General features: G+C 35.2%; 1 protein-coding gene across 1 annotated transcript; it reads right to left on the bottom strand.

The window, feature by feature from the left end:
* Positions 1-22,999: 22,999 nt before the first annotated feature.
* LOC148832737 (corticotropin-releasing hormone receptor 2) lies at positions 23,000-55,728 on the bottom strand. The gene is made up of 9 exons (XM_088918788.1): positions 55,626-55,728; positions 54,300-54,417; positions 49,921-50,074; positions 46,871-46,931; positions 41,370-41,442; positions 37,496-37,581; positions 33,404-33,539; positions 32,735-32,776; positions 23,000-23,140 (listed from the first exon to the last, which is right to left on the bottom strand). Exons 1-9 carry the CDS (start codon positions 55,718-55,720, stop codon positions 23,000-23,002), a joined length of 906 nt encoding a protein of 301 aa, XP_088774914.1. The 5' UTR covers positions 55,721-55,728.
* Positions 55,729-72,089: the final 16,361 nt, after the last annotated feature.

The following is a 72,089-nucleotide window of genomic DNA, read 5'->3' as shown; positions in this document are numbered from 1 at the left end:
GTGCAACCACAGAGAAAGAATTCATGCAAGTTGATTTAAGATGTTTTTCTTTTGATAAGAAGCAAGCTCCCAGACGGGGATGCCATTAGCTAAGCCTGGCTATCATGATCAATGGTCATACACTGGCGCCTATCAGTCTAGGGAGTGCCGAATGGACATCTGGACTGCATTTCTAAGTGTCAAGAGTAAGTGACTTATATCTCACCTTGACCAACCAATCAGGGACTGGTAATACCACGTGGGTCTCCAATGCCCGCCAAACTCTCAACCAATCAGCACACATCTGGGTCTTGATCAAAAAGGGAGCGCAAGCTCAGTTCTGGGCTCTCCTTGGCCATTTTCGCGCATCCTCAGAGACAATCACGTGACAACTGCTGTTGTCTGCAAAAGGACTTGGACTTTGTTCTAAGCGCGAGGCCGAGGATCCCGTACGTACTCAGAATTCTACCAACGTGAATGCTCCGCTTGATCAACGGCAGCCTACAGTTGGACCCTCGTCGACAACCTGAATAGCTTATTCAGAAGCAGCGCTGGACCGGGAACGAACCAGTTTCTTCCCAGGCAAAAGAGTGACTTGTGAGGACTCGCGGTCACACTCTGTGCATAGAGACTTTCTACTAGCCAGCCGGACTGCTGGTAGATCCCCTCGGAGCAACGACTGCTCTGCGCGCCGCAGTCAGATTCCTCCGCCCGTCCTACTCCGAGCTGCACCTCGACTGGTTGGCCGGTAGCCAGAGGACGCCGACACAACGCCCATTGGACAACCGCTGCAACAGAGGCTGCAACAGAGCCTGTCAGCTGGTTTGGTGTTCGTGCCGGGAAATTCCAAATCCAAACACAGTGGATAAGTAAACCCCATGTTCTACATTGCGTCTCGAGAATTTAATTGTACCTCAACACAAGTTGTTATCAATTTAATTCATGAGTAATGTATTTACTTCCGAGTTTAGAGTAACAGTGGGTAATAACACTGATTAGCGATTTGGTAACCGAACGATATATATTGACATATATTCTCTGTTGTGTATCTCTTTGTGTTTGCATCTCTTCGAGATTATATACCTTGTATATTGATAACCCTCACAGTAAGGTCTGCCGCTCGTATCCAGGCAGACTAGTATATGTTTGGTGCACAGTTTATATTAATAAATGTATCTCGTGTATTGAACCCGTGTGTGTGCGTTGTTAGTTGTTCTGACGATTGATTTTCTAAAAGCCCCAACGAACAACCTCGTGGTTACTGCTACAATTGATAATTGTCTCAGTAAACCCATCAAACCACTACACTACCAATACCAGCCATATACAGTTTACATAATATGTTTATGTTCCTAAATGAATATCGTTTATGACCATCAGATGCATTATGCTCCTCTTCTTTTTATGCTCAGCTACTAAAATTTCCCTTTAGTTGTAAAATTCCATATAAACATTCAATACTAAGCGGATTAAAACGTGCACAGTAAAGAAATTAAATGATTAAATCTTTTCACTAACGACCAATGCACCACGAGTGCCTTGTCGGTCGTTTTGGCCAGCCAATCGTGTACCGTGGTACGCTGCGGTGGCTTATGGGTAGTTGCGTGCAGTATGGGTTTGTACTGTGCATTTTGAAAGGCTGCATCTATATGATGTTTAGTGAGTGTACCAGTACTCTTTGGATGGTTGTGGAGGGGAGTCTCCATTACTTCTAAAGCACTTTGAGGTGAGACTCCACAAAAGTGCAATATAAGTGTAAGAATTCTTCTTATTATTATTTTTATTATTATATAACTCTTTCAGTCATTTATGATACATTAACTCTAAACTGATCCTGCTATTCACCAAATAAGAAAAGATAAGCACCAGAGAGAGATGGTAGCAGAGTGATGAAGAAAGCTGTAGTTGAAGACAAAGAACTTAAACTAGTCACAATTAGAGACATGGAACCACAAACACCACTGTGGTGCTCCTCACACATTGCAGTTTACTGAAACCAGATACCTAGAAGAATCAGAACTGCACTATCTTTGGCACGATGTTACTTTCTTAAAGGCCCATTTTCTCAGATTATACCTTTAAATCCTATCATTTCTTCCATCTTTCTGAAGCTTGCTCACAATTGAGTAGATCCTATGAGTCATCCCAGTATTGCAATACTTTCTTTACCTTTTGTTATACTGTTTCAAATATTGTATTATGTGGAATATTGCTTGATAGCTGAATCATTTTAACTTTATTCATAGGACATACTGTATCTAACTCCTCAGCAAAAAAATTTAATGCAAATTACTGATCCTTTAAAGTGTACTCTGTGTTCCCTGGGAGCCACAGGGGCTTTCTTTCATGCTATTTGGGTATGCACAGGTGTTTTAGAGTATGGGAAAAGTTATGTACAACATTATCGACAATGTTAGAGCAGAGTATTCCTTGCTCCCCTTTGGTATCACCTATCAATGTCAACTCCTCTGTTAACTAAACAGCATTTCAAAAAATGTGTTAATTGGCTGGCATTACTGCCTTCAAAAGAATGATTGCACTTTGCTTTCTTCCATGGCGTCAACGGAACCTTTATTGATGTACAAATGAAATTATGTACTGCTGAAGTTTTTGGTGCCAAGCAAGAAATATAAAAATACAGAAAGAAAATATATTTTTGATCATTTTTCAAGGAAAAATTGCCTTCAGTTACCTTACATTCCATTTTTGAACTGTTTCATTATTTCAGATCACACATATTTAATGGGATTGAGTCCTGAAAATGAAATGGCCAATAGAGGACATTTAATTTGTGTGCAGTTAAACACTTTTGTAAATACAGATATATGCTTGTTATGTTGAAATGTCCATTTTTGTTCAAGCATCAGAATGTCAAAATGTCCTGGCACGTGTTTGAATTCACGAGCATGTCCAAAAAGAACTACAGTATTATCACTGAATCTGACCATAAAACATGGTTCTAGCTGCTACAGAAATATAGTAAAACCAGCCATAAATAATACATTCATTCATATGATATGGTAGTTTGTGACAGTTTTTTTACCTTGAAACCACCAGCTTACAGTATGTTGGAGATCCCCAGTTGTTGCATTTCTATTTACTGTATACTGGCCACTCACAGTCCATGGTGGCCAAGAATACTTGTATGTTCTTCTTGCCAGGCTTATCACTATCAGGAGCCTTAATTTTCTTGATAATGAAAACTACCATGGAAAGTAATAGATTCAGCATTTTTGGCTTTTTTTATAGCCAATCCCCAACTTGTAGAGATCAGTGACTATTTGCCCACAGACTACAGAGAGCTACTGTATCTAACCTTAACCATGATGATGCATCCTACTACTCAGTTTCTTCTGTCTAGTACCTCATTTTATACACCAGGGTATAAGCAAACCTAAGGATATCAAGAAATTTTCAGAGTCCTATAATTATGGATCCTTCCATTGGAATTCTAAAGAGATGAATGTTATTTAGATTTGTTTTTGTTGATCTGTACTAGAAGGGATGTAGAGAAAGAGATGTAGTCATTTGTGATTTCTGGAACTCAGTTATTTATGACATACAGTGTATAGTGTACTACTGTATATAAGATGCAAGTATGATTGCACTAAAATATTCAGATATATTACAATATATAATATATATATATTACTATAGATTTGGGTTCCATAAATACTCCATGTCACATTTATACAACTATGGCAAATAATTAATACAATTTTAAATCACGTTAGCTTACTTTTTGACTTCAGCTCAGTGCACTCATTTACAAGAACCATATTTTTTTTTATTCAAAAGGATGTGGATTCATTCAAGATGTGGTACTCTCTAAATCAATATACTAGATGACTTGCAAAATATTTTAAGCTGTTCTTTTCTTAAATTTGGCTTATCATTCTGGCAAATTTTATTTATAACAGTGGTGTTAATTGCATTCACAACTTTAATTTGCACATATCCATTCTCAGATGCAAAAGTGTTAGATTATACACTGTATATTGGGAAAGCATAAGCTTTTCCACAGTATCTGGTTCATCACATTTCTACTGATTCTTAAATTAAACCTGTAATAGCATTGATTAAAAAAACTAAGAAGTCTGAGAAATGCAGAATAACTAAAATGTTTATTAAACCAAGAACTGTTTCACTGAAATTGCAACAAGTGTATTTTTAAAAAAAATGTGTGTACCCAGGAGAACCATCTACAGTATGTAGCAATTTGGTCATACAGTACATTTAAGAAAAAGAAGAGGTGTGATTCAAATCATCAGGGGGTAGCTCACCTCGCTGTTGGACCACCCCCTTTAATGATAAAAGTATTAGGGAGCTACTTCAAGAACAAAGATAAGGTGGAGTGGCAGATACAAAAAGAAAGCAAGCAAGTAAGCAAGTATAAATATTTTTATACATTGGAAGGCATATGTGACAGATTAAGGTATGACCTCCTCCCTAATTTTTAGTAAAATCTTTATAAGGGGCAAAGTAATTCTTAGGGATTTCATTGTCATTTACAAGAAAATAAATTAGCTCTTTTGGGAAGAAGATACTGAACTCTATGCACTTAGCCCTAAAGTTGAACCTAGGGAGATGTAAAGCCAGCATTTTTACCGATGTGTCTACAAATTATCATTTTCTGTCTTTAAAAATAATCATTATAGATTGTATAGTTATAATTGTAATATGCAGCACTTAGTTGCCTTAAGGAAAGAATATTTGCCTTTCCTCTGTAAAGTTAAAAAGTCAGGAGTCTCTGCAAGACATATCATCAATAGTCAGTGCTGTGATCTTGCCTTCTGCTGTTGTCTTTGTCTCCTTTCTTTGCCAGATGTAATATAGATCATGACAGGTTAGAGTGGGGTGCTGTGGAAGAAGGAAGAAATCTGTATATAAATGGAGAAATAATGAAATTCTATCTATTCTGTATTACATGTACATATTACTCAGTCAAAAGAGTACTGTATATGACATTCTCAATTTAGGTGATCATAAAATATATGCTCAGTTTTACCATGGCGTTAAAGTCTGTTATTGTTTTACTGCACCATTTCCCAATTAATTAATAATTTATAATGTTTACTTTTACAAAAGTTGCTTTACTGTCAAAGCACCCCAAATTCTTTATTTCATTACACGAAAAGTGATTCATGTAAAAATTAGAAATGTACATTTCCTAAGATATTACATACTGTATATAAATGTAAAAAAACAACACAAACAATGGTATTTTGGCAGGAATGTACAGTATAGTGAAATTGTATAGGTATATAGTGAAATCTGGGAGTAATTTGCATTCCTCCCAGTAATACACAGTTTCTAGCAAAAACTGTGGTGTCCCATTTAAAGAAATTACAAAATGATGCATCCACATTATTTTAATTAAGATTTTATATTATATATATTATATTATTATATTAAAGCTGGAACTATACCAGTTCCAGGTGGAAGCACCTCTGGTAGGTATTATAGTCACAGTTCTTTTTGGATACAATGACAATTTGTCTTCCTGGCAGGTTTCCTAAAGCTTTCAAGTTGATTTGGGGATTGTTTATAGACTACAGTGTTCAAGCCTTTCCACAGTATATCAGTGAGTTTAAAGACTTTAACTGGACTACTTAAGGATGTTCATTTCCTTATTTTTAAGCCGCTCTTGTATAGCTTTTGTCTTATGCTTTGGTTCATCGACCTGTTGAAAAGTGAATTTTTGTTCCAGATTTAGTGTAAAGATTTTCCAGGTTTTCCTGGAAGATTGGCCAATGCTTTACCTCATCTATGGTCTCATCTTTCTTGAAAAATGTCATGGTCCCTGCTGATTTGATTCAGAACTATAATATAATGCCAATAGGAAATTTGGTAACAGCCCTACTCTTTTCGAGAAATGCCCTGGGATTTTTAATGACCACAGAGACTCAGGACCTTGGTTTTATGTCTCATCCAAAGGACGGCGCCTTTTTACAGTAGGGTATATGGTCCCTGTCACTATACTGGGGCGTTAGGATACACACAGATGGACTCACCGCAAGGTGAGCACCTTTTACTGGCCTCTCTAATACCTCTTCCAGCAGCAACCTTCATTTTTCATTTGGAGGTCTCCCATCTGCTAAGCTTCAGTGCATTGTCAGTTGTGAGTTGCCGGGTGATATAATAGTGGCTTTTGTCAGATACAGTATATCACTTTGCATTTTGACCAAAAAGTTCCAAACCTTTTTGCCACATGTTTGCAGTATAACCCAGAGGTTTTGTTATAAATGGCATGTAAGTTATGTTCATTTGTTTTCTGTTCCATACAGTACAAGTCCTCTTTGTTGAGTGACTGGGATATTGTTGGTCCATTGTCATTTTCTGCCATCACAGCCACTGAATTCTTTAACATTACCCAGTGTTATACTGTACCTAGCTTAGATATACCTAAGCTAGGCTGCTTACATTTGCAGTAACAACCCAGTATAAGCTGTATTTGATTAGTACAATACACCATCCAGTTTGTATTGATCAACTTTACCATGGTCAAAGGGTCATTCAGTAAAATAAAAAGCTTTATTCTGTGAAACAATTCATTAAACACACCTATGAGAGCTAGTTAGTAAGCCTATACAGTCATCTCTCAACAGTAAGTTTACTGTTTTTATACTTATAGCTAATATCTTGAATTACCATAAGGGGTTTTTAGAGGTTATAGGGTAAAATTTGACTATACATGAATTTGACTTTACATGCTACTCAAAATCACTAACCTCGGCTTAAGTCAACTGTTTTCTGAAATCATGTGAATCGCTATTATTGTACACAAAGACCATTCAACTAATTGCATGACTCATTAAAGTAATTTTAAGGTTTGCCACTGGAAACAGTTAAAATATTTATGGAATCATGACTTTTTCTTTTTTAATTTTATTTTTTGTTTTCCTTTGGAATGTGTACAGTAGTTTGTGTATTTAAAAATATTGAGATCTGAAAGTGCCATGGCAACATTATACAGGTAGATAAATTTGACTGAGATAGCTAAGGCTGTCAGAAAAAAAAACAGGGATTGATCTTTCAGGTTTGTTTTGTTCAATGTACCTCGAAGCTACAAAAGTATTTTTTTTTGGTTCCGACATGAATCATAACACAAGACAAAGGTTTCAGCTGAAAGCAAAAAAAACAAAAACATCTGTATTTCATTGTCAAAAGATGAACAGAAAGAGAAAAACTTTGGGAAATCCCTAGATTTCCTTGTTCTGTGATATTTACAGTAACATGGGATTACATATTGAGATGAACCATTTGTCAATGTTCATTTTATTAATTTTCAAAAAAAAGCATTTGCCACCACAATCTACCCATCGGTCATACAGTATAAACTCATTTCATTTGTCAATCTTTTTAATTTCACAAAAATATTATAGTATTTTTTACAATTTCCATTATAATCATTGTTATTTTTGGCACATTCATGTGGCTTTTTTCAAAAGAAATTTGAGTCTATAATTAAAACAAATCACTAATTATATCTCTTCACTACATTGCTGTAATGTGCTGATGCGCTTGGGTTTTTTCACATTCATCGTTTGTCTCACAAAAATAGAAAAATATCCCATAAAGTATTAATTATGAATTAATTATTGTTAGTTGTTGTTGTGCAGAAAGCAAACTACAGTGTGATCAACTTAATTTTAATTTCCTTTTAACTAGTAAAGATGTCCAATTGTGACTGTCACATATTAACAAGAGTATTTGCTATCCTGTATATATATACTGTAATTTGTCTTTTCCACAAGCTTTTCTCTTAGAATCTAGTTCGATTAGAGAATTTCAGATAGGTCTGTCATACTAAATTTAAGTTTGTATATTCCTCCTGTGTTTACATGGGTTTCCTCTGGATACTGTGGCTTCCTCAAATAGTCACTATAGGACACTATACCAAAGATTACTTATGTCCACTATTTTTCAGTTTCTACAGAATCTGGCTAGTTGTTGTTGTTGCACAAAAAGCAAACTACAGTGTGATCAACTTTTACTATACACAAAAAACAGGTTATTTTGGAGACAATGTTTTGCAGTTCTTTGAGTATTCTAGATAACATAGCTGCAATGAAGAGAAAGAACATAAAAATAATGTAATGGGGGTTGCTAAGAATCATGGTTTCAGTCTTGCAGTATAAATGGAGGAAACTGAGTCATCCAGGATTTTATGTCAGAGATGCAATTCAAAGGTACAGAAACAGACACCTCCATGTCAGGTTTAGTATGGATGTATATTTGAGCATCATCAATATAGAAATAATAATTCAGACCATGGGATCTTAATAGCTGGATCTTAAAAGTGGAAACATGTAAATGCTGAATAATAGGAGCCCAGTATTCAGCCGTGGAGAACACCAGACTTAAGAAACCCAACTTCAGAGCTGAAACTCACAATGGGAAAAAGCATTGGAGATCAGTAAGGGCTGAACCATTACAGAGCAGTGTCAGAAACACAGTCTGAAGACAAGAAAGTAAGATGTTATGGTTAACAATGTCAAAAGCAGCACTAACGTCTAGGAGAATAAGGACAGAGAACTGGAATGAGAGGTTATAAGAAGATTGTTAGTGACTTTAACCATTGCTTTTTCCGTGCTGTGTAATTGTCAAAAACCAGACTGTGCAGCTCATTCTTTTTGTTGTCATTCCGATTAACTTTGGAAGCATACTTCATTAAAAAGCAATGCTACAAAGTTAAACTCAATGAAAGCTGTTAAAAATGTTCATTTCTTGTACTGTTATATATATATATATTTAACACTGATGTTTTCTATTATGTACTGTAGGTTTTTATGGATTTTCTAACTTTTAAAACTTAATGCATTCTCAGAATTTTCTTATTTTCTCCCAGATCATAAAACCTAACCTTTGTGATTTAAAAGAGTGCCAAATTTAAAATGACTGTCAAAGCCTTATTTAATCATGAAAATCAGTTTTCAAGAATTAATTGGTACCGTACCAATTTGGAGAATAATACAGAATAGAAAGAAGAATAAGCACAAAGCCATTAAACTTTAATTTATCTTGCTGAATTCCTCTGTTAGATATCTTGTTTCTATCACATCACAAGCAGTGATGACTAATCCTTTCTGTTTCCATAGCTATATGCTCAATAACATGAAGCAATAATCTTTAAAACCCAGACTTAATGAAGTTCAAACAACAGAAAGCTGTTCTTCTTATAAGTGACAATTAGCTTTTAAAAACATTTCCAGAACTGTAATACAAATTAAAATACCACATGGGCATGTGTAAGGGTCTCCCAGGTGATAGCAAATTAGGCTAACACATGTCCGCATGTACACTCTGCATAGACAAAATAAAGGATTTCTGTTCTGTGTACTTTTTTCTACTTTTTTTCTATTTGAAACATTTTATGTAAATAAAATTAAATCTGGTACAGTTTAGAGGCTTTTTATTACAGTATATTAACTGAAATTATATTTTGAAAGTCATTATTACTTAAACAGCTTTTTTAGACTCTTCAGTTTTTATGAATAAAATAAATGTACCTTTTTTTAACCTACATACTGTAGTTCACTGCAGAAATACCTGTAACCGAGGTTGAGGTTCATGCCAATCAATTGTTTTTAATATATTTTATATACATTTTTAAATTAATGAAACATTTTTCACATTGCAAGTTCCATAGCACCTGCTGGAGAGTGTGTGCTGTGGCTAAGATTATACTTTTCCTAAATTTAATATCCTATTTTAAAGGCAGCACAGTGGTTAGCATTGATGCTTTACAGCAGTGGGGCCCTGGATTGAATTCCTAGGGTACTATCTGCATGGAGTTTGTATGTTCTCACCATGTTTGTGTAGGTTTCTTCCAGATGCTCCAATTTCCTCCTACAGTCAAAAGACATTCTGGGAAAGACGTCTGGGAAAATTGGGTCTGGTTTGAATGTGTGAATGTTTGTGTATACTGTACATCCTGTCCAGGGTATACTGTATCTTGCCTCATGCCCAGTGATTGCTGGGATAAGCTCTGGCTCCCCCATTCCCCAGATAAAGTGGTTAGAAAATGGATGAATATTTTTAGAGAAAACCATACAGAGAATCCTGGGGATCTGAAATCTTTAAAACTGTTTTGGATCTTTCATTAATAAACACAAATTTCCAGGAGATGTAACCTTCTTGGACACAACAACCTGAGTGCAGAAAATGGGATTAATGTTTAAACCAATTTAAAAAAGGACACATTAGGACTTACAGTTTGGAGAATACAGTAACTATATGTTTTCCTGTGGTTACCTTCATATCTAGTGGGAATATGAAGATCCACACTAGAATTCCTCAGTACTGAAATGAACTGTAAGTTAAAGAAAATGAAATCAACCAGATCAATCACATCAAACAAGGATTCTAAATTTGCATTTATTCCGGGCGAAACTATAAATCTCTCCCAAATTAATCTTCTTGTTTATGAACTGTTAACAAATTATGCGGATAGCATAATAAATTATTTCTATTTTTGAAAACTTTTTTCTAATGATTCACTGCCCTTAGCCAATAACCCAAGACAAGTTATTTGATAATTAATTGTATCATATTTAGGACTCTTTAGGAAAGGAAAATTACTTGTTTTATTAGTACTTTAAACCACTGTTTCTTCTATTGCAGCACCTTTTGTAAAGTAATACATTTTCTCTCAGGTAAACACAAGACATTACTATCTTGGCAACATCTCTTTCATTTTCTTATTGCATGTTTGTTTCAGCGATTACACAAGATAATTAACAAACGATTCTTCATCTACAAAGAACTCATATTTTTACAATAAAAGAATAGACTTGCAAAGTTAATACATGCAGTTCTACAGTATCTCATCACTAAACTGAAAATGTTAGTAGGCTAATTATAATGGTAATTGTGATACCATTCTGATAACTCATAGGACATAATTGTTGTGGGTTGTATAAATAATTACAACTAGATCATAGAACATGTTTTGAATATTTAATTTCTACATCTTTGTTTAGAAATGTAATTTGTGTAAAAATTCATATGGAAGTCTCTATATTACAAGTTCTATGCCATATGTCCAGTGTTTTAAAAACAAAGTTAGGTATCCAAAATTCATACAGAGATAAAGACAAGATGTCTGTCCCCCACCTAATAAAGTTGATGCAAATGAAAGGAACTGATACATATATTATAGTATACATTGTATTCTAGTTTTGCATTCCACACACGCTTCTGACCAGTCTCACGTTCCCACGCACACTGTGTTTAACAAACGCTCACGCCGCAACTAATGTCCCTATCACCGTTCATTCTCGTCACTATTTCTGTTCCCCTTTTTCCTTACTTCCCCACTCACTATTGCAGTTTCTTCTCTAGCTCCCTAGTGTGTGTTATATCCTCTTGGTGTCTAGTCGTTATCAGACCTTCCTGCTTGTCCCCTCGTTCACGATTTAGTCTTGTGGTCCAGATTGTTACTCTCCTGCTGTCTGACCGTTATCAGACCTTTTTGCTTGTTTACTGGTTTACGTTTTAGCCTTGTGATTTGGATTGGAACTCTTTGTGTTCTCTCTCTTTCTCCTGAGTCCTGCACAGGATTCATACTCCCTTTCCTGCCTCCTGTTAAAATGCTGTATTCAGAGAATTGCAGCTAAATCACTGTAAGGTTTTTTTTCCTATTTCAGTAGAACATCCTTGTACTGTATGCAAAACTTGAAATGGCCTGTGAGCCAAGGTAGATTTAGTAAGAAGTAATTTCAATATCTTCACTTCTGTAGTTATTAATTAGCACAAATATTTTCTGGGTAATACAATGCAAATGTAGCATTGGGTGATGAAAGTTGTCTGTTTTCTGACCATACTAGGATCCGAGTCAGTTGTTAGAGAAAATGTTTTTCTGTTATCAATTATCTCCCCTTGTTGCTGTGCTATGGCTTTTAGCACTTACTGGAGCTCCTTTCAAAATTACTTTGTCAGAATAAGAATCACTCATAAGAATGCCTAAACAAAGTATAACATACACCCCACAGTATTTTAATGACAGCATTTGTTGTTAGTCAATTCACTTAGTGTAATAGTAGACATACAGTAGGTGCTTCTTTTATTCTGGAGATGACTGACTTACTGGACAAACCATAGAACAAAACAATCTAAAGGTTTTTATACTGTATGAATCCCATCTGTCAATGGCTCACACCATTATGGTCGCTTCACTATGGTCTGTTAATGCCGCCTTGTCTGCCTGATCATTGATTCATCTTGAATGACAATGTCTTTGGACATGAAGTGGCACTCACAACATAGAACACAAACAGCTGGTCTTTATCATTTGCCAATAGCCATATCACCCTGCAACCCACTGAAGCTAAGCATTTGTGAGCCTGGTCAGTACCTGGATGGGAGACCTGGGAAAAGCTAAGGTTGCTGCTGGAAGAGGAGGTAGAGGGCCAAGTAGGGGGTACTCACCCTGCGGTCCATGTGGGTCCTAATGCCCCAGTATAGTGATGGGTACACTATACTGTAAAAAGGTGCCGTCCTTTGGATGAGACGTAAAACTGAGGTCCTGACTCTCTGTGGTCATTAAAAATCCCAGGGTGCTTCTTGAAAAGAGTAAGAGTGTTACCCTGGTGTCCTGGCCAAATTTCCAATTAGTAGGAGGCCACAATCATGGCCTCCTAATAATCCCCATTTATGAATTGGCTTCATTACTCTGTTCTCCTCCCCACTAATAGCTGGTGTGTGGTGAGCATACTGTACCTATGGCTGCTGTTGCATTATCCAGGTGGTGCTACACATTGGTAGTGGTGGAGGGGTGTCCCCATTACCTGTAAAGCACTTTATAAGTGAAGGAATTATTACTATTATTATGTGTGATAATGGCAATTAAAAAGGTAAGCAAAGTTTATAAGAGCAAAAGAAGTAAATGCTCATTTTGTAAAAGGTACACTTAAAAGTGCTAATGTTGCTTAACTTTGCCCACTTTAACTAAGGCTTAAATCCCTGTTACCAAGACAATAAAATACTGCAAACAAGATTTGCTGCTACCTCTTAATTTATAAATGTACAATTAGACAAATGTCATCCCCCTATATTTAAAAGGTCAATTAGAATTTAATTTCAACTCGGCTGGCGTGTTTCAAAAACCTTAATTAGCAATAAACCAGACTGACCTTATATTGAAAAGGATGTTGCAAATAAGCAACACTGGTAGCTGCAAAACCTCATCTGGCCATGCTTGTGGATATTGCCTGTCAATGCATTCAAGCACCTCAATAATAGATGCTTAACGTTTTTTCTAAACCACTTAATTACATATCTACTGAACAATGTTTACTCTCGAGTAACATAATTCATAAATGCATCTTCAGAAATACTGTATGTGAAAGATATACAATCTACAATGTGTCATATTGGTCTTTTTTATTGGTCTTTTTAAAAAGTCTTTTTTGGTGTTTCCCAAGTAAAAATGGTTAAAGCTGTGACCTCATTACCAATATTTTTGGCTACAATTGAAGGGACAACTCTCCTTTAAATACTTAGAATTAATTATAATTGTACAGTATAAAGCTCAGTTTCCATATACCTTACATGAATAAGTTCCCATGAGTAATTAGATATTTATTAAATATTAATGAAGTCATCTGTAACCTCTGACAAAGACAGAAAGCTTATTGAAATGCTAAGTTTTTCTTTCCACCATTTGTTCCTGGGAACTATGTAGTACAATGGACACAATGGGAAAATGAAATTCAATAAAATAATAAACACCCTATTCCATGGAAGTGAAAAATGTTTCTTTACCATCAAGCTATTATTCACAAAATTAGAACAATTTTTTATCTACAGAATGCAAAAGTACAAAATCTGATGTTACCCTGAGATTCATTTCTTATATTTAATCAAGTAGAAATAACATGGATGCAAAACAAGCCATTTTAGTGCTGTATATTTTTGCTGCCTTTACTGATTTAGAGTTTTTTTCTTTCCTTTGGGGCAATAATATATGATTAACCAGATTCTAAGGGCACACATGTGTGAGGTTCTTACTTACTCACTGGAGACACAGATATAGTTTTTTTTGTAAAATCTCAAATATTAAATTTAATATACAGTACTCCTGTTTTAATTGCTGCTGTGTTTCATTTGGTTCCATGGAAGAGGCTACCTTTCAGGCTTTCCTCTTTATTGTTTTTTCTTAAATGACAGCACAATAAATTTAGAGAGTCAAGTTAGCAGATTTAGATTAAGGTGCCATCTATTCTGATACACAATAGTGTAATAGTCAAAACTATGTGACACCATGGGCAATCTTACTGTAATACAATTCAGAAGCTCAGATTTACAGTACAATATAAATTCTTTTGAAAAGAAAAAAAATGCCTAAGGTAATACTGAAAAATAGAAAAAAAATATCTGACATATTTAGCAACTAAAGGTTATTAACAATTAAAGTTAATTTTACTCTGAAAAGTAGAAAAATATATTATTTTGGATGTTAAGCCTTCTTCAGTCTTGAGGGAAAAAGAAGAAAGTAGCATACAGTATAAGGCAGAGGAGAACAAGGGACAGAGCAGATATATTTAGACAAATAGTAAGTTAGTGCCAAATGAATGAAGATCTGGGAGAGAGGTGTGAAAGCTGAAATCTGTAAATATATTGAGCGGTACTAAAGATAAATAATGTGGTATTATTTATATTTATTAAGTTGGTCATGCCTTTACCCAAAGCAACCTACAATTGTATTTGATAAAGAAGATGAAAAGGGTGCCTATAACAGTAGCATAAAACAACATAACCACATAAAACAATTAACCATTAATGTTGAGTACTAGCATTTTGCACAGTATTAAGTTCTAGTGATCTTTGACCCTTACAATGAGTAAGCAAGTGTAATTAATTCTAGTGGCCAGTGGAGAGAACAGTCAGGTCAGCTTTAGTATTGCCAACTTGCCTGTTGAAGCAGGTCTTAGTGCCCTAGTGGGAACTTGGTGGCCTGAAGGTATGCTGGTGCAGTCTTCCTAGAAGGTTTTGAATCTGATACGGACCACAACCAGATGTCAATGTAGAGAGACAAAGATGGGGGGAAAATGAATGTGTTTTAGTAGCTTGTTGACTAGATGGACTACAGCATTCTGAATGAGCTGGAGTAGTCTGATGGTACACACCATGATGCCTGCAAAAAGGGGAGTTTTTGGGTGTTCTCTTGGTTCATTTGAAATGACAAATTGGAGGTTTTTGTACACTCTATGCAAAATATACAGTATTTTATTTAGACATACAGTATTTATATAGGACTCTGCATTGGATGAAGCAGCTAGAAAATGGATGGATGGATATGTACTGTATACAGTATGTTGAGAAAGAGATTGTAATAATAACAACTGCAGCAATACTGCAACAATATCATGATCTGATGTAATGAACTCTGATCTTACTGAGCATTGATATTGAGGGCAGTACATCAGATAATAATAACTGCAAAATAAACTTTCTGTTGTTTTGGATATAATGCTCATTTATTTACACTCTCTGCCTTAAGTTCTTGATTTATTTTGCTTGCTGCTTCCTCTTCTTTGTTATTGAGTTTCCTATATTAGCAACAGGGAATTTGGAGTTCAAGGTATTGCAAAATGACTTGCAATCTAGTTAAAGAAAAAAAAGTGCAAAGCTAAAGCATGGAGGCAGCTGTTTTGCTTTGGAAGACTGCTCTGAATAGCTGTTTAGGAAAAAAAGACTGCTGAACAGCTGAGAAACTGAGTGTCATAAGTGGTAGAACATGGAGCAGATCCAAAAGGCTCTAATGAAACACCAAAAGCTAGGTGTCCAACATTCGTGATGCTGCTCAACATTTTAAAATGTGCTTGATGACAAAGCATTGTACATAAACAATTCCCATATATTTTAGCTCTGAAGCTTTGTAAAGTGCCTCTACACACACTTCAGTAGATGGAATCCATCAGGGCTTACAATTTGCTATAATAGATCTAATTTCAGATACATGTTCTTTAATAGTGTGTAGGTATTCAGTTCAGGCAATTACATAATATGCTAATGAATCTGAGTCATTTTAAGCATTTTGTGCAATGTAGAAATATTTAATCCCATGAAAAAAGGATTATTTTCTATTCAGTAAGACAATCTAATTTTCTTAATTTGGCTAACTAGATTCTTATCAGAAAATTAGTTTTATTGTTTTGTTTTTTTCCAAATCACTTTAACTCTGGGATAAATGCCTTTTTCTGTTGTAAGCAACACAGCAATACAAGAGCTCTATTTTAAGGTTAGTTGTAACTGACTGTGAATTAGTCTTTTAGGTAAATATATAAATATAATCTGATTGACCTGTAATTGGGCAGCATGGAAGCACATTTGTTAACACTGCTGCCTTATAGCACTGGGGCCCTGGGTTCAATTCATGGACTGCCATCTGCATGGTGTTTGTTTGTTCTCCCTGTCCTCATGTGGGTTTATTCTGGATGCTCTGGGTTTCGTCCTGTAGTCCAAAGACATGCTAGTAGGTTAACTGGCTTCTGGGAAACCTGGCCCTGTTGTGAGTGTGTCTGTACTTGTGTGTGCCTTGTGATGGACTGGCATCCTATTCAGAGTGTATCCTGTCTTGCGCTTGGTGCTTTCCCGGTTATGCTTTAGCTTCCTTGAGACCCCATATTAGATAAAGTGATTAGAAAAAGGATGGAGAGATGATTTGTAATGAAATAAATACCAAACCAGGAAATACTTTAATATTCTCATTCATGCAGATTCATGCTCACTGCACAACAAAGATGTCCTAATAGACTCTTTTGTTTTAATATTAGTTTCACAAAAAATGAAGGATTCGTAATTTACACATTGTGTAATTCTTTGACAGAAAGTCAATGAATAAAACCCCAAGCTAATTTTATTTGTTATCATTTAGTTTTATTTATAAAGTTATTATAATTTTATTTGCTTGCAATAATTTCCGTATAGATTTGTTAACAAATTTAAGTTTTATTGTGAAAGACAAAAGACCACTTAACTGAATGTGTCTTCCTAATCACTGTATGATGTAAATATCTGAAAAATGTATTTGAACTTTTTGGACCTCTGTAACTAAAGAAACTGTTGGTGTTGCATCAGGAGCCTGTCCATTCAATCTCCTGGCATTATTGGATCTAGTACTTTCCTTTCATTGTCTTATTTTGAAATCTAAAACTAGTTCATAAAAAATTGGGATTTGAAAAGCTCACCAGAAATGTTGAAGTATTGTCATTGCAATGCTTATCTGGTACCCTGTTATATTGTTCAGGCTTTTACCACTGCCCCAGTTTTAGACTGCAGTATGGAGTTGCAGTTAGGGGCTTTAAAACTATAACAGGAAGGCCGTGGGTCCAAAACCCAGGAAAAGCACTGATTTGTGTCCATGATCAAACTACTGTACTTCACTCAGGTTGCACCACTTAAATGTACAGTAAGTTGCATTGGGGGTAAGCCTCAACCAAATAAATCAATAATAACAATATACCTGTAACAGTGGATTATTTTCAGTAAATTAAAAATGTTTTTATCATAATGTGATCATTATGTTTCTTGAATAAGGAGTGTAACATACATTTCAAGTTTATTAAAATATTTACTCCAAATTTGCCATGAGCTAAAATAAAATCGATATACTGTATGCAAGTATACGTTCTTATTAAAAATAAATACATGTATTATATTATATATCTTATAACATCGTATTGTAATTTTGTAAGGCAGCACTGTTTTTTTCAAATATCTTACTTTTAAAGTAAACATGTGTTTGTCAGCAAAGATACAATAAATACATTACCACATTATCACGTAAGACACCCAAAGAAGGCTCCACAGCTGAAACATTGTGTTTCCTTTCTTCTCTTTTCAGCATGGAATAAACCTTTACTTGTTCCTTTGCAGCCTATGCATGCTGACGCAGCTACCTACTTGACATACTTATGCATAGGTGAGCTAAAGTGGACAAGATTAGAATTAGTCCTTCACATCTACACATTGCCATGGGATAGTACTGTAATGTACCTTCTTAAACAGTGAAGTACTGGGGCAAGCTGGATTTTTAGTCCTGAGTGGAATGCAATCTGGCATCAAATTTTCTCTTATGAAAAGTTCAGCATACCAGTTAACCTATTTTATAACATCACTTAGGATGTATGCAACACCATTCTGGTGGTTCCAGATAAAGGTAGTTCCGTAACCTATATAGGTCGATTTAGGACCTAAAATATAGGTTGATTTTTTTTCCTCTTTCTTGTCCCACCTGTCAGCCTCAAACTCTTCTCTCATATGAACAAAGTTGGAGGCCAGTAGGACAGATCAGTTGTCAAACCACTTGACCTGATGGATTTTTCCATCCCAACTGGTAGCAGGGAGTAGTGATAGGGCTGAATGGGTAATGGCACCACTGGATTTAGTTTTTTCTGTTAATGTCAGCATAGGTGTCTTTCCAAAATTCCAAACATGATGGGTTTTCAAAGACTTGAAACTTAAAAATAAAGTTCAACGAACTCGATTCCAGTTGTCAGATCACGTATGGCACTCTCCATTTCTATTTGGAATTTCATCCCTATCTGCTCACTAAAAAAACTATTCACAGTATATACTGTACCTTGCTCTCACTTTTTATTTGTTAATGAAAATGTCACTAATACTAATAATATCAAACACTATATCAGCAATGATGCTGTGAAACATTTCTTCTGCACACTTTTGCTTACTTTATTCCATGTAGTGTTCATAAATGAGAAAAATAACTTACCATATAGTGATAATAAAAATATAGAATACGTTTCACATTATTTCACATTAGTAGTGTTTTACTTTTACTGTCTCAAATATGATACTATCTGCAGTCTCTTCACCAGTATTCAAATTTTCAGTTTCTCAAAGATATCTATCAGACAGACATTCCAGACATGTAAAGCAGTGTAGTCCATATGAATTAATAAATAAATAAACATATGAATTTATAAATATTAACATTTCATAATTAATTGAAGGTTTTAGGAATGTTGGGATACTGTACATCCAAGTCATAGATTATATTGCCTCTCTTGAGATCCAATGTCCATTGTAATGGACAACATTTTTTTTAAATCCAACATAAAATCTTAAAATGTTGCAAATAATGCCTGAATACATAAATATAAGGACTAAATATTATTTTTATTGCATTATATTATGGTCTCACTGTTAATAATCACATCTAAAAATATTCCATACTCAGGACCAAAGGACGCTGTCCTGACATGCTGACACCATAATATAATGCAATACAAATAATATTTATTCCTTATATTTATCTATTCAGGTATTACTTGCAACAGATGGTGAAGAGTCTGCATACAGGGAGGAAGTTGAAACCCTGGCAGCATGATGCCAGGAGAACAACCTTTCTCTGAACATCAGTAAGACTAAGGAGATGATTGTGGATTATAGGAAACACCAGGGAGGAGATCACATACCTATGTAAATCAATGGGACTGCAGTGGAGAGGGTCAGCAGTTTTAAGTTCCTGGAAGCTAACATCACAGAGGATTTAACCTTGACCCACCAAACCAACATTGTGGTAAACAAAGCACGGCAGCGCCTATTCTTTCTCTGCAGGCTAAAGAAGTTCGGCATGCCATCACATATTGAGGCCAGCTTCTACAGGTGCACTATTAAGAGTATCCTGACTGGTTGCATCATTGCCTGGTGCGGGGACTGCTCTGCCCGGAATTGCAAAGTACTGTAGAGGGTGGTGAAGTCAGCTCAGCTCATTACCGGCTATGAGGTACTGTACCAAACATCCAGGATATCTACTCAGCTAGATGTCTTAAGAAGTCCAGGTCCATTCTCAAGGACCCCAGTCATTCCAGTCAAACTGTTTTCTCTCCTACTGTCTGGTAAACGGTACCGAAGCATTCAAAGTCCAAGAGATTACACAACAGCTTCTACCTCCAGGCAATAAGACTGCTAAACAGCCAACCTGCAATTCCTTCAGCAAATCAACCGTAATGGCTACATGGTCATACAGTTTTCATTGTATTCGGCATACTGCACTACTTGGACATAATGTATTGCATACACCCTGGACACATAGCAGCTCTATTTATACAGAGTTTTGTCTGAGTTTATTTAATTCAATTTCTATTGCACTGTTATCTATTATTATGTAACATTATTTCGTAAGTTTAATTTTATTATTCCCCCCCCCCCCCCCCCGGTGAGCAGTGATACTGCTGTACGCTGTATTGTTGTGCATTTGATAAATAAACTTTGATTGATTGATTAAAGATGAATGCGAAATGTTACTCTTAAAACTTCACAGACATGTGATTGCTTGATGCTGATTGGTGTGTTAGACCAATATATCAACCAATTAGAAGTCAGTGATGCAATGTGCTGTAATATGAGAAAAAAAATACTCTTAACAATTGATGTCCATTATAATTAACTCTAGGTCTGAATGGAAGCTAGTAAAATGTTGTTATGTTTTTACATCTCTGATCAATGGATGTAATAAGAAATACTCTAGTAGTTGAACATTTATCTACAGCTATGTCTGAGAATGTTTTTTTTCTTAAATATGAGCACGTTAATACTGTAGGGGATAGGTCAATGACAAAATCTTTACTCCATACTATAATTATTATAATGATCATATTGTAAATTTAGACAAAGTCATTGTCAAAGACAGAGGAAAAATTGAAATGTATAGCTACGGAAGTATCACAGTATGTTTTACTTCATTATGCACATAGAGACATAGCATTTTCAGATAACACAAAAAAGGCACAAAATCTTAAAATCAATCCATTAAAATTTTCATTTGGGAAGCTATCAAACATATATGTTTTATTTACTTGTATCTGAATGTATTAATAATAGTTACAATCAAACAGGAATACTGTTTAGTAACTGCTGGTCTAATGTTACTCTTTTTCAAAATATTTTAATTCCAATGAAATGTAAATTAATAACAATTCACCAGTTAGTCATGTGTTAACAATATGAATATTTCTAAAATGGGGACACAGAAGGTGAAACAGTAGCCAAATACATGGAATTGTGAAAAGTAAAGCAACAAAATAGTTAAATTAAATGTTTGTAACTGTTTATATCTCATTAAAATAATTTATACATACACTTCAACGATGTATTAAAATTTTCTCTTTTGGCTCATACATCAATTAATAATAAATGTTATTTTAAAACTCTGTCTAATAATTTGTCATGTTCATTTTTCAGGTAATAAAATAATAATTTACATCTATTTATAATATTACATTTAATTTTTAATTCTGAATATTCCTGAACTCCTCAAATGGACTCCAAAAGGGAAAAAAAAGGTTTAAGTTTAATTAGAATAACACATTGTGCCCTAAATTGATTTATGTGTTTTTATTTTATTACATTTACCTGACTCTAGCTAGTTCAGGCTTTACATTAAAGTTAGTTCAATAAGTTTCTCTCCAGAAGATATGCTCAACAGTCACTTCTTGAAACTATTTTACCTAAGATTTACTGTATAAAACTAAAAAAGTTATTAAATGGTTTACTCTATAATCCTGTATTGAATTGTGAAAGGTACAATGCATTCCTTGAGAAATTATTTTGAATAATGCTCTGGACTAAAAAGGTCCAAAAAGTCTAGATTTTTTTTTTGTGAACACAATGCCACATCATCACTATTTTCAGTATAAAGAATAGTTTAAAGAAAATACTGATTTACTTTGTCTGCCTTTCTTTTTCTAGGTTTTGTAGTTGTTAAAATACAGTATATATATACAGTGTTAACAAAGTACATCCCACCATTTTCAGTCTTCTTGAACTGCTGAGGGCTAAGACAATTTATGTATTTTGCCTTATATTACTCAATATATTTCAATATATTTGCCTTATATTACTCAATATATTTCTTTAAAAAATAAAAAAAATAAAGTTGAAGGATTTTATATGTAGTGCACACGGTTCATATGCTCAGTACTATCAACATGAACTTTCATATTTTGCATTAAAAAACTGGTATTTTCAAAACTACAATGGTTTTTGGTTTATTTTGCCATAAATGTATGCCTGCATCAAATGCCAGGGAGAAACCTTCCACGGAATGTTTTAAGATTTTAAATAATGTTGAAAAATTATTGGAATCCTACAGAATTATAAAACCTGGCTGATTGTTTTGTCTTAAATGATATACTGTATTAGCAAAACCTACTGTATTTTGAAGTTTTACTGAACTGGAAATGGTTTAGGTAACAGAGACCATCAAATTCTACTTGTACTGCAATACAGTATAGTATATGTGAAGTACTTATAAGTAATATATGCAAACATGTTTTCTCGATTTAATAGTTACAAATATTAGTAATCGGTGAACAATAATTAATTGCTTCAGTCAGATTACCAAACAATATCCAAATTCTGTTCAGTATTTGTAAAACTGTGAATGACCCTGACATTCAATCATATGTTTTAGATGTATTACTAACTCAAGAACAGCTTTTCTATGGCCAAAAATAAAAACTAGCACTGACAATAAAAAAAATAAAATTTATCTTAAAGAAACTCTCCATGTTTTTGTCATTGTTTCTTCATGCTGACTTTCCATGAAACAACCCTACAGCAGGGGTCATTCACAATATATTGTATGCACAGAATTATCACAGCATGCTAAAATCCAAAGACATACTGTACGATACATATATATGAATCAAATTCAATTCCCTTGGATAGGGAACTGAACTTGATTTCAAAAACTTACAAAGGCAACATTTCTTAGTGTAAAAGACACCATAACCATAACACTTACTGTAGCTTTCACACGTTGATAGGCATACCTCAGCATTAACATGGTAGTTGAAATAACCCTAGGCCGGCAGGGTTTCTCAAATTGTGATTTACTAAATCTATAACATATTGTTTGGGGTTTTTATCATACAAAACTCACACCAGTTCACAAAACATAAAAGCTAACCTGCGCTCTTAATAATAAAATAGATATAATCAAAACAGAATGCAAAAATGTTCTAAAGGCCACTCCTGATTCAGAGGGTCACACAGCTGTTGTTTGCTTTATACTGTGAAAGCTGATTCTTGTTGGTGAGGTGGGAATGGACATTGCCCTGGCCACTCGCACCCTCAAAGCATGGTTATCTTGCCAGCGGTGCCACCTTTTTCTTGCAGCAGAACGCACCTGAAAGAAAAAAAAAGTATCCGTATTTTCCATCGTGTTAATATTAGCAGGAGAGAAAGTTATTGTATCATCCTGTGTTATGGTACTATTTTTTATGGATGTGATAGAACAATAATTTATAACTTGGAACAGTAAATTGTGAGGGTACTTTTATAGCTACTAGTAATCAGACAAAATAAAAAAAGCAATAATGGCACGGAGATTGAACAGACTGAACATACAAACTAAACCAACAAGAGCAGCAGTATATACTGTATATGAATGAGTCTGCCTTAATTAAAAAGGTTAATCAATTCCTCAGGAAATCCCAATGTAGTAAAAACATCAGTGTATCTACTATACCATTTGATATGGTCAGCCTCTTAAGTTATTTTTTTTAATTAGTCACATTCATATTCTCCTACAAGTAGGAGTTATTGTTGTGAAATATAGTATAAGTCTAGAAAAAAAAAACTCTGCCCAGGTGGTACTAGGTGGAGATTTGAAAATGTGAAAATCCTTCTGAGTAAGGGAAGTGGACTGGGCTCATCACAGCTGTGATCCAATCTCCTTCTCAGCAACAAGCTGTACTCTTGGCATTGGCAGAGAAAGAGAACTTGGTGCTAAAGACAGCTCCCAGAGAAGGTTAGTGTTGCACGCAGCTCAGCTGTGTAACACTATGCACAAGGTATGATCCGGTTACAATCGAGTGAGATGGCATGGGGTAGAAACTGTTCATTTCAAGGTGTACCGCAACTACTACTGTATATATACTCTGCTAGTCAGGCTTGTTGACAAAAGTTCAACCATATCAGTTTAGTTCTATAAGCAAAATTATACTTGGTTCTTGAGTTTTTTTTTCTTGTTGCAGAGACATTTTTGCTTACACACATACTCACTCTTTCTTGACCTGGTGTCTCGAACTAAAAATTAGTTTTCTTACTTGTACAAAGGTGGTTGCAGTCATAGAGATCATTCTTTTGTCATGTTGCATTCAGGAGAGCAGATCAGTGAGAGTGAACTATGTAGTATCTTTTGAACCCAGTAATCATAGTCAGTGATTGCTTGGAATTTCAATAAGTAAATTGTCCTCCACCCATCAAGTTTCTCTTGGTTTGGTTATCCTTGGATGATTGACAAGTGACCTTCAACTAGTGTTCAACTCAAATAAGCCCCCCCACACTTTGATGGGCTCCCAACTAGAACTTAAGCTACAGTTGTGCTTGGCATTAATCATATTTATGCCAGTTTATCAGTCTTTTAAGTAATACATTTTAGTAATACATCTATCAATTTTCTAACAATGGGATGCTTGAGTCTATCCTGGTAAGAAACAGGCAAAATGCAGGATACAGCCTGGATGGCATTTAAAACCCCTAAACTAATTGGTTAGTGAAAATCATGACACTTATTTCCTCAATTATAAAAGTTTCAGATCTAGCAACCCTGTTAAGTAATTAACACAATGCATTATAGGATCAACACGGATCTGTAATTATGTGACATGCTTATCTCAGGAATAACACACTGGTGATAATGTTTCATATTATCATAAACATAAAACATAAAAATAGAACATTAAAAATGATTAACACAAACAATGATTTTTTTCAGTAATTGTAAAGCAAAAATGTATTACAATATGAGCCACACTTAGTTGTACAGTATGTTAATAATTCAATTACAGTGCTGCATGAGATGTTTTCTTTGAACTGTTACACAAAAAAAGTATTGTTTCATTTTTGTTAATGCTGAAAATAACTCACTCTCTCTTCTTTACATGTAATACCTAAAATATATTATTTATTCTTGGATCTCTGTTCATGGTACTCAAATAAAATGTGTTTATTGTCTGTAAAATACACTAAGAAACATTAAGAAATATATTATCTGAACTCCCACTTTACAAATGGCAAAGTGTGTTCTGTTGGGTTGTAGTCTTCATTACTCTGATTTTAGAAAATACATTGCTGTTGGGTTTAATTACATCTGTTTGATGTTGAAAAATTACCTGGAAAAGATGTTCCTAAATATAGACTACAGTTAAATAACCGTATGATTTTTTAGAACTTAAGATATTTAATCAATATTTTAATTTAATATGAAACAATAATGTGTATAAGTTAAAAATGGGGGACTTGATTTAAACCTTAAAAATCTTTGTGTGGCTCTCAATGACATTTACCTAATGGACTTTAAATAATAAATCTTGTAAATGAATGCAAAATGTAGAATATGATCTTTACAAGTCTGTTATACATTAGGTACTATTCTGAGGTGAAACAATATTTGACATTTCATTGTGTATGCGATGATAAAACATGAAGCATATTGGTATAAGTTATTATTTCTGCAAATTGAACTCAGAATCCAGAAGTCAAAAGGTGTTTCATGTTGTAGTCTTTTAATGCAATGTGTAATTTATTAAATGTTAATACTTTGTAGGTGAATTTGGTATCTATTCCCAGATGATCTGCATTCTATGGAAAGCAAGTTGTAGGTTGACTAATTATCTTGTTTAAAATAAATATGAGGAGGGAATTTTTATGTTTTGTAACTTACATTTCAGGATTCCGTGCAATTACAGTATAGTGTTATAACCAGTAAAATGTATTTTTGTGCTGTAGGTTTCAGGTTCTAATTATCACATTTGATTTCTTGCAGTGAGTTAATGTTAGAAAAAAATTTGGCAGTTGGATGTTGTCCAACTGTTGTCAGCCTGTATATTGTCTATGTCCTTTGCATATGATTATTGTTTTGAGTAATCAATTAGAGAAACTAAAAGTGTGGGATAAAATTGGTGTTTTTGTTACAGCATCTAGTTATTCATTGTTTAAATGTGGAGCTCTTCTGTATTATTGATTCATACTGTATGTGCAAATTCAACAAACTAATTATGGAATTCCAAAGTATCTAAACACTGATTAAAAGCTGTGTTAATCTGCTGTATATGAGAAATGAAAATAAATAAACTTTTTTCTATTAAGTGTGATGGATATTAGCAAGGTAAAGCTTGCTTGATTTTTACACAGTTGAGGTAAAACTCTACAAACGATGTGTGGCACATTGTTTTTATTGTCACAACATCTTTGCTCCACCAGACCACTCCCTTAACATCCTTGCCCAGGAATGCCTCACTATAACAAACCTAACATATTGTAGCATTTCTGACATACTGTAGCAGCAGCTGGATTTGCTGTTTCCTCACTCTTATCTTATTCTCTGAGAAACACTATCTGTCTGCAGATGTTAAGACAGTGTATCCTCAAGTCTCAATCTGGGCCATGAAGACTCCTTTCTGAGGAAAATATACTGTACACTGCTATTTTGCCAATCAATGCTATGCTCCATTTGGGTGCTAATGTTTTCCATCAGGCCTAGTTTAGGAAGCTATACCTGCTTCTCAGCTTCTTTTGCGTAAGCTGTATCTATCTCCTACTTCAACACATCATACAGGCCAATCCATTGTGAATAACTTTATTTTTTCTCTCTATCCTGACATCTCCTTTCTCTCATGTGGAATCACACTGGATTCAGACCAGCTGTGCCTCATTCTGCAGCTTTTACCACTTAGCAGATATTTATTATGGCACTATACCACTCCTTTGGAGCAGACATTTGTGCCAAGATGGTGGCTTCATTAAACTGCTACATCTGGGTACCTCACACGAAGATGTTGAATTTAAATAACAAAAACCAGAATTGAAGCATATGGATCTTTTAATATTTATAAATGAAAAGAAAATGTATGCAATAAAACACACAACACAACATGTTGCGCTTGTGCGATTTTGGAAGATTAAGTTCTTTCAGCTAATGAGTGAAGCCTATATTAACACATGGGTGTGAAGAGGCTTTAACCTGAATAAATTCTGTCAAAAATTGAGAGCACTGAGAAATGTGTATGACTGAAACAACATGAGACATAAAAAATGGAAAATGTATAAATTTGTGAGGAAACAAGCAAAAGCATGCAACACAGTTGTAAGAGTTAAGAGTTTAAAATAGCATGAGCAAACACATCAAGGAAATTACAAGTGTATCATGGTCAGTCATGAAATAATAAACATGGTCACTTAACACTTTTTAATAATTATCTGTATCTCCTTTTCTACAAACGTACATGCACAAAGAGAGTGATATTTTAGGATTTTGCTTTCATTTGACTACAAGCATTTCTGATGAAAATAGATTCTATAAACTCTAATCTCACTTCTCTCAGATAGGAAATGTTATTGCAGATGCCTTAAGGATTCAATCACACAATTTAGTCGCCTCTACTTTTTACTTCTGTCCATTCAGAGGTAATTAACTGCCATAAGAATCTGTGAATTCCACTAATAAAGTTGAAATAAAGGGGGCTTGGGATACCATCCGAATTTTCACCTAATAGTCATCTTCATCTGGTTAAAGTTTTTTCTTACTAAGCTGCTTTTTTTTTACTATTTCTCTGTTTGATGCAGCTCTCCCCATCATACCAACTCCATTTAATGTAAATGTGTCTTTGATAACAAAAGCTCTGATGTGTAATCGGGTTCAGCGGCTAATTGTGAAATGGTAAGAAAGTTATTAATTTAAACCTGCAAACAACACTTTCATTTCTTTCTATCTTGCCTTATACGAAACATTTACAGCTCTAACAATTGCCTACTCAGTTTGGCCTTCCTTGTGAAGGGTAGTGAATCATCATCTTTTTATGTAATTCATTATACAGATACATGAATTACTGCACTTTTCTCATTCAGGCTCCCTGTTTAACCCCCTCCCCGGTTGAAGCTGCTAATCCTACCTATCATTTTTTTTTTTGCAGGTTCATAAGACTTTCTTACGTCAACTAGTGCAGACAGCTGTTTCCAACTTTAAGGTTTATACAAATCATAATTTCTTCAGGATTGACACTTTTGAGGTATAATCGAATTAAGCCATAGTTGATAATGCTATTCCATCTCAGAGCAGAAAGACACAGACATACATGCCCTCATACAAGGGATAATTTTCTCAGAAGGTAGTTAACCTACTTTTTTACAAGTGTGTTTTTCGACTGTGGGAAGAAACCTGAGCACCTTGAGGAAATCCACACAAACATGGGGAGAACATACAAACTCCACGCAGATAGTGCCCCAGGAGTACAAACCCAGGACACCAGCACTACAAGGCAGTAATGTTAAGCAATGTGGCACTGTACTACCGTAAAATGTATTGTAATGCCATCCAGGGTGATGTATCCTTCAGGGGTGGAGCCCTCATTGAGAAATGACACATTGCCTAGTTAACCACGGTTGAGCTGAGTCGGAATAATCATGAGATACAGTTGTGAGTGAGTTTTAAGAGTAGGTGAATTACTGCCCTCAGCAGAGACCAAGCAAGACCTAAGTCTTGTGTAAGCTGTAGATCAAGATGGGCGGCCGAGTGATATCAGGTCTCCTGTTTGCAGAAGCTTGGCAGTGAGAGAGCCAGGCTGAAGCAGGTCAGCAACAAATGAGAAACGCTGTTGCAATCGGCATTGTCTACATTTGAAGATAAAGAGAAAGTAGACTAGTGGCTGCAGCTATACCCCTATATGGGGGTGGAAGATGAGTGACAGTATCAGAGGAGACAGTGGAAACAACAGAGAGACAAACCCCAATGAGGGAAACAAAGAGTGAATGGCAATTCCAGAGGATTCATGTTAGCCTTCAAAATGGAGCCTTAAAGAATTGGGAGATTTAAAGGGACAGCAGCCTGTTATAAAATGAGAGCAGCACTGTCAGGGAGTCCGTTGTATGAGTGTATTTGTGAGTTAGAATGTGAGTACAAGTGTGATTGGAGTTTTGGGGGTAGTAGGCTCCTCCAAGACATATGGAGTATTGTATAGTAGGGCTGCAGACCTCTGGTGATTAGCATACAGTGGCGACGAGGTGGGGATGCCAACAGTGCTGCACAGTATGAGAGGCACAGTGGTGGCTGGTTACAGAGAAGAAGCACTATCAGCTGCACGAACTGGTTGGGGTTTGGCATTGGGAAGGTGCACTGACAGCTGCGTGTGTGAAGAAGCAGTGGTGGTTGGACAAGTGAGAAGATATGCCCACAGCCATGTTTTGAGTTAGCAGCAGGGGCCATGTGAAGAATGTGAGCTGGGAGCTGGGAGCTGGTAGTTGCGGGGACACAGCCTAGGGCATGAGAGTGAGGTGCCAGAGAGGTTGTGTGGGTGTGTGTTATTTTAATTAGGGAAAGTGTGATGAGTCTCGACATGGAGTGAGGTGTGGAAGTGACTCGATGTTGTTAATGTAGGAAAGTATGAGGCGAGTATGAGGCACTGGAAGCTGTATGTTTGAGACTCAGCCTGGTGGTACTGGGAGATGTGCCAACAGCTGGAAGAGGATCCTTGAAATCCAAGGGCTGTGCTCAGTAGAGGAGCCTATTGCCCTGACAAAATGTGTAACAGTACAGAAGAACATCCAACAGTGAGGAAGAGAGAAGCTCCAATGTAAGAGCAAAGGTGAAGGAAGCTAGAAGTAGAGAGGGAAGTAGGGAGGCCCCTTGCAAAACATTGTCATTGAAGGGTGAAGCTCATCAAGCCTGGGAAACCTTGTGTGAAGGGACCTAGAGACTTCTTCCTGGAAGGGACTAGCCAGAGAGTGAGAACAGAAGGTGAAACACATCGAGCCTGGAAAACCATGAGCGAATGGACCTTAGTAAACAGTCTCAGAGGAGATTGTGAAGGAGAGTGGAGTGAAAGAGATGTAGACTCTGGGCCTGAGATGTGAGCATTACCTGTGGTCCGACAAGGGGCCCATAGTCAACACCATACTCAGAGGAAAGTTCATATAAAGAAAGAGTGAATGCATGCAGAGGGGAGGGCATGTAAAGCAAGAGCGAGTGCACGCAGAATAGAGACAGTGTGTAATGCACACAAAAAGTTCCCCATCAGGCTAAAAAGGAGCATGTTCAGGTGGGTAGTTCAGGTGGGTAGTAGTTCAGGTGGGCTCACACCTGAAGAAGGCTCCATGGCCGAAACGTTGTGTTCTCTTTCTTCCTTTTTTTTCAGCATGGAATAAACCTATTACTTGCTCCTAAAAAGGAGCATGTCTGGAGAGGTGAACACATCTGTTCCATGCCCACAGTGTTGGCCATTACCCCCTGTTGTAATATCTGTGTGTGTCAGCAGTGAAACTGCATGTTGATTGGTGGAGGGCTGAGTGGGAATAACGGTTGCTCAGGGTCACAGCTCATAGTGAATGTAGGAGCTAACGGGTTTGGACCTACAGGTTAAGTAATAAAGAGTTTGTTCGAGTGTCACATTGTCGTCCTGGGTTGTTCATTTCTACACTATACGTGTACGAGAAACAAGACACCCGTGACATCACAGTATCCATTAATAACTTTTATATATATACAGTGGTGTGAAAAAGTGTTTGCCCCCTTCCTGATTTCTTATTTTTTTGCATGTTTGTCACACTGAAATGTTTCAGATCATCAAACAAATTGAAATATTAGACAAAGATAACACAAGTAAACACAAAATGCAGTTTTTAAATGAAGGTTTTTATTATTAAGGGAAAAAAAAATCCAAACCTACATGGCCCTGTGTGAAAAAGTGATTGCCCCCTAAACCTAATAACTGGTTGGGCCACCCTTAGCAGCAACAGCTGCAATCAAGCGTTTGCGATAACTGGCAATGAGTCTTTTACAGCGCTGTGGAGTAATTTTGGCCCACTCATTTTTGCAGAATTGTTGTAATTCAGCCACATTGGAGGGTTTTCGAGCCTTAACCGCTTTTTTAAGGTCATGCCACAACATCTCAATCGGATTCAGGTCAGGACTTTGACTAGGCCACTCCAAAGTCTTCATTTTGTTTTTCTTAAGCCATTCAGAGGTGGACTTGCTAGTGTGTTTTGGATCATTGTCCTGCTGCAGAACCCAAGTGCGCTTCAGCTTGAGGTCACGAACAGATGGCCGGACATTCTCCTTCAGGATTTTTTGGTAGACAGCAGAATTCATGGTTCCATTTACCACAGCAAGTCTTCCAGGTCCTGAAGCAGCAAAACAGCCCCAGACCATCACACTACCACCACCATATTTTACTGTTGGTATGATGTTCCTTTTCTGAAATGCTGTGTTACTTTTACGCCAGATGTAATGGGACACACACCTTCCAAAAAGTTCAACTTTTGTCTCATCAGTCCACAGAGTATTTTCCCAAAAGTCTTGGGGATTATCAAGATGTTTTCTGGCAAAACTGAGACGAGCCTTTATGTTCTTTTTGCTCAGCAGTGGTTTTCGTCTTGGAACTCTGCCATGCAGGCCATTTTTGCCCAGTCTCTTTCTTATGGTGGAGTCATGAACACTGACCTTAACTGAGGCAAGTGAAGCCTGCAGTTCTTTGGATGTTGTTGTGGGGTTTTTTGTGACCTCTTGGATGAGTCGTCGCTGCGCTCTTGGGGTAATTTTGGTCGGCCGGCCACTCCTGGGAAGGTTCACCACTGTTCCATGTTTTTGCCATTTGTGGATAATGGCTCTCACTGTGGTTCGCTGGAGTCCCAAAGCTTTGATAAATCTCTGATAAATCTCAATACTCTGTTTCTCATTTGTTCCTGAATTTCTTTGGATCGCAGCATGATGTCTAGCTTTTGAGGACCTTTTGGTCTACTTCACTTTGTCAGGCAGGTCCTATTTAAGTGATTGCTTGATTGAGAACAGGTGTGGCAGTAATCAGGCCTGGGTGTGGCTAGAGAAATTGAACTCAGCTTTCCAAAGATGTAATAAACCACAGTTGATTTATGTTTTAACAGGGGGGGCAATCACTTTTTCACACAGGGCCATGTAGGTTTGGATTTTTTTTCCCTTAATAATAAAAACCTACATTTAAAAACTGCATTTTGTGTTTACTTGTGTTATCTTTGTCTAATATTTCAATTTGTTTGATGATCTGAAACATTTCAGTGTGACAAACATGCAAAAAAATAAGAAATCAGGAAGGGGGCAAACACTTTTTCACACCACTGTATATGTTCTATGTTGTTGCAGTAGTCAATTGCTTTAACAATTTCTATCAATTATTATGATAATTTTAACAAGATTTCAAGCCGGATAATATGTACAGTATATGCATAGATAAAGTTATGAGTAGATAAACATTTTTGAATGTAATCTGCATCTTAACATAATGCACTAAAATTACATAACAATTATGTCCCCTCCAATGAAACTTTTTTTTTGTTCACAAATCATTTTAAGTAAGGATAAATTTGGCATGTTCCCTTTACCCATGACTTACATTAATTTGTGCATGATTGTAACTCTTCATAATTTGCAGTATATATTAAAATAGATTTATAATATTTATATAATTAAATAGTATATATTAAAGTATGTATTATTTTTTTCATATTCTGGTTTCCAATTGGTAATAATATTTTCATTATTGGAAAGGTTTCATTTACATTAGTTCCTTGACAGTTTTTTTTCCTTAGTTTTCCATCTAGGTTAAAATACACTGCAACATCTATTATGTCTGTAAATGTAAACTGTTATAAAGGTATAACACTTTGATAAACTCTGTGTCAAATGTGCTACTGGTCTATCAGTTAAGCTAACTGCTCATTATGCATGAAATTATGTGCAATGTGGACTCACCTCTCCATTAAGAAAACAGTAAAATACTGAGACAAAAAAGCCCTGGAAAACATCAAGAATGACACATTTGAATATTCATTTACTAAGTTCACATTTTCCTGCCAATTCCACATTTTTACCTTTACAAAATAAAAAAAAATGCTAACTTATTGTTTTAAACACATTAAAATATAATGGTCTGGTTTGTTTTAACACATTCCTAGTACAGTATTCCTGAAAACTTACACATACCGTAACTCATTGGATTTACAGAATACCATTTATCATTTCATGTGAATGTCGTTAATTATTGTATTCATCTGTATTAAATGTATGAAGTAAAACGGAAGCACACCTAATTCACTTTCTGTTTTTTTACTAATGTATTATAAAGCAGGAAATTTGTATTTCTTGGTTGTTTAATTTCTTCTCTTGTTACAGATTTAGATTTCTTTATGTCTAGATATGTGATTTAATTTTCAATAGAAACAAGATTACAAATTACAAAGTTAATAAACCTTTATTAATAAAAACAAATGTCAATTGCAATATTATTTTTGAATAATTTATTTAAACATTATAGAAAAAGCAAAAGTAGTTTGTAGTTTCTTGCTGTACATACAAAATGGATCATGTTTAATGAGCTTTTTCTTGATTTGGGGATTGCCACCAAAAAAAAAATGTTCTTACCTGAAATGATTGAAGAAAAGAATTAAAATAAATAAAAACTATTTGGGAGATGTCATCTTCCCCAGGATTCACAAAGAACAGCATGTAAGTGATTCCCAGCAGAGGCAATAAAACTAATGTGGCTTTTACTGCCTTTCTGTGAAAGAAAGATACATTGATACAGGTCATGCAGAATATAAAATGATTTATTCTTATAAAGACAGACACACAGATCAAATACTGAAATAAAATGGATAATATGCTGGAAAATATAACCAGAATTTTATATTACCCAGACAGATGAGGTTAGCTTTGCAGGCAGGTGTCACACGTGAACTTTAGAGATATATTTTCTCCAATATAAATCTACATAGATAATAGATGAAAAAAATAAAAAAGTAACAAAAGTGTAATATTAGGTAAGTCTGACTTTGTGCACAGACATCCAAACACATACATCTTCTAGAATCTTGAAAAAGTATGAAAATAGATTTATTAAGTACATATTTTAAACACGGTGGGCAGGAATCATGGATCCATTTTTGAAACAATTCCTCTGAACCGCCATCCATCCATCTTCTAACCACCTCTAACAGGCAAGCAATGGGTACAAGGCAAGGTACACCCTCAAAGCCACAGACAGACACAAACACAGACGCTAACACCAGAGTCAATTTTCTCTGAAGCCAATTTCTCTGAACATAGCAGTATGTTTTGGGACTGTGGGAGGAAACCAGAGTACCTGGATGCAACCCATGTGAATATGGGGACAACTTAGTCTGAAGGTGGGAGTGATATTAGCTGTGATTAAGTTTGTGGCATCAAAGGAAAAAATCTTAGTGAATGGGGGATGCATCTACAATGTTAGATGATGTATGTTAACAAGTGCATACAATCTGCCATTATAATCTGATTAAAATCCTGTTTATTTACTCCCTTCCAATTATGCACCATTTTGTTCAATTACAAATGATGTTTGCATTATGTGAAAATGAATACTTTAATCAAACTTGATTTCTCAAACTGAACACATTTATTGTTGAAATAAGCTCAGTGCTAGAAATAAATGCAATGATAAAACACTAAAGTAATTGATATAACTAAAGTTATTGATAAGTATCCCCCCCCCTTTGCTAGGGTAAATGTAAATTAGTTCAGTGCATAAAATTAATTTGGTATGTTGCACATTTAGTTGAAAGTATGTCTGAATTATCACTTCTAACAGAAAATAAGCGGCAAGACTTGAAACTTGCTTTTGACAGAGACAGCATGACAGAGTTTGAGCACATTTGCAAAGAAAAACGGGTAATACTTGCACAATTAGAGTGTGCAAAGTTAGTAGAGACTTATGCAAAAAGACTCACAGCTGCTTTCATTACAGGCTTCCATCAAGAACTGACTCAGGGAGTAAATACCTACAGTATGCAATCAGTATACTTTATATTAGTTTTGGATTTTCATTAGCAGTTTTTAAGTTTATTCATCTTATTTCTCTCATATACTGTATGTGTTCAGTTTCAGTATTACATGTAGATTCAAAGTATTCTTTTTAAAAAAGTGTATATCTATCCATCTATTTTAAAACCACTTTATCTGATACAGGTTTACAGGGATCTCCAGAGGGAGCCAGAGCCTATCCTGGCAAGCAACAGGTGCAGGGCAGGATACACCCTGCTGGGTGTTCATCACGGAGCACACACTGACACAGACAAATAAACTAACAGCAGGGCCAATTTTTCCAGAAGCCAATTAACCTAATAGCATGTGTTTGGACAGGGGGAGGAAACCAGAGCACTCGGAGGAAACCCATGTGAACATAAGGAAAATGCAGTATACAAACTCCACACAGATACTGTAGTACCCCAGGTCCAGAATTTAACCCAGGGTCCCAGTGCTACAAGTCAGCAACTCTAACCACCATGCCGCCATGCTGCACCAAATGTATACTGTACATTTCATTGCAATTGAACAAAATGGGATACTACTGGAAGGGCGATACTTTTGAAAGGTACTGTTCACCTTCATGCAATTTTCCAATTCTTTAACTACTGTAGTTTGGTTTCTTCTTCTTTAATTAAAACATTACTTTTTCACATATACAGTATACAGTATATACTGTATATACAGTAAGAGCATATGCTGAGTAAATAATACTATTCGTACATCTATTTTCAGTAAACATCCTGTCTTGGTGAGGATCATGGTCAGCTTGAAACTATCGTGGACTCACAGGTGTAGAGTCTAAATTCTGTGTAGATCCACACACCATTTACTGTAACTACATTAATTATCTTCACTATTCACATGCCAGTTTCTGACATGCAATGTTATTAATTTTGCGAGTATGTCCTAAGCATCAAAAGAAAAGTACTACTAATTAATACAAGGTCACTAAATTATAACAAAATCTTTTTTTTTTTCCTAGCAGGTGTGCTTGCATTTTATTGACTGAATTACATAGGCAAATTAACTATGGTTCTTTTGCTTTAAGATCCTGTTACCGATGCTGTTTTGTGGAATACTGTCCCATTCTTCTCTTAGAGCCTGTTCAGTGGTCTCTGAGCTCTAGGTGTTACACATTATAGCATTTTTTCCCAAAACTTTCAATGTTCTGGCAAGTAGGGCATCCATATCACATCTGTCACATTCTGTTACATTCTGTTAAAAATGTAGCATTACAAGTAGAGTTCTGTAATTTCTGGACACACTTGAACCTTGAAAAGCATCATTATGATTTTGTAATAAATATGATTACACAACACATTTTTCACTTAGCATAATATTTGCATTGCAAATTACTATGTTATTTTTAGTATTATTTAATATTGTTTGGTGTTTTGGGTATTGTATTAGTCAAGGACTAATTAAAACAGATTGAACCTCTGAACAAAAAACTAAACTGTGCCTATGTCATTTCAGACAAAAATAGCCTTAAGGCTTAACTCAACCAATAATGTTAAGAGAAAATCTAAAAAATACATCAGGCTGATTTTAAGATTTGGATACCTTTTAAAATTACAAATATACACCATAATGGAAAATTAGTGATAAAACTAACAGAACATACCATACACTATATTGTTTTTCTGTGGTTCTAAAGAAAGACAACAGTCAAAAAATATTAGTTATGTGTAATTTAGGGCCTTTAGTCCCTCACATACCATGGATTATAAAATGTACAGTTTATACTGACATTATGACATTATGACTGACGTTATGACATTAAAATCTGAAGGTTTGTCAGACACACCAGAGGAATAGAATTCTACAGTTAAGAAACTTACACAGAAAAAAAAGAGCACAATGGACACAAAGCAGAGCAGAAAAGAATATGACGCCAAGAGTTAGCAAAGATACTGGGATACATTTCTGAGTTCTTCTGCTTTTGAGTTTATAGCAATAAATGTAACCAAAATGATCTGTGAAACTGATTCAATGAATTTGATGTGAAGTGTGTGTCAGGGAACATGAAGGTTTATGAACCTAAAGGAATTGTTGTTTATGTGGACTGTGCAAAAGTATAATTAAACAATGAAAGCAAGGTTACCAGCTTTTTAACACTGATCCCCTCTCTTCATCTCAAGAAAAGCTGAAAATATGAATTATTCTAGGTTTCTAAATGACAACCAACCATTAGCTTTTCCAATATTTTGGATACTTATCTTAAGTATTTGCCCAAATCTGAAATCTATTAATGCGTTTGCAGTATGTGAACATGGCCTGTTTGCATACCAAATAAGCCATACGATTTGGCTTAAAAGTTATGCATAGAAATGTGTTTGCAGTAGTATCATCTGGATTAGGTTAGTAAGAGTTTTTGGGTGTTTAATTATAAATGCCAGGGCTCTGGATTCCTACTTATTTATTCTGTGACTCAGCATAAATATTTTCAGGAGTCTGCATTTATAAAATTGTTACATAATTTGGAAGAACTGCAGGCTTTCGTTTAAAGAAAAAACTTTTTTTATTTACTATTTAAGCAATTTTGAATCTAAATAGATTTCAGACAAAACATAACAAATAAGTACCACTTTATTATGACAATGTTATTATTCAGTAGTCCAGGATGAACTTTTGAACATTATTTGCGTGGTTTATAACATTATTACTTACCTATATTGTATTGTTTCAGATGTGGTAGATGCTCTCAGCTTTGTCATAAGGATCCTCACAATGTTAAAGAGGAAAACAAAATTTATCTAGAACAGAAAAAGAAGATAAGCTTGAAAGTTAAACATTAAAGTTAAACAGTAGTGTTAGCTGTTAAATATTGTAGATTAATGTAATTGAATGAAGAGAGTGATTAATTGTCATATTGTCAACCTTGTTCTTACTTTTTCCAATTCATACTCAGTGCTCTGTGTTTACTACATGACCGATTCTTTTGCACAAGTTAAAACACAAAACTTCTGCAATTAATACATCTCAACGGTAAGGTAAAATAAAATTATTCTGTTCATTATTATTTTATTATTATACTGTATATGTTTGGAAAACCATGTCATTTTTTACTTGTCAGAGAAACGGCGAAAACAATACGCATTTAACTTGGGAATGCTTACTGACGGTGTTGTACTTCATGTACAGTATATAAAAAACAGAACATGTGCTCTTTCAGATTATTTTTTTTCCAAAAAAAGAGTGTGGCGATATTCTACTGTTGTTAAAGTCAATGCTACTTTGCATGTGACAATATTATTGTATATACAGTACAAAGCAATATACAGTATTAATATTGTAACGCAACGGGGGCTCAGGCGGGCGCCCTTGCCGCATCAGGTCGGCCCCACACCGTCCGGAGCTCGAACCCGGGACTTCCGCTTCTCTCTGCAGCGACCCAGCCCCGTGAGCTAAAGAGAGATCTCTCTACAGCCCAGTAGCTGTAGTCCTGCTATCACAGGGAAGGGCGGTGACGTCACCTGCTCTGGTACGCCGGCTCTTACACAGTACCTGTCGGCCGTAAGCGTTACACTCTCCCCCGCTTAAATCGCCGTCCCCGGCGAAGGGCTATCCCACCCCGCTTCTGACACCAATGTAACGCAACGGGGGCTCAGGCGGGCGCCCTTGCCGCATCAGGTCGGCCCCACACCGTCTGGGGCTCGAACCCGGGACTTCCGCGTCTCTCTGCAGCGACCCAGCCCCGTGAGCTAAAGAGAGATCTCTCTACAGCCCAGTAGCTGTAGTCCTGCTATCACAGGGAAGGGCAGTGACGTCACCTGCTCTGGTACGCCGGCTCTTACACAGTACCTGTCGGCCGTAAGCGTTACAATATTGTAGGCAACATTGTTTACAAAATAACTTTTGTGTTTAAATGCAATATGTTTTCTTGTATGAACGAGATACTTTTCTCCTATAAACGCAAACATTTTCTTGTATAAACAAGATACTATCTCGTACAGTATAAACAAGTTAATTTTTTTCTCTGTGGCACTAATAAGCTTCCATACATTAAGGGTGTTGTTTTTAAATGCTAGGGGACTTCACCATTGATAGCTGAATAATGTCAGATTGATAGTTCTATTAAGTGGAGTGATTTTTGCATTCAGATGGAAAAAAATATACAGTAATTTCAATGAGGATATTATTTCTGTGCTTTTATTTATGGCTGCGGAGAGCACTGATATTCCATGTCATGCATATGCACGATTATGTTATTATATTATCACAATTATGATATTCTTTGGTACAGATTTTCCAGCTGGGTCTTCCTCATGGTAACTTACTGTGCAAGGTTGTGCCTGTGAACTAACATTTTAAAACTTTATTTCTTGGCTCTAGTGCAGGATCTGTGGGACCTGCAATGTGGAAAATTGTAGATATTGTAGCCTCTGTGCAGAGTACGTAGCTCTATGAAGGCCACATCAAGATCCACATGCACTGGGAAAACACTGTATCACACAAAATACCTTACAACAAGGTTTAATTTCTGATATGTGAATAATTTGACTATCTTACTACTGACTATGCTATCCATTGCAAATACATGGAAGATAAAATATAAATAATATAATTAATTATACAGTGCCTTACAAAATATTCATACCCTTACTTTGGTGACTGATTTAGTAAAATTACCTCTAAGGGTACAGTAAACTACAGTAAATGTCAACAAATACTAAAGAGAAATAAATTAAATGTGATTAACGGTATTGTTTTGCCCTAGATGTAATTTTTTGCATTCAGACAAAAATGTTTCTACTGTATTTGTCTCACCCCACCACAAAACAATGTTTGCTATTATCACTCTAGTGATTTGACACAGCCAGTATCAGTTAAATGCTTTGTTGAAAGATTTAAGTTTTTTACTATTGACTACTTTCTTGACTCTTGGAATTTTTCTCCTGTCTTTACCATGGAATCCCTTACCAGTTTTCCTTCTTGCTTCCTTCCACTTACTGTATTAATTATCAACTTCACCGTGAATATCCATACAGATATTCGGTGTTATTGAAACGTGTTATACCATTCTCCTGAACTGTAACTTTTTATAACATTATCCCTGTATTGTTTTGAAATATACTCATGGATCATTGAGGATCCATGATCTTCATCTTTTAATGTTTGCTTGAAATTCAGTGCTTGACTAAGGGAACTAACAGAGACAGGTCTGTGTTTTCAGTATATGAACCACAATTATTGCACAAAGAGGTCATTCAACTAATTGTGTGAAATGATGTGCACCTGAACTATTTTAGGTTTGCTATAGTAAAAAGGGTGAAGACTTATGTCACCAACTAATTTTAGGTTGTGTACTTTTCTTCACTTATAAAATTGATCAGTTTGAACCTCCCAGTTTTGATTATAAAAATTCAGTTTTAAAATATATAGAGAGATTATTTGTAATTCAACGAAATGTAAAATCATTGGAAGGGGTTGCATACTTTTGAAAGGTACTGAATGTATAGGAACCTGCCTTTACTGTGCCTTGGGAGATTGGTAACAACTGCTTTATCATGACAAATTAGGCAGATAGATGGACAGAATACTTCAATGCATACTGTACATACATTGTTTTTTGAGACAAAAAGTTAAACAAAGCAATTGGTTTCAAAATAAATTTGCTTCCAAATATCTCGGTATGACCTAAATCCTAATGCATTAATGATTATACTTGTCAAGTGCAGTAAAAGGTCATATACAGTAATTAAAGATAAAATAATATAGCATCTTAAGGCATCTTTCATTTTATGACATCATTACTACTTTAGTTCCATGTATAACTCAAAGAACAAAGACTGTAATTATGTTGTTCCACTTATCTTATCAAGATCCCTAACAATTCAGATTTGAAGAAGCCATATAATCTGTGTCATCATTAAACACTCATTCAGGCTTAGTTAAGATCCATTTTTATGGAGGAAAATCATCTGAGGTGCAAGTGTGTTTATTTTATACTTATATTATATACAATATACAGTAATTGTGCAGTACAAACGATAGTACTACAGCATTAATACGTAACATTCATACAACATATGTAATATATCCTAGAAAATAAATATGAAAATAAATTAAATAAATAACAGTTGCATTAACTCATTTCTCTTCGTTTTGCAGAATTAGCTTTAGAAATACTTCAGAAAAATAATTTAAAATGTGTATATCTTTAAGGGTAAAGAGTTAAGTAAAATGTACTTTAATCAGTAACTACTTAATCATTTACAGTACATGATGAGTATGCTATAAGTAATATTTCTATTGTCTTTTACTGTGCTTTTTTGTAAATACTCCTTTTAGGAAGCCTTTCTCAGCTTTTAAATGACATATTTCACAGAGTTCAATGACCTAGTTATCTTAGCCTTGCATATTCTGTATCTGGCATTTTCATACAAAACGTTCATGTATAACTTGACAGGGGATTATTAAAACATATTTTACTATGGGGCAAAGTGTCTTCTGGAAATTATATTTGAAAATGTAAAAAGCAGCCAATACAGGGCACTTGTAATATTTATCAAACAGTATATAAGAATTCACTTTTACTTACCAAAAGTACAAGAATTACTGGTCCCTGATAGATGTAGTCAATATATTTCCCAGGTTCTTTACCAAACCAGCATCTGTGAATATTTTCAAATAACAACAGTGTTTCTGAATTTCTACAATGTACTGTATGTTAATTCCCCTTTTCATCTCATATACTGTAGATACTGTTGTTTTAGAGAAAAAACATTAATAATTTACAGAATGTTAGAAATAACAAGCTCAAGTAACAGATGTACAAGTAATGAGCAGCATTTTTAAAAAAAATAAAAAATAGCTTTTATGCAGTGACCCAATTCAAAGAAACCTCAAGTGTTGTCCTTGTAGAAATCATTAAAGACATCAGACTTCAGGTTTCCATTGCCTATTTTTTTTATTAAAATAACATGAAATGGTGAGTTTCAATGTAAAAAAATATTATTTATATATTTTTCTTGTTTATTTCTAAGGTGTATTAGGGAAATGTGGTGGATCAGACACAGAGATTAAATGCTTCCTGTAATTTTATATAACTGACAGGTAGCACTGTTACACTACTGAATACTCTTTTCCATATAAGTTTTGTGATCTTTTGTTCCTTTTTGTAATTTATCAGTAAAATGGAAAGACAGTAGCCATTTAGTTTTGGCTACAATTACAAAAACTGTTTTGATATTAACATAAAGTGTTGTTTTGTTCAAAAAAAGAATCATCTGGACACCACACAAATAATTTTTTATTATTACTGTTTTGAAACAATGTCACCTACTGTTAATTCAGCAATATTTTTTGTAACAATATTTGTTAAATATGCAGCTGATAACAATACATTGTTCTTTACTTTTATTTACTGAGCATCAAATGGACTTATCACTTTATATATAATCATGTATATTTCTAGGAACATAAAATACACAAATGGATTCAAAATGGATTAAAAGTTTTGGAATTATTTTAATTAATCATTCATGGCAGATCATGAGTGACTTTGTCAATCAATTTTCTTTAACTCATTTATCCAGTGTAGGATTGTAGGGGAGCGCAAGGTGGGAGCTACCCTGGATGGGATGCCAGTCCATCACAGGACACACAAAGACACAAATACACACACAATCACACCAGGGACTAGCTTTCCCTGCAGCCAATTAACCTATCAATATGTCTTTGATCTGCAGGAGGAAACCAGAGTACACAGAGGAAACCAACACAAACATGGAGAGAACATGCAAATCCCAAGTAGATAGCACCCCAGGGCCTGAATCCAGGGATCCAGCTTTGTGAAGCAGCAATGCTAACCACTGTGCCACCATGCCACCCTTGACAGTTCCACCTGCACTAAATTATCTCATTAGTAAGAGAGCTGTTTGGACACAAGTAATGACATAATTTTGTGATGCATACTGTAGTATCAATGATGCACAACTTGTCTCGCTTTTTTTGCTGACTACATACAATATGATACTAGCCACTGACTGTCACAGCAGACTCTCTGTTGATCATTAATTATCCTATGTCTTATTTCTTAAATAAAACGGCAGTATATCTACTACAGAAAAAGTGATTTTATTAATAAAAATCTATCAAGTAAATGTGAATATGTTAATTTGTTGCAGTTATGAAAAGTCAGTTTTTTTAAGTTTAGTATATTATAATGTTGAACATATGAAATATCTTTCTGTTTTGCTATGCAAAAGCAGAACACGCAAAATATGTTTAGCCCTTTAAGCATATTGTTGGGATTTCAAATGGAATGAATTCTTATAGGGATTTAATTTTGTCACAGAGGACTTTTAGCAAAGACATTTCATGTATATGAATGAAAAAGAATGAAGGCAAAAGAAACCATCTTGCTTCCTGTCAAGAGAATTTAAATTAAATTCAGTATTATTTCTACGTTTTCTTATGTTCAGCTTCAAATAAACAATGGTCTACTTCCTTAGCATACTGTAAATACAAAGAATGTGTTTTATATACAAGACTAACATTACTGTATGTATACTACATTTCAGAAATGTTACATTCTTCATATGGCTGAAGTACATCAATGAATATTTTAATTTAAGATGCAAAATTTAAATACATTGTGTTGCGATCAAACATAAATACAATATATAACCTAACATATTGTACCAAAGTTGACTTACATTTCCTACTTTTAAATGAACATTAATAAACATCAGTTTGATTCAGATCCTGTATATTGATTATGTGAAGAGTATCCCAGGAGGCACAAATGCCCCTCAGGTAATAATGTTTTTTTTAATAATAAAGAAAGATTAAAGGGATCTTTAAGTCAGAAAACATACTTTTTATTATAGTCATCTGTAAAGAATCAAAAGTGTGTTTCAAAGATATCTGAGGTGTAGTAGAACTCCTTGCACAAAGTGGCTACTGTACAGTATGTCACCCAGTTGATGGTTTCACCATAGTGGTAGATAAATAAATAAGTTGCATCCTAGCTCTTTAGGATGAAAAAACACAAAAGAAAGAAAAAGAGAAAGGGTGGGAGCAGCGAGGGCACAAGCCCTAGAACCTGAATCCGTTACAATAACAAGGACAGGCAATGAAATGTGGGCAATTTCGAAGTCACAAATGTGAGATATAAAGTTGCAATTCTGAGTTTTTAAGTCGGAATTCTGAGTTTTTAAGTCGCAATTCTGAGATATAAAGTCACAATTCTGAGATATAAAGTCGGAATTTTGAGTTTTTAAATCGCAATTCTGAGATATGAAATCGCAATTGCAAGATATAAAGTCGCAATTCTGAGACATAAAGTCGAAATTGCTAGATATAAAGTCGGAATTCTGAGATACAAAGTCGCAATTGCGATATAAAGTACCATAGCGTGTTTTTTGTTTTACTCCCTGGCGGAAATGGGCTTCCATAGACTTGTGTAATCAGTTTGAAATAAAGATAAACTTCAAGAAATTTCCATTTTCTCATGTTTATAGATTCAAGAGATACCTAAAGACATTAGGGAATTCTTAATACTTGGAATTTGAATATTTACATTTTATTGTTTCAGTGGCCATAACAAATGAATGATTGTAGTTCTCAGGCTTTAAGAAAGAGTTGAATAGGAGTCATGTTTACTATGCTGTGGGAGGAGGGAGAAAAAGAGAGATAGGTAGAAGCAGAAGGAAAATAAAGACAGAGGCAGAACAGAAAGAGAAAGAAGAAACGTGCCAGGCAAGAGAACCTTGTTTGGATCAACCTTAATAAAAGACCAGATTGTAGCAAAGTAATTGAACCTTGTTTAAGGGAGTTCTGTTATATTGGGTAACTGATTTCCTAAAATAACTGAGAATCCACAGGCTAAAGACATTCTCTCCAGGTTAGTGATACTAGAGGGAGATAGATTCTCATTCAATTTGGAGCATCCAGATTAAAAAAAGGGAGATATCTGTATGACTCTGTTGTTGGCCTGTTTAGGCATACTATATATAATTTCTGAATACTGCATTAGTGGTCTGGGTTTATGGGTCCATCAGGATGTAGGCCTCTGAGACACCTTGTTTCATAAAAAAAGTTAGTTACGTTTTTGTAATAGTCATTGTTAATTAATATTTATCTATCCTAGTTTGCTGCTAATCTGTCACTCTTTGCCAGAGCTTTGCCACTGGACAAAGGTCAAGTGCCTCAAAATTTGATCAACCACTGAGGTATATTCTTGGCACATGTTTGGGAATTGGGGGTTATAACTGTTATTTAATTAGTGTTTATTCCATTCTATATTTTTGTATTATCCAAAATTTTACATGAAATTACCAACAAAATAGTTCTTCAAATGAGAAACTTGTAAACATTTAACAAAAAAAACACTACAGAGTCTGTATTAAAAGAAGGGAGCTAAACTTGTTTAGTGTTTCCACAACACTGCCATGCTGTAAACAACAATATTCTAATACTGCTAGCTACTGCTATTGCTATTTTCTGTTCTTGTTAATGTATCACTTGCAATCCAAAATTTGACTTGCACCCTTGCACAGTCTTCACAAGGGTTGCAGTCATGACATTTATTAACAACAGTTAATACTTTTGTTCACACATTCAAACCAAATAAACTTAAAGCAATTTATGTACACACAATTACCTTAACAAGTCACAAGAAGTAGAGTAACCTTGTGTGCAATAATAGCGGTTCTTGTAATTTCATAATAAAAGTGAATTAGTACATTTCAAGCAAAGACTTAAGCATGAAGACTAGGGAGCTTTCAAAACAACCAAGGAATAAAGTCATTAAAAGGCAAAGTCATCCATAGGTTACAAAAATCTAGAGGTCTCTGAATATCCCTGTGAGCATTATTTATTTAGTTATGAAGAAAAGGAAGGTTAATTTTACAGTATCACCCAGACACTTCCAAGATCAGTCTATTGTTCCAAAGTGAGCAGCCAAGCTAACAGAAAACTGATGAGGCAATACACTATGATGCCAATAACAATTCTGAAAGAGCTACAGAGCACAATGGCTGAAATAAGAAAAAAATGTGCTTCAGTCAATAATATCCCAGTCATCCCAAAAAGCTGCAGTTTGTAACAAAACACTTGAGTGGTGTTGAGGCAAAAGATGAGGCCAAACTGGTCTAAATGCCAAGCATTACATTTGGCACAGACACAGCACAGCATTACTCCCAGCAAACACCACCCCGAAAGTCAAGTGAGGTGGCAGGAGCAACATGCAATGGACTGAGGATTCTAAAGCTAGTTTAGATTGAAGGAAAATGGATAGAGTAAAGTACAGACAGATACTAGAGGAAAACCTTTTTCAGTCAATGAAAGTGAATGTCTTTGAGTAGTCCTGACTTGAATACTTGAATACAGCCAGCAGCCATATCACTTTGCAACTCACAACTGGCAACCCACTGAAGCTAAGCAGGTGTGAGCCTGGTCAGTACCTGGATGGGAGATCTCCTGGGAAAGCTAAGGTTACTGCTGGAAGAGGTGTTTGTGGGGCCAGCAGGAGGCGCTCCCCCTGGGGTCCATGTGGGTCCTAATGCCCCAGTATAGTGACGGGGACACTATACTGTAAAAAGGTGCCGTCCTTCGGATGAGACGTAAAACCGAGGTCCTGACTCTCTGTGGTTTCTCGAAAAGAGTAGGGGTGTAACCCCGGTGTCCTGACCAAATTGCCCATTGGCCCTTACCAATCATGGCCTCCTAATAATCCCCATCTATGAATTGGCTTCATTACCCTGCTCTCCTCCCCACTGATAGCTGATGTGTGGTGAGTGTTCTGGTGCACTATGGCTGCCGTCGCATCATCGAGGTGGATGCTGCACATTGGTGGTGGTGGAGGGGAGTCCCCATTACCTGTAAAGCGCTTTGAGTGGAGTGTCCAAAAAAGCGCTATATAAGTATAAGCAATTATTATCACTTCACAAGTCCAAATACTTATGCAATCAGCATATTTCATGCTTTATTGTTAAACAACAATAGAATATGGTTACCTTAATATTTAATTAAGATATATGTAGCTACTGTATATGATTTTTTTAAAATCTTACAAAAATATTTGAAAATACTTACTGTTCATTTTCATTATAGAGCTTGCCTATAGCCCAAGCCACTATTATTGGACATGGAATACCTGTAAAGGACATATGACAGAAAACATGCAATTATTTTCTGAATGCCAGATATGTTATAAATTAACATTATGTAGAATAATTGAATCAGGTACAATAAATATCAAGTGAAGATTTTTGTGTCTCTAACTTGGTGCAACTGAGTAATTGTAGATTTGTAATATTTTGTAAAATCTTAATATATCAGTGTATTTTATAGTAAAGCAATGTAGCACATTTGTGTCTTAACAATAGTAAGTCACTGGTACAGATATTACAAGAAAGTGACTGTATATGTCTGATCTGATCTTTGTTTTGTTTAATAATATCAAGTTCCTTAATAAAATGTACTAAATTTGAGAGATGTTTCGGAAAAAAACTAAACAAACTAAATTATTACTTAAATATGGGAAATAGGAGGAATGTCAATCTGAATGTTTCTACAAAACAAATTAGCAAATATATATCCACAGAAATTTGCTTCTGAAAACCTGGAAAAATAATTCTTTAAATGCAAATGCAACCTATGCTGAAGTACTTCCAGTCCTATTCCATATTAATATGACTGTCGTGAAGAATTTAAGTAATATTTGTTTTCATGTATCTAGTAATATTAGAGCTTGCACATCTCTGAAGGTCTCTCTGATGTCTGATTAAGAAATTATATGCAGTAGAATTAACAGTGTTTATCGTCCTGAAAGTTGTTTGTCAGTTAAATAAAATCCTGTTATTAATGCTGTAAAAGTGAATATAATGACTTTATAATTAAAGTTCATTCTAAATATTTGGTTGAATAGTCCTTATAATAACGGCATTCTCTTTATGGTTCTAGCTTTCAGGAGAGTTGGAAATATGCTTTACATGATTATTGAGCTTTTCTTTCTTTTTTTAAAGGAAAATACTATACAAGAATTTCATTTTCAATCTTCAAACTTCAAATTGAGATCCTTCTTCTCCAGGACTTCTGAAACCATGCTGAGCCCCTGCAAATATTGTATAATTCAATCTTTGAGAATTCTTGAGTCACTGTGGTGCCCTCCCAGGTTGGGATATTTTAAAGTGTTATTCCCAAGTTTAATAGGATCTACTGTACCTTGGATCCCTGGTTCTGTTGCATATTGTTTTGGGCACAGGATACTTTGATTATTATGAAGATATAGACTTGTGTATCATGTAATGGAGACCACTGTCTCAAATGCCTGGGGCTCCAGCATGCATGCGGGATCCTAGAGGGTAGTTTATTGTACTATGTTTGTACAGTTTCCAGAACAACGATACCAGTGAAGTGGAAGTGAGCTGAAAGGCTCGAATCTTCCAGTGTTATAGTTAAGAAGATCCTACTTCTTTGCAACATCCAGGAAGATGTTTTGCTCAACTGCCATTCTATACTCCAGGCATTGCTCCTCAACCCACAGTGGTTAACTGTGGCTGGCCCCACTTGCACAGCCCCTTCAGTGTGACAGCTGCCACACCAGATGTTGCTGGATGAGCACCACTCTCAGGAGAACTCCTCCAGATGCCCTACCTACTTCTTGCTGGAGATGCCTGACAAATGAAGCAATAACCACTCTTCCCCTGTTGCACAATCTACAGCCTCCCAACCCCTTGGCAGTACAGAAATACTCCTGGGTATTGTCTTGTACAAGGGTATCATGCTGATCAGAAATCACAGCCTACATTCAGACTTTGAAATTTCAGTGCAAGCAAATGTTTAACTTCAATGAGTTATTTTGTCTTGTGTTCTCCCAATGTGTCTTTTGCACACTCATCCCTACCAGGCTTGAACAGGCTTGCCCTTATTCAGAAGGGCAACAATCTAGTATGCAAAGGTGACCTATTTTTGGTCCAACTTCCAGGGACTACAGCCCCACAGTGAAATTTTATCTAGGTGTTCCAGACAGGGCTGTTTGGCAGTTCCATCTGGCAATGGTGAAGGAGCATTATCCAACAAACTACATGCTACATTATGAATTTGTAAAGACAACTACTGTAACAACAAACTACAAACCACTATGCATCGTTTATTGTTGGCATAGTCCAAGCAGATGTCTTCAGTATTAAGTACATTCTCAGAATAAGCTCATTACTGTAGCACTTTTAGTGAAGAAAATATTGCATTCCTTCTAGGTTGTGACAACAACAACTTTGTAATGACTATTGTAGTAAACAAATTAACGACTTTGCAAATAAGCTAATCACACACAGAAATGATTATACCCTTGAGAATTTACTGCAATTATTACATGGACTGTATAGGAGCAGAACTAATAGCATTATGCCTTTGCACATTTGATCTTCAGGAAGGTCATTGTAAATAACACGGAAAAAAAAGCCATTGAAAGCATCCAGTGAATGGAGTGAATAGTCTTTTCCACACAGACAGTTCTTCCCTTCTAAAACAAATACTTCTGTAAAACCAACCAACTAGTTCAGTTAAATTGAATATACTGTATTTCAGTCATGAACAGTCCATTTTTCTCATCAGCATATTAACTATTGTAGGAATACTGGAATATTTAAATGGAGAATTAGCAGTTGCTAAAAAAATGGAAAGTTTAATCTTTAACAAGTATAATTCTTTATATAGTTTTTCTTCTGATAAATGTGTATGTGTAACTAAAAAATGTAAGGTGTTAAAACAAACTAAATAATAAAGCCTTTACCAATTGTGATTTTTTTCTTCCTTGATTAAAATGTTTAATGTTACATACTTAAATGTGAACAACTAAAAAGTATATTTTATCCTTCACATAGGATATTGTAAATATAATTCAGAAAATTATTTTATTTCTCAGCATATGAAACATAAGACCATAAGAAAGTTTGAAAACAAAAGAAAACTATTCAGCTTGTGAAGTGTAATAAACTAATGTACTGTAACACATTTTATTTATTTTAATATTTTATGACAATTAGTATAATTTAGTATCAAAAAGTAATATTCATAGTACTCTCTAATGATCTTAAATATTTTTCACAACAACGTCATGAAACAGATAAAAATCCACTTACACCAACCAATGAAAAGGAAGACCCATTTTCTCAGCTTGTCTGTGGAATAGGTCATTACTATAGCTGTGTGGAGGTAACATCCTTCAACAAACATCCAAAAGAAATTGGTCACTACAAAGTAATTATATATTGTCGTAATAAGGCGACACCAGGGCTGAAAAATAAAACAAAAAAAGTGTTACACTACAACGTTTGATATAAATCAAATTGACCAAAATTAATATCACAATATTATATTAAATTTATAATTATATTTATAATTGTTTTGAAATTATTACACTTTTTCTGTTTTAAATGTATAATCAGTAAATGAAAAGCAACTTATTTTGTTTTTCTTGTATTGATACTGTAGCTATAGCTTTTCCATCTAAAATGATTTCTCTCACATGCAATCACATAATTCTTGGATGTCATGAAAATCATATCTAATTTTTGTTGTAGATGGTATTGTAACAGATCTCCTCCAGACAAGGAAGATTATTGTTGAAGTGGTCTAGCTCCTGCTCCTCATGGAGAGCATAATTAAGTACACAGACAGTCAACCAAACAGGATATATTTGGAAGGGAGGAGGAAACTGGAGTTACCAGTGAAAACCTACACAGGCAAGTGAAGAACAAACAACTCCACTCATAAAGGTGCTCCAGGACCTGAATCAAACCCAGGACCCTTGGGCTAGAAGGCAGCCATACTAACTACCACACCTCTGTGTTGCCCAAACAATCACATAATTGAACCATTGATTGCTTTTTATTTAAAAAAAAACACCTTAATATGCTTCTTAAGACTTCCAAATAGTGGAAAACTGTGCGGAACATTTCCATAATAATGTAAATGTTACAGAATATTGGCCAGCAGCCATATCACTCTGCAACTCACAACTGGCAACCCACTGAAGCTAAGCAGGTGTAAGCCTGGTCAGTACCTGGATGGGAGACCTCCTGGGAAAAACTAAGGTTGCTGCTGGAAGAGGTGTTAGTAGGGCCAGCAGGGGGCGTTCACCCTGAGGTCCATGTGGGTCCTAATGCCCCAGTATAGTGTCAGGGACACTGTACTGTAAACAGGTGCCGTCCTTCGGATGAGATGTAAAAACCAAGGTCCTGACTCTCTGTGGTCATTAAAAATCCCAGGGCGTTTCTCGAAAAGAGTAGGGGTGTAACCCTGGCGTCCTGGCCAAATTTCCCATTGGCCTTTACCAATCATGGCCTCCTAATAATAATCCCCATCTATGAATTGGCTTCATTACTCTGCTCTGCTCTCCTCACTGATAGCTGGTGTGTGGTGAGCGTTCTGGCGCACAATGGTGGATGCTGCACATTGGTGTTGGTGGAGGGGAGTCCCCATTACCTGTAAAGCACTTTGAGTGGAGTGTCCAGAAAAGCACTATATAAGTGTAAGCAATTATTATTATTATTATTAATATAACCATATAGCCATAACAGTTTATAGCCATAACCTGGCTTAAAATGCTTTAAATGTGTTGCACTACAGTATAACAATATTAAACAAAGACAGGTCCATATACTGTACTGTATATATATTATATACTGTACATTAGTGAGATTCCATACTGTATATTGACTACAGATATTTTCCAGCTCCCACAGTCTGTAAAGTTTCCTGTTCAAGAGGTGTTGTCAAAGAGAAAAAAAAAATTGGCCATGTTTGTAGTACATTTTTATTACTTCTGTGTGTGTTTTATCCAATACCTATCAAGAATCAGTGTTTTCAAAATTATTGTAAAATTATAAAACTCAATTGTATAAATTATGTGATTGGACAATTTATGATGAATCATTTAAATGTTGTCAATCAAAACAAGGTGTTAAGTAATGCAGTTAGGTTAAACAAGTTTTTTTATTGTTTTAACCCTTTACCTTTATCCTTGTACCTGATGGGTATGGGTGGAGATTTGTAGCACATGAATTATGTATGAGTATGAAGTATGAGTGTATTAATAGTGATTAAAGTATTTTATGACATTAAACTACAGATGATAATTATTTGGTTTTAATTATTTTTGCTAATATTTTAAATAATGCATGTTTATTATCCTGATGAAGGCACTTTTTGGGCGAAACTGGTTCACGTTTGGGAATAGCTTCACTGAAATCGGTTAATAAAGAATTTTATAAAGCATGCTTTAAAATTTCAACAAATTAATTGTATAACTTTTTCATGATATAAAGTGTTGAACATAGTAGTTTCAGTGTGTTCTCAGAAGCTTTAGGCAAACTAAAGAAGTGCTTCTTAGCTCTAGACACAATGAATAGCTCAGAAAGTTAATAAAGAATATACTAAATAATGGGTGCCTAAAAAGAGAAGAACATTAACAAAGGTCACTGTAACAATATTCCTATTCCAGCAATAAATCTGCTGAACCGTGTTACAGTATCTTTCACTGTTGGCAGTGAAAGATGACATGAGATCTGCCTTCTGGTGGAAACTGGATGCCAAATCTCCTGCTAGCAGAGACAAACATTTCCTGAAAGAAGTCCACCTTGCACCATCCTACACATATTTGCACCCTTACAATCAACCCAGCCCCAATGTTTTGCACCCCAATGTCCTATCCTGGGCATATGAATGCTAAATTGTATAGATTTCTATAAATAAAACATCAAGATTTTATAGTGGGGTGCTGTGCAATCAAAAATTGCATGATGCAAAGTAAGAAGAAAAAACACTTCAGCCGAGGAGCTTTCTTCAGGTTGATAGAGGAAAAGGGGAGAGAACAGTAACACAAATCAAAGGAATGGGACAGAGAAGACTAATGTGAGAAAGTGTAGAGCTAGGTGAAAATGAGTTTAGGAAATGGAAAGCACAAATTTTAGAGCAAGCCTGGAAAGTAGGATTTTGTAAATTGAGAAACAGAAAGATTACATTTCGCAGCTAGTGTCTATATCAGAAAGAAATCAAAAGCTACAATTATCCTTAAAAGTGGCAATTTACTGTACTCTAGATATAAATGAAGCTGGACAGAAATTGTTTGAGAGATGCACTGTATTTAATTATTAATATAGTTTAATAATTTGCAGATTTGATGGAAGAAACCTAGAAAAATACAGGACATGTCTGGGAAAGCAAGAAGCAGCACTGTCACTGATCAGGTCCATCACATTCTGAAATTACATCTAGAGTACAAATGGCATCTGCTCCTGGAGATAAAAGCATTTTCAGAAACCTTATAACAAACTTGTATCATGCTGTGTCATTTATTGACTTGTTCTAATGTGATTGTAGAGCTTAACTCTTTGTCCCTCAGCTCAGCCAAGTTGTTTAACCATTCAGTGTATTGTTATTATAAAAGAAAATAAGAATTCTTTTTTACCATTTTTTTTGCTCAATTTAGAGTCATCTGGTAAAGTCTGTTGTTATTTTATTTAATTTAAAATCTCTCAATAAGTGACAAGTGATGGATTAAACTATGGAACATGCATAAGCAAATATTCATAAATGTCCATAATTTGCATATTCTAAGAAGTTAATACCTGTAGTTTTGCTCTTGTGCATTGACATATATATTTTCATAAGTAGTTCAGGTAGGTAGCTACGTCAGCATGCGTAGGCTGCAAAGGAACAAGTAATAGGTTTATTCCATGCTGAAAAAAAGAAGAAAGAAAACACAACGTTTCGGCCGTGTGGCCTTCTTCACAACTTTTTTCAGCATGGAATAAACCTATTACTTGTATATTTTCATAAGACATATGATAAAATATGAAATGTCATATATATCTCCTGAAAACAATCATGGCAACATGGAAGCTGATCACATTTTTGGTAAAGGCACATCTAGTTTCTTCAGAGCTGAATTCTATTGGATGGAACTGCTGTCTTCTGTAGCAGGTCTAAGATGTGATGAAACACACAAGATTTTGGAAATGCATTAGTTGATATTTTATTAAATGTATCTCATTAAACTGTATTGAATAGATACTACTGTATAAAAAATTATAGAGAGTTCAGCAATCACATTCAGGCCTGTTCAGCACAGTCTCTAAGGATTCCTGAGAACAGTCTACAGAAAGCCAGAGAAAATATATGAATGTATATTTCTTGTGATAGTAGAGAAAGATTCTGTTATATGTGGGTAATGTCTGAATATAAAGAATGGTGTTTTTTGTCTAGGCAAGTAACAATTTAAAAAATTTAGTTTTGGGCAGCTAATTTTAACATGCAAAAAATGATACTAGGTGAATAAGAAATATCTGTTATCTACTGTATAGCTTGTAAATTCTTTATTCAGTACATAAAGTTGCAATAACATTTACCTTCTCCACACAAGTGTTACACGTTAGTTAACGTTAATCATAGACACTGCATATTACAATCATACTGAGTTTAGTTATTTAAAGAAAAGTAGGAGTTCTTGTTCTGTTACCTCATTGCTCTCATGTATATTATGGTCAATCAACTGAAGCAGAAACCACATAACATTCCTCAAGATGAAAGTTGTGATCAAGTTCCAATGGATTATATTACGAAGGCATCTAATGCTCCTAGAATTAAAAAAAAATATGTTTAAGGTTAAATTTAAGCCTCTAAATCTGCCCCCTGTGTTCATAGAATGTTTTTTCAACATGTATTCTTCAGCTAGTGCCTTCTTACTGCATAAGAACATTTTCACTTAATGTAAGTTTTTTGTTTTGAAATCTTAAGTAAAAAACATTTATCAAATGTAACAAATGCATACCACTCCAAAAATACGTTTCCTGCAAAATCCATATGAATCACACAAAACTCTTATAAAGGAGAATTTCACACTTTCCTCCATGTAATACCTGTTGTATGTGAACACTGATGTACAGTATGAAATGAGTGTATATTTAGCAAATGTTTTGAGTGAACACCCCAAAGAAAACAAAACAGTTACTTTGAAAGAAAAAAGTAAATTGCATTACTGTGAACTGGAGTAGTCTTCATAAAATCCATCTGGCCTTGACTGAAATTTAATACACATTAAAATTTAATCTCATTAACCTTATGTTTTGAATGTTTTATAATAATCAGAAAAAATGTATAGATTGGGACCTAGTCATTTCCATATCAAAGTTTGGGTTTCTTGGGTTTCTAGAGATATAAAACAAAAAGTGACTTATAAAGTGTGTCCAGGTGTTGAGGTCTGTATTAATTCCAATACTCATTTCTGGTCCTGCAATTCCACAAGAGTGAGTGTTTCTAATGGCTTGTTGATGCTTACAATAATGTTTTTATATTTTATATTTGTTCATTTTTAGGATGGAGTAAATCTCTTTTGAGCATTAAAAAAGAAATGTTACATTGTTAAGTATATTCTGGCACTGATGCTCCTGTAAAGATTTGTGACCCTTTGCATAATCAGTTCATTATCTGATACCCCTGGGTAGGACACAGGTTGTGTAACAGGTGGCATCAAGTCCTTTGCTCTGTGCGTGTTTAGGGAAAATATTGTCTGTGAGTTGCTTGACTCTGGGTAATGCCAGGCTATGTCAGATCAGAAGCTCAAAGGCAAAAAGCTTTGCCTTCTTGTGTTATTCTAGCTAATATAAGCTAATAGAGAACATATGTTTTTGGCTGACTGTGATATTGCTAGAACTCTGCCTACTGTTTATAAGTGCTACAATTTTAAGATGCTTTAGTAAGCTGTATATTAAGTACTAATCTACATATTAAATTATATTTCTTATCATGCCTAAGTAAACTAATGTTATTTCAGTCGTGTCCTTACCTTAAGCACAAAAAAAGCATGAATGCCACAATGAGAGCCCCAACTGATATACAGTGCCCTAGGTAGTTGATAATCAGGGCAATCTTGTAGTGCATGGGGTACTTCCTCTGAAAAAGAAAAAATAAATAAACTCATTACATCAAATACAATACATTTAATTTTAATTATATAAAAGCACTTTAGAAACACAACCCTGTGATCAAACATTAAATGGGAAAACTATAACATGTGTCAACTATATAAATACATTTTTGACAGAGGCATGTAGAATTGGTTATTTGCAAAATTTGTGCTAAATAACCCTAAAGTAGTAGTGTGCTATTCACTGTCAGTTTGGTCAGAAGCAGCTGGCAGAAATAGGAACATTCTTACATTTGATTTGTAAAGCAACACCAGATCATCATCATTATAAGATGGTACTTTATTCTAATATTAAGTACTAAACTTGTATCACAGATCCTCAGTTAGGTGGATAAGGCCAGAATAATCTAGAAAGGCTTGAATGACCTACAGTATATCATGTAGAGACACACATTTTCATAGACTAAGGTATTATGCTGACTTACAAATTATACAGTAGCAATATATGTTGAACATACTGTAGGTCTCAAATTATGTTCAGCATAAAACCCTGCAGTGAAATTAACATCAATAACAATAATCCACATCCCCTCTCTTAAATTTGACAGTGATAGGACCCATGACATTGCAGTATGTTACTACTACCAAATCAAAATGTATTCCTTGACACAGTTCTGGCTTCTGCTACTTATTTATTCCATCACTATCAAATGATACCCAGGGTTGTGATTCATCAGAAAACACAGGCCTTTACTAATAAATTGGAGTTTTGTATTGTTGTATTGCCTGGTGGTATCTCAGTTTATAACAATAAGAAACAACTCTATGCCAACCTTGTGAAGACAGAGGATATAAACAGAGAGTTTAGTTAGCTCTTACAACAACATCATCTGAAGGCTGGTCATCTCCCCACAAAATGAGCAACATACCCATTAACTTTGTTGATAAAAGCTCTTGCTATGTTTTAACTTTACAAAATAATATATCTGTCTGATATGGGGATAATCCAAGAAACTAGACCCTGTACTAAGTGACAGTGGTCATAGAATAACAGGAAACCTGAAACTAAACTTCACCTGAAACTAACCACAAAGGATACCCTAGATTAGCTGCCTGAAATTGCTGAACCTTTTTCAGGAGAAAGATACTGTAACAAACCAAAAGCAAAAGGATATTACAGATGATGGGCTCAAGATATCAAAGGTCACACAGAAAAAAAAGAGTTTGTTTTTATCAATGTTACTCCTTTAAATAAAACTCCAAGAGAGACAAGATTTCTGTTATGGAATGAAAGATTATCAGATGCATTGAAATAGGACTGAAAATACAGGAGGGCTTTCTCTCAAGGAAAACTAAAGACCTATTAATGTGGAAAAGGCTGAACTATTTGTGAACACTCAAGCAGATCAAACACCAACAAAATGAAATGGGGCTATTCAAAATCCAAATATAACAAAGTGCAGTGAAACACTGTGGACCATGTGACCATTGTGACATTGCAGAGCCTAATCATTTGCTGACATTTGAATTATTGTGGACATGAAGGAGGACATTGTTGTTTTATAAGAACATTTGAAGAAGCAGAACAGAACTGAAAACTACTGTATGTGCTATGACTAGCTCCTCACGTTTTGTGTTGGGGCTGCTTTTTCCTGGCTGCCTGATCTCTTGCCTTTGTTGCCTGTTTAAATTAGTGACCAACTATGCTGTCTATTCCCAATAGCTGCTAAATCCTTTTTTTTTTTTGCTGCAAGCCTATGCTTGAAACAATTAGCCGTGGTTCATTGGGTCTGCTGTCTCCTTCCTCACCTTCTCACTTGATACGCCAGTTAAAATTCTCCCTGTCTTTGTTTTCTGAATTGATCCCATACACTCTGGAAAATTTGATTTTTTTGGTCACCTTGCAAGCCAATATTTATGGCCTACAGTGAGTCAAACCGAGGTGTTCTTGATACTGGAGTGACCTAGCCAGGTTTTTCTGTGCTGTTCAGGAATCTGGACCTGTATTGCCATATTATACTCTCTTGTTAATGTTTCAGAGGTATTTATTTTCCCAAATGTTGTAAAGCTTGGCATTTTCTCCAAATAAAATGGTTTTTTATCAAAGTTTGTCATACTGCACAAAATCACACCAGATTATTACATAGATCTTCTAATTGTACATTTACTTCCAACACATAGTCTAAAAGAAAAAAAAATCAGTATTTGGTGCTACTCTGACAAAATCTAGTTTTCTTTAATCATATTGTCTTATATTTATAATTTGTGGCATATATCAATTATATCGTTTCCTTATATGCCTGTATACCACAAATCCCTGTTTCAACACCAGCACTTGTGGGAAAGGAGCTAGAAGTAGTGGAGAATATAATTCAACAGTAATAACAGAGCAAACACATTAATTTCCCTAAAACTAAAAATATATAAATGTGAGTTTTGTTTCCATCAATTAATCAATATCTTATAGTTTCTTAGTTTGATTGGCAAATTATATCTAATCTTGAGTAACAATGTTAAAAAATGTGGTCATTCCACAAAGCTGTTATGACAAGAGTGTCTGTTTGACAGAGTGGAAAACCCATCTCAAAACCAATGTGGAGTCAGAAAACATTTTTCTGGTCAATAGACAAAATTAGAAAGTTTTGACATAATTGCAAGGTACTACAATTAGTGCAAAACCAACATACCCAATCACCCAATCAACACCATCCCTATTTTCAGGAATGGGTGGAGAGCTTATTAGAACTATACAAATTATATACAGAGCAAAGTTAAGAGGAATACTAGAGAAAAAAAACATATTTCAGCTTGTTAAAGACTTAAACCTGGGGTGTAAATTCACCTACTGTCTAAGCAGGACAAGGACTTTGTGCTTGGACAAGGATCCAAAGAACAAAGAAGGGACACTTGGATTGAACATTGCTTTGGTTTATGCATAAATAGGATAATGTCCTTGAGTGTCCCAAATTCTGACTTGACTTCTATTGTCTTCTATTCTGTTCTACAAGATATTGAGTTTACATGTCTGTATACGTAACACAATCAATGTATTTGTTTTTTCTCTTTAGTTTCTTTAATTACATTTACTATAACTTATCTTACTATTTTAAGTTTCAGTTTAAACATTCAGGTTTCAAATAAAATAGAATATTTAAAAAATGTATAGAAATCATTTCATAAAATGGTACATGGTACAAAGTGATACAAATATTATGATTGGAAAATCTTATTATTTCTTGCAAGGAACTGTACATGGGTGCAATTGCATTGATTTTAAAGAACTGAAATCAAAAGGAAATGGATGGAATCTGAATTGAACTGAAAAGGGGTGGTATTGAATTAGAATTGAATTAGTTGCTTTAAGCCATTGGTTTTTCTGGTTCTGCAAGTCAATCCAGATGTCTTTATTTTCTATCATGACCACACAGAGCTAGAATTACAATAGTAGGACAGCAAGAAAACAATGTTAAGATGTACTGTAGCTAGTGATAGTTTTTTTTTCTTCTAACCAAGATAACATCCATATAATCAATGTCACAAGTAATACCTTGCTGTAGCTACACAGGAAGGGTGTCAGGACATCTAATTGTCTTTTGTTTTTCAGAAGTACTTATCTTCCCAAATGTTGTAAAACTTCACATTTTATCCAGATAAAATGGTTTTGTATCAAAATTATATATATTATAATTATATATATTATAATATTGCACAACATATATATATATACGCTATATCAACACTGCTAGCATTGTTAATGCATACTGTAGGGAGATCATTCCTGATACTAGGTTTTTAATGTTTCCACTTTGATAGTGAGTTGCAATTCATGATGAAAAAATATAATTCTTTGATCTAAATACTGTACTGTATATAAAGTATATGTTGTCTAAAGTACTGAAGTGCTATAATGACTTTCATTTTTCACCCTATCTGTAAAGATTAGTAGGTAAAGAAAAAAATAAAATGTGAATTTAACACAAAATGCAGTTTTTCTTGTTATGCGACTGTAAAAGCTAAATATTGCTGAAACACTACAGTACATAACACTCAATAAAAAATTTATAGCACCAAATGTTTCCATTTTTTCCTGCATGAATGAAAGCACAAGTTATTGTGCAACTTCAGTACTGCTGCATTCTGTATGCATTTATTTAAAGAGTTTCATCTCTGTGATCTGTGGCTTGGAACAATAGTATTATAGAACAAATCATGGATTTTGCTGCAGACTGTTAAAGAGGGTGGTGTTTGAAGTGATGTTCTGTTTAAAATAGTGTTACAAGGTTACATCAGGTTTACACACTAATTGCAAACTGTGATGATGTTGTCTCTTGAGATTCTTTAAGAAGGTTGGGTAGATATAAGCTAAGTATAAAACTTGAGGATTTCAGGCCTGAGTCTCATATTTATTAGACTACAGACCTAAAGCATTCATCATGAAGATCAATTTGACTTTCACCCCCAAATGACACATTGTCACAGATGATAAATCATGTGTTTCATCACAGAATACAAAATAATAAAAAAGATTAGGCAAGCCCAATGGAGTCTGTCACAGGGCATAATCAGCAGTGTAATGGCCTAAGACTTTAAACACATTTATACCTGGGAACAAGTGATACTGTAGGTTTATTCCATGCTGAAAAAAGAAGAAAGGAAACACAAGGCCAAAATGTTCCTTTGCAGCCTATGCATGCTGACGCAGCTACCCACCTGAACATTTATACTGTACCTAGATTATTGGAAAGCAATGTGAAAGGTAGGTGTTTGTGTCAGTTGTCTGTTAGCACTAATATTGACAGACATTCACCACAAAAACAGGCATTGGCATTCAACAATGAATTCATTTTCCATTTATTTGGATTGTTGCCAGAATAAAATGAAAAATAATCCTGAGCACATTCTCTTGGGCATGTTTGTATAATAGCAGCTAGCTTTCCCTGCTAAAATGAGGATAATGAATAATTCTGTCAATAACAGCATCATGAATATTCAGTCAATATACATTAACAACTTACACTTTAAAATACAGTATATATATAATGGACAGTAGATCATAGTATATCATAGGCAATTAAACATTTCCTAATGCGATATTTCCAAACAGGGTCAAAGTAAAATATCCACAGTTTTATTTATTTCCACATTTTATTTATTTTACAATTGTCTCAGCACAGAAAAAAACAACTTATCTTTATATTGAACTGACATTTTGAAAATGTCTAACAAGAGCTTGAATAGGTTCAAATCAATGGTAAATTGGGCAAAACAAAAGATGTGTCAAGGGAGGGATCTTAAATAAACAAATGCAGGGCATTGAGCCATATGCCCTCAGAGACAACAAATTGTTAAGTGGACAATCAGGAAAAAGCCCAAATAAATTATTTAACTTCTGCTTTCTTATGTATAAAATCTTTCTGCCTTGCAGCAGCCTCACTGGTTTTTCGTTATAAATGAGAGAGGGTTAAAGGGGAACTATATTCCCAATATCTCAAACTGGTTATAAAATCTCAGTAACAAAATAAATGAATTGATAGTAAGATAAATTATGCAATCTCAAATTAAATGTGAAATTGTGAACTTTGTGAAAGTATTGTACGGTTGCCATGTTGCCACAGACAGATGGGAAACCACTGGTCTCACCACAGGTGAGAGTAAGAGTTTGCATGAATCATGATGTGAAAGCAGCTCTTTCTGCTCACTAATCACTGTAAGCAAATGAGAAACATGTTCTCCTGATAATGCTAATTATTTTGAGTGTATTTTACAGTTGTTTGACAGGATGGTCTTTATTTGTAATACCTACAAGTATCTAAACTTTAGCTAATGAAAATATTTAGTATTAATGTACCAGCAAAATTCACTTGGTCTGAAAGCTTGTTAACAATATAATTGGGCCAAGGGAAGATTAGGCATGATCAGAAGTGTTGCCTTCTTCTGATTCGCTGATAATGATGGCAATATGGCTCTATGCATACATGGAAACTTTGTTTCTTTTGTGATATAATTTGGAAGTTGTACGCGTTATCATGTACACTACTTACAGTAGTAGTTTTAGTAGTTTTGTGGCATGAAATGCAGTCAAAATTGCTGATTCATTATTATACAGTAACCCCAAAAAGTAAAAACAGCACTGCAAGTTCCCCTTTAAAGCTGTGACTGTCGTTTCCTCAGCCAGGTGAGTTAACACCAAACACAAAACACTACTGTACATCAAGTATGTCACCCTTTTATATTCATTGTAAACTATTGAAATCACAATATGAAATGTGTTGTATGAGAAGTACACCATGTTGCTGTGTAAAGACAGCTTTTAATGCAGAATGTAAAGAATTGATTTTGTTCTAGGGATTTATTTTAATAAGAGGAAGCAAGAAAGTGGAGTTAACTGTGGGAAAAAAAGATGTTTCAGGAAATTAATTTCAATTTCTTCATCTGGCCATTATTTGAAAATGTGTACAGTCATACAGTTGATTTTAAGTTTATACAGTGATAGTATGGTGGAGTAAAAAGTGGTCATGAATATTTCAAAAATGAAAAATGCCTACCTTTTCTTCCAAGATTGCTTCACAGTTGGAGTAGTTGCTCTTAAAAGCCCATGTCCCATTTTCTAAGCATTCCCTGTATGCATTTCCTGCAAAAGAAAAAATATACTTATTTTGGTATTTTGTGCTTTGTCTGATAAATGTACTGTACAATGAACTACATAGTAAAAGAAAATTTGATATGTTTTTTTTTAAAATGTGTTTTTTCAAAGTAGCTCGATCAAATGTGTGCAATTTCAAAAAGATTAAATAAATTGCTAACTTCCAAGGAAGCATTTTTGGTTACTGTTCATTGTTCACAATAAATGTAATTTGTGGAGTATTAAATTCTGAATAATGGCCATTTTTGTATATTTCACTTGCTAAATGTTCAAACCTCCTTTTTGTGTTTAATTTACAAATTTCACAAGTATAGCAATTCTACAAAATCAAAACTATCAATATAAAGTAAATATAGCAGAATAGTAGGCCTAATATATATATCCTTTATATTACACTAATTATATGACCCAAATATAAACTTAATGTACTGGCACTGTTTTCATGCAGATTAATTCTCAATCCATATGCAGCTTGGACTGTGATAGATTTATCTATAGCAACCTCTTCAAAAAAGTCTAGAACAACTGTTGAACAAATACTGTGATTTTTAAATCCTTGATGCCTATTCTCTATAATCCTGATATCATCAGCAAATCTAGTTTAACTCTCTTTATAACAATATGTATCAGAAGTAATATATTTTTGGATGGTTCCAGTTTTGTTGCCCTTTTTTGGAATGGTCAATGCACTTTCAATTTTCCAAATGCTAGGTACAACTTCATGTGTGTAATAATTTCAGAAAGGTGAAGATAAAAGTGCTTTCTTTAAGAATATTTTACTTAAGACACATAAAGAGACACATTCAGCTTTCAAGAGACACTCAGAAGGTAATGCTTGTATTTTCTCAATATATCTGAAATACTCAAAAACATATATCAGACTGTTCAATAATTACAAAATGGTATTCGGTAAAATATCTGTTTCAGATTCCTAAGATTAATACCCTCAAAATGACAATGGATCAATAGACCCCCAAAGAGTTTATCTCCCATTTACTTTGTGGCATCTAGGTTGACAGAGAGAATTAACTGAGGGATTTAACTGCATGTTGTATTATTTTGGCCTCTGTAGGCATTACTTAAGAGTTTAATATTTAGTAGTAGTGTGGGTTTTTTTTAGGACGGTAGGCCTCTGAAATGCCTTGTCTGTACTATTCATTCTGTAAATATAGTAACTTGCATGTTGTATGTTTTGTTGTGTGTAGTGTAGTGTTCATATTGTTCTTGTTATAAACATTTGTTTAACCATGTGTGCCTGAATTATTACACTTTTCACCAAAGCTGTGCCAGACAACAAAGAATTCATGTGCCTCTAATTATACCAACCGCTCTGGTATATTCTGAAGAAATTTTTACAAGTTGGGTGTTATGAATATTTATTTTACTTATTGACTAAACCTCTCAGTCAGTTCGTACATATTAACCACTGTAACAATATGCTATAGTTCTGCGTTTGAATTATGTTCCAGCATTGCATCCAAAATAATATCTTATCATGACTCTACCAATGTATTAAAATCCTTTGCAAAACTCAAAGTAAATTAATAAATGAAATAAAAAATATAATATATTTTCATATAATGTAATATAAGCAAGAGATGTAGATTACATATTTCAAATCCCATGGTAGTTACGACAAACATGTCAAACCATTAAGCATGTTCTAACTCCATTCATTTCTCTCCCAAACATTTAAAATATTCAGTGCAACAGCCAGTATATAATTCTAAATTACAGAAGAGTGCAGATAATGAGTGGGCAATGACAGTTCTACAATTATGTATCAAGAGAGCTTTGTTCTGTGCATCACTTCTAAATGTACATCTTTCAATGCGTTGAAAGATGTTTTCAACATTTAAAGAATGAAGAATTCACAAAAAACTTTAACATTTAGAAATTTACTTGGCCACTTATATTATTTTAAAAGGTTAAAACATAACCTTTTAAGTGTAGTGGTGGTGTTTAATAATAACAACATATAAAGACTATACTACTGAAATAGATTATTGAATTGCACACAACTATCTTAAGGCTCCAAAGTCTTATCATTTATTTCATTCTTTTTTACATGTCAGCATGGAATTAACTTCTACTTGTTCCTTTGGAGCTCACACTTTGACACTGTTCTCTATTCTAAACAGAAGGTACAGTAGATGAAAGGGAATGCAGTTGCAACCAATCTGCCACTATAGGCCACTAAAAGGCCTCTACTTTTTGGTAAATAGACACAGCAGGTTATAAAATAAGATAGATAGAGGAGTTTATTTGCCATATGTACATGTTCGATGGTATTCTTTTTCGCGCTGTGCTCTCCGGACATGCACAGTATGACAGACAACACAGTACAACAGATAACACCACACAATGTATATTACATAGTATATTACAGAACTGTAAATAATAATGACAGTATGTACAGAGCAATAAATATGTGGTAGCCAAAGCGCAGAGTGCAGAGGTGTATTGAATTAGGAGGAATTGCATAGTTAACTGTTGAGGATGCACACTTCCGTAAGGTAGAAGCTGTTCTTAGGTCTAATAGTCAGTGCTTTAATGGTGCGGTACCACTTGCCAAGGGCAGGGCAGAGAACAGCTTGTGACCGGGATGGTTGGGATTCTAAGTAATGGATTGGGCTTTATTACGACAGTGGATGATGCAAATTTATTACGGCTTTATTACGACAGTGAATGGTGCAAATTTCATTGATTGATGGTAAGACACATCCTATAATCCTACTGTATGTGCCCTTTGTACAGCGTCTTTGTCATTTTGGTAGTATTGCCTTACCATGCAATGATGCCACTAGTGAGGACAGTTTGTGTGGTGCCGCGTTCAAAGGTCATGAGTTGTTGCTTCCCCATACCACATTTCTTTATGTACCACAAAAGTGGAATTGTTGTTGTGCCTTTTCAAAACTGGCTACAGTGTTGTGAGACCAGGTCAAGTTGGGGGAAATATGCAGTCTGAGGAATCTGAAGCAGCTGACAATTTCCACTCCTGTGCCATTGATGCTGATTGGGGTATGACTACCTTTGTGTCTCCTAAAGTCCACAATGAGTTATTTGGTCTTGTTCACATTCAGAGCCAGATTGTTGTCAAAGCATCATCTTGTAAGATGCTCTACCTTACTCCTATATGCAGTCATTGTTGCTGCTGATCAGCCTGATAACTGCGGTGTCATCAGTGAACTTACTGTAACAATGTGATTACTGCTGTAAATGGTTGTACAGTCATAGGTCTTGCATTCTTGTCCCTGTTTGCTCTGTGCATGAGAAGCAAAGTCATATACATTTGTTTCCACTGAAGTCAATCCAGTGCTCTAAATCTCAAGTTCAAGAGTGTTTCTTGATAGTGGGTGATGGCTGCACATGTACTGTATGTTTTACATAAAAAACAAGACATAACACAAAAATAAACAACAGAAACAAGAGAGCTACTGTACATGCAAGATGTGACCAAGGAATGGCACCATCTTGCCAACAGTTATCACATTATTGGTTGTAGAAATGCATATTCACACATGAGTGTAATTAGTTTTGTTTAGTATAAACAAAGTTTATTTAGTATACGTATTTAGTATTTAGTATAGGTTTGAATAGTGCTATTAATGGTTGTTTTTTGTAGATTATTCTTTGTTTCAAGACACTGCAATAAAATAATCTTTAAACCTTTTAATGTTCATTGTGGGGGTTTTATGTCTGCAGTTCTCTGGGATGTTTTAGCCAAGGGGGGTTTGACACAAACCTGCACATACAGTATATTACTGTGTATTTTATTTGTAAGAAGGCTGTTATTCTCTAGAGGGGTGATACACAGAGATGTCACAATTCACTTTATTTGAATGGACTCCCTTTTCTTGAGATGCAGTAGATAAGTTTTTGTATTACTAAAGTAGAACTTTCTGAAAATATATTGAAGAACTGGGACCTGCTGTCACAATTCCCCTGGAGCTGGGGCATTGAAAGATAGGTCTTGTTACCATGGACACAAGAGCTGCATTATATAACTCATTACGACACTAAAACCAAAACCATTTTACAAAGTTTACAGTTTTGTTTTGTTTTTTTTGTTGAGGTTACCTCTCCTTGTTTAGTTAACACTGTTACAAACTCTTTGTTTGTACTACCATTTCCACAGACTTTTCCTGGACATGTTTTGTTGCATGGTGGTGTTACATCTCAATATTCATGTTCTCCTTATGACTAAGAATCAAGAAATTTCAAAAGTAACACTTTATACAAGAAACTAATGCCTGTAGAATCCACTAATCCATTACAATAGAAATTTCTGCAAAACACCAGAATGTCTACTGTTCATGGTTTTCTGAATTTTGTGTACATTACCTACATTTGCTCTAGTATACTGTATATGTGTATGGATCTCTACCACATAATCTTACTTACTGTATATCAAGGTGAAACAAATCCTCTGTATAATGAAATTCATTTGCTATATATTTCACTTTCATTTGAGGCTTTGAAAGTGCTGGCACCCACACATGAGTTAGTTCCTTTTGTGTTTGAAAATCAAAAGATTCCAATTGAGGCGGGGGAGGACTGAAACATAAGCAAACTAGATGCATGTACAGTATAGAGCCCAGCTCCAATAAAGTTACTTTTTATTGTGTAAATCAAATATGTTTTGTATCCTAACTTGTAAGCTTCTACTAGACATATTTTTTCCTTCATACAGGACAAATTTAATGAAGTGTAAGGTGGTATCTACATTAGTGACAAGTTGTTAAATTTCTGTTTTTCAGATGCTGTAAAACAAAAAAATGGAGGGCTGCACATTGACCCAGTGGTTAGCATTTCTGCCAATGTTGGGACTCTGGGTTCAATTCCACTGTCTACATGGAGTTTATATGTTCTTCCTGTATTTGTGTGGGTTTCCTCCTCAGTCCAGAGACATACAGGTAGGTTAATTGGCTTTCGGAAAAATCGGTCCTGGTGTGAGTGTGTGCATCTCTGTGTTTGTGTCTATGTCTCCCCTAAGATTGACTGGTGTCCCATTCAGGGTGTATCCTGTCTTCTGTCTGTTTCTTGATGGGATAGGCTCTGGCCCCCTGTGACCCCAGATTGGATTAAGTTTTATGGTTGCAATCTGGTTATTGTGCAAGGAAATCCCTGTGTTGCAGACCATTGCAGGCAATTTTGAATTCTGGTGAATGCATTTAATAATTATACCAGTTTGTTCCTTTAACTGCAAGAAACCCTTTGCTATTGGTGCTGTTATTATGTAGATAATTATTGAAATGTTCCACCCTGTTCATCAATAGTTTCATTTATAACTGATAATTTACTTTTTCACATACTGAACTTTTACTAGTGTAAATAACATTAATGTCCTTGCACAAGCCAGAAAATTATGATTAGTTATGATTAAAAGTAAAACTGGTAAGCAGTTTATTTTTGAATGTGTTGAGAATACAAAATATATTCACAAGTTAAAATAACACCCAATCAAAAAATGTTTTGTGAATGTTTATTTGAAAAGTTAGGCATATAGAGGTTTTGGAAAACCCACTTGGCTGAGGGATAACTGCCTGGTTGTACAATAGGGCAAGGAAGTAAGGACCCCCAAAAGAACCAAGCAGAACTACCAAAGCAATTAAAAAAAAGAGACTGACAGCTCAAAGCTGGTGTAAAATATTCCAGGCAGCTGAATAGAAAAATGTTTTCCAGTTTGATAAAGTTTGTTTAGGATTTTGATTTTGTCTTTCATGTTGTGAGAGCACAGCCTTGTGAGGACCACATTCCCCATACTCCCTGAGGGTAATGAGCTGCTGCTCTCTCATCTTTGGAGTTGCTGGAAGACAGTTGCTCAGGTGACTATTTAAAAAACAGGAAGAGGAAACTTCCTGGTTCAGTCGGTGAATGGAAGGATCTCTGTTGTCTGATTGACATAAGAACTGACAAGGGACAAAAGGAACTTGTGAATTTTGAACTTTTCAAAGTTGTTCTGAAAAGTCTACGAGAGATTTTGTTTGTATGGAGGCCGGTAAGTGGTGTAGCCGCTCGGCCATGTTAATGACTTTGTTAAGACGTTTACTTAGTAGCTCAAAAAGGAGCACAGGCTTTTGTTATGGGTTTTTGGTTATGGTGTTTTGAATTCCCTCCAATGTAAAAAAAGGCACTAGGGTCTTATCTCATTTCAATTGAAAATACTTTATTCATCCCCACGGAGGCAATTTAAGAACTTCACAGCTGTTGTGTTTGTTAATCTGGACCCGTCTGTTTTTTAAAGATCCCATTATTACACACCCAATGGCTTGACACATGCGTACGCACAGTATGCTTCTCTTCTCAATCCTCTATGGGCTGCTGAGAAGGATGTGACTATTTAAAAAGAATGGTCAGTAAATTGTTTATTGAGAAATCATGTTTCATGGAAGTGAAAGAGACTTTTCAGTTTCGGGCATGATGGCAAAGAAGCTACAGTATGAATTCACAGCATCTCATGCAGACAAAGAAGGCTAACAGGAAGAGGATTTCTAGAGATTTATCAACCAAAGGGAAATGGCAACCAGACTAATAGTCTGTATAGACGTGCACAATATTGTAGAATTTTGAACACACGTGTCGGACGCCTTTATTGGGAAGATAATTTGTGGATAAGAGATGAGAGACGCATGATAGCAATTTATGAAAAAAGGAATTTCAGTCAGGTATACCTTACAGTAATTGTAAATAACTTGACTTTAAGCAAATCCTTGCTATGACAGATGAAAGAGTTAAGAGGAAAACAATTTTTCAACATGCAACTTTCTATTTGAAACACTTTCAAACAGTCCAGTGTGAACTGAAAGTATGTTAGGTATTTCCCTATAAAATGGTATTTGGGGAATCTGGAGGTTTTGTTCATAGGATGCTTTACATGAATATGAGCTCAAAATAAGGAGTAAAAGGCAAAGATCTGGACTGACATTTGGAGCCAAATTCTTGAACTTTTGAAAATGGAAAGGAGAAAGTGTAGACATTACTATTAAGGTCATGTGAAATGTAAGCTGTGATGATCAGAAACTGATAAGTTAGAGCCATTTGAGATGCCTGGGAAAGTTCAGGATACACTGAAAATTAGGGAATGATTCCAATTAATTTTAGAGTTATAGAAGTAGCTGAAGACTTTTCCTTAGCAAAAGATCAGGTTTGACAAGCCTCTTGCTGTATGAGCAATCATCAAGGAGATGAAGAAAAAATGGAAACTTGTTCAGCAGAATCCAACAGGGGGCTTTAAGAAGGTTTACTATGTTTTTTTATTGCAGTTTGGAAGTGACGTCACTTCCAGAGCAGCAGAGGTGAAAGCAAAATAGGTTGCTGTCATTCCTCTTTAACCTTTGTTAAATACTCCTTTTATTACATTTACAGCAATAGAATACCAATAAAATCATTTGAACAGTGACAGTTCTACAATGAAATACTACCCACAGGGCAGATGTTATGTATACAGTAAGTGTGCCCATGAAAATGTTTCAAATCCAAAGTATGTTTCTGTACTCTGAAATGTATTGAATAATGTACAGTATTAAAATTAAACTTGTTGAAAAGTTATTTGACCATAGCAGGGCAAGTTTTGTAGTCCTCAGATTATCTCCCTGGTACTGTACATTGAAAATGGATATTTAAGGTTAAAAGGTACAACTCTTACTTACTAACCCAGTTTTTCTAAACTACAGTTTTAATAACCCTTTCCTATTGTCTTTTATACTCTTGGGTCTGTGGCACACTCATCATCTGAATGTCACTTGAGGGCATGCTAAGACAAAGAATTCAGCTCTGTCATTGCCTCCCTGACAGCTGGGTGGGCATAATAACATCGCTGCCGGCAGCTGCTCCCCTTAATAGAGGCAGCTACAGTATTAGATGCTCATGGGTACGGATGTGGATGTTTAGGGTTTGTCTCAGAACTTCATCCAGCATCATAGCTAAGGCACGAACTCTTAACTTATCTTTTTCTACAAATTTACCAACTGTTTTTCAAGGAATTTAAAGATCTCAGAGAGGACCCCTCATTGGCCTTCTATCTCCAGTAAGAGAGTCATGGTTCACCGCATATCCACCTTTAACACCATCCTGACAAGTGCCCTGTTGAAGGTCATATTTACATTAGGCTGTTTGTGTGATCGAGAACTTTTAAAGCACATAATGATCATAGGTTCAAACAGTGTCAAGACTATTAAGTGACAATGTTAATGTTCCGAAAAAAAAGACATATGTAGGTGAGTATACCATAAAATAAGACATGGATTCTAGAGCGCCACTATCCAAAACATAGGCTAATCTCTATATACTGTATATACTATATATACTTATACAGTATATACTGTATACTGTATATGTGCATAGCTATGCACAAATTAAAAATTAAACCTGTGACATCTTGGTCATTTTCATTATTAAATTTTTAAAGTTCTGCACCCTATATCTACAGATGTAAAACTGTGAGTGTGGAATTCAGAAATTTGGGTAGGAAAGTGTAATAGTGAAAGGAAATATTGTAGCTGTAATTCAAATATTTGAAAAAAATTAAGGATGACTGCAATAAATTAACTGCTTATATAGATGTTTATGACTGCCATCTGAAACAGGATTGCATAGAGTATAGGGTAAGCCTTTGTAACAATTGACTGTTCCAAGTCCCTACAGTTGCCCCTGTTTTATCCCCTTATCCCAGTTAAACCAATCCAGACAGATGTATAAATGAGGACCAGCACTGCTGAAGGTAATCCATGCAATGGACTGACATTCAATTCAGGAAGTGATATAATAATAATAATAATAATTGCTTACACTTATATAGCACTTTTCTGGACACTCCACTCAAAGCGCTTTACAGGTAATGGGGACTCCCCTCAACCACCACCAATGTGCAGCAACCACCTAGATGATACAAAGGCAGCCATAGTGCGCCAGAACGCTCACCACACATCAGCTATTAGTGGGGAGTAGCCAATTCATAGAGGGGGATTATTAGGATTGGTAAGGACCAATGGGAAATTTGGCCAGGATGCCAGGGTTACACCCCTACTTTTCGAGAACCGCCCTGGGATTTTTAATGACCACAGAGAGTCAGGACCTCGGTCTCATCTGAAGTTTGGCGCCTGTTTACAGTATAGTGTCCCCGTCACCATACTGGGACATTAGGACCCACATGGACCGCAGGGTGAGCACCCCCTGCTGGCCTCACTATCACCTCTTCCAGCAGCAACCTTAGTTTTTCCCAGGAGGTCTCCCATCCAGGTACTGACCAGGCTCACATCTGCTTAGCTTCAGTAAAATAAACTAAAGAAAAATAAATTAGTTTACCACAGTTTACCACAAATTTGTAAACAAATACACCTCTTAAGAAATACTTAAACCATACATCCAGCCATTTTCTAATCGCTTCTTTTAATTCAGGGTCACGGGGGAGTTGGAGCCTACCCTGGCAAGTAATGGGTGTAAGACTGAGTACTCCCTGGTTGAGATGCCAGTCCATCTCAGGTCACACACAGATACGCACACTCTCACCAGAGTCCATTTTTCCAGAAAATTCTAATACTGTATAATTAACCTACCAGTATGTTTTTGGACTGTAGGAAGAAACCAGAGCACCCAGAGGAGACCCACGTGAACACAAAAAAACATGCAGACACTGAGAGAATATGCAAAATCCACACAGATAGCACCCCAGGTCCAGAATTGTACCCAGGGCCCCATAACACTGTGAGGTAGCAATGTTAATCATTCTGTCACCATGC

Source organism: Atractosteus spatula, chromosome 6 (assembly GCF_055471065.1).
Source record: "Atractosteus spatula isolate fAtrSpa1 chromosome 6, fAtrSpa1.hap1, whole genome shotgun sequence".
Classification (NCBI taxonomy): Eukaryota; Metazoa; Chordata; class Actinopteri; order Semionotiformes; family Lepisosteidae; genus Atractosteus; species Atractosteus spatula.
The sequence above is the reverse complement of the archived record's forward strand: the minus strand, read 5'-3'. Positions and strand labels throughout refer to the sequence as shown.

Bases quoted from the DNA above. Each gene is read 5' to 3' on its own strand.
- LOC148832737 (XM_088918788.1), bottom strand. From the start codon at position 55,720: ATGCACTACAAGATTGCCCTGATTATCAACTACCTAGGGCACTGTATA. The intron at 41,443-46,870 runs GTAAGTATTTTC...AAATATTCACAG, and splicing joins CTCTATAATGAAAATGAACA to ATGCTGGTTTGGTAAAGAAC. The intron at 32,777-33,403 runs GTAAGAACATTT...GATGTTTTCCAG, and splicing joins CTTTTCTTCAATCATTTCAG to GGCTTTTTTGTCTCAGTATT.